At 35.0% G+C, this 55,025-nt stretch overlaps 1 pseudogene across 2 annotated transcripts; it reads right to left on the minus strand.

Moving 5' to 3' along the window:
• Nucleotides 1–3,345: 3,345 nt before the first annotated feature.
• On the minus strand, nt 3,346–54,679 carry LOC150103494 (ubiquitin-conjugating enzyme E2Q-like protein 1 pseudogene; annotated as a pseudogene). 2 transcript variants are annotated; one of them, XR_016548784.1, is made up of 3 exons: nt 54,547–54,679; nt 22,920–23,784; nt 3,346–6,426 (listed from the first exon to the last, which is right to left on the minus strand). The product of XR_016548784.1 is annotated as a ubiquitin-conjugating enzyme E2Q-like protein 1 pseudogene, transcript variant X1 (transcript). The 2 variants fall into 2 exon arrangements; XR_016548785.1 differs by lacking the exon at nt 54,547–54,679 and adding an exon at nt 32,966–33,080.
• Nucleotides 54,680–55,025: the final 346 nt, after the last annotated feature.

A 55,025-nucleotide genomic window follows, 5' to 3' on the forward strand; every position in this document is an offset into this window, starting at 1 on the left:
ATTTTCATCTATTTGACTATTCTTTTATTAAATTAATGACTACAGAGAAATTTAAAAATACTTGCAATTTAATGATTTCTTTACGAAGTACTGCTACTAAGGAAATTTAGAAGATATGTCTCGAGATATTTTCCTCTTTCCGATTAGGTTGTTTGGTTTAAATAAAATTCTGAGACAGTGTAATATATGTTGTTTCTAGCACTTCAAGATTAGTTGATTGTTTTACAAGCCTTAATGTGGACTTTATATACCTAAACGTACACTTTTATTTATTCATTTGTGTGTGTGTGTGTGTGTGTGTGTGTGTGTGTGTGTGTGTCACCTATATTTGCATTTGTTTTGTAGCCTGTAAAATAACCGATCTTTTGTTACCATGTATACACACATATTTAGTTACTGTGTTTCAATTGATTCTTGTTATCAAAAGGATCAACTGAAACACAGTAGAAAAATATCATTGGACAAGAATCGTTATTGTCTTGTGACTGGCTGTTAGAGTTCGAATTCCAAACTATCTATGCTAAGAGATTGCAGAAGCATGTCACAAGGTTTGATTTTATTATTACATATACCATTACTGTTATTTATTTCAAAATAACTTACTATTAATTATTTCAAAACAATTTTCGGTTAATTTATAACGGTGCATCGTAGAGTTAAAAAAAAAAGTTATCTTTGATTAGTTGGAACTGCAGCGCCCCCTTCGAAGGAATGAAGCACGACCAAAAAAATAAATTGAAATAAGTGCTATTTTTCCCAAACTAAAAATGCACCTGGGTTAAGTAATATTAACATGATAAATACGTTTAGCGTACTGAATAAACGAAAGAATAAATTACAGATAGTGGGCTAAGTAATTTAAGTCACTAGAAATAGTTTAACCTATTGGAAAGCTGAAAACATTTCCTCCCTTCCATTTAATAGCGTTGTTCCATTGCTAAAGGAAATTTACGATTACAACAGCATAATTTCAGAGCGCAAAGTAAACAGAGATTTGGGCATTAAGTGGCGAATACTACTGTGAATAAACCTATAAATATGATATACTAATATTAACAGTCGCCTGTGAGAAATCTGCATATATTAGCTGATCTGTATAAACTGCGTGGAAAGTCTTGAAATCGCAGGCAGGTGTTTGTGAAATTTATTTCGCAATATCTACAGCCAGATCAGAAGAAATTCATGAAGTAACATATTCAACTCAGAGAAAAATAAGTCAGAAAGATCGGCGTTAAATTTATTATTATAAAGGAGCGGTAATGCTATCTGGGATGAGAAAATTGTACATTGCATACAATGCACGCACGCGCACGTACACACACACACACAGAGGAGGGGGGAGTGAGAAAGAGATGGAAATTTTATTTGGTCATAACAGTTTAATATTGATTAAATGGGCCATGAGAGACAATATATTCAAACTTAATACGCGACGTATATGAGACGGCGTGTCCAGATATCAACTGCGAAATCTTTCTCGTTAACGGATTTGATTTATATTTTTCTGCGCAGCTTTAGCTACTTTTTTTTTTTTTTTTTAATTCTGGATAAAATACAATACGAAAAAGTACGTATATCGAGGTTTGGACGAACCTTTTTTTTTTTTTTTTTTTAATAATTTCAGCAGCATAATTTTAAAGCGAAAAGTAAGTAGAGATTCAAACTAAAAAAACAAACAAACTTGTGTACTTTTTATGCAGCTCCAACACTAAATGTTAAAAAAAAACACATCAAAATTAAATAAACATTTGATAGAACGTCAATACTGTAAACCAAAAACCCCTAAAAAAAACATAAAAACTAGTTAATGAATGATCCGTAAAATATTAAATAAATTACATAATTTTTTATTTTCTTCAATCTTTGTTTGCAGGTTAACCACTAAGATCTATATGTAACCAAAACCTTATTGCAATTTGTTTAGGTGCGTCAGATCCTTCTAAAATATGTCGCTTCTTTGAAGGGACCGTATTTCAGGTTTGATCTGATTTTTTTTCTCCTCAAGCTTTATATCGAGTCATAGGATTTTTTTTTTTTAAATGGTAACCACGTCACATGAAATATTTTGAGCAACTGTCCTATTATCTGATCGCTAGGTAAAATAATACTCCTACTTATATAACAAGTATAAAATCTATATATAACATTTATATATAGTTAACGCTTGCATGAAGTATTATTTTAGTCTTAATGTAGACCATCAATTATTCTACAAGTCATTGTGACACCACTGAGAATGTTATACTCTGCAAGCAGCGTGTAAAATAGCTTATAAGCGTAGCGAGGATTAATTTTAGCATTAACTGTATCTACTAAAATAGTAGCCTGCTGAAAGAAACAGCTACATTACATCTATTACAAAGTATGCAGATAAATATATATATATATAAAATACATTTCTAGTGGGCAGGTCTCAGTGGAAGCCAGGTTAAAAAGCTCTCAAAAAGAAAGCCAAACTGGAAATATACTCAATGTAAATTTGGCAACAAACAAAACCCTGAGTAGTGCCATTTCTTTGTCTGGCAACGGGTGCTAATTCCACAGGTAACTTCTCCCAGGCTAGATGAATCATGCATTCCAGAGATCCCCAATGACAACGCTATGTATATTGCAGTAGTTCAGCAGCCTATACATAAAATAGATGGTTTTTCTGCCTATCATTAAGTAAAAAAAAATTAAAAATTCTAAACTATCAAAGCGCGAATTAGGATTTGTATAGTGAAAAGATTAATTCTCCAATCAATCAATAAATGCAACCTAGAAATTGGTATTCTATGTGAAATGTGACATAGAGAACATTTCATGTAGCATTAAGGTAAACTAACAGATGTGACATGAAAGCTGTTCATCATGTTAGTGAATATAGAAGAAAAAGAAAGAATGTAATAGAGGCTGACACGATTAGAGACAAATGGCTGGACACAAGCAGTTACAGACTAAGCCACAGTATATTAGTATCTATGAAGATTTCAAAGTTAGCAAGATATATTTAAACGAATACAGATAAATGCACAACAAAGAAATGTAAGCAAGGAGTTCTACAAATATTTCTGGGTGGTGAATACTTTTGGCACGATATTTCCAAAATATGGCATATCAAGTGTGACCTGATTTGATGTTGAAATGTCCTGTTTTTATACATATTCGGTATTTTACTCTATTTTCTCTGGAATGACAGCAGAAACCTGACTACCGTTGTTCTCTAGAGATCGTGCTTCCGACCCCCTCCCTCACTAAAAACGGGAAGTTGGCCTCTAGTGCAATGGACATCCACTTACGTCTTAGGACTGCACGCAACTCTTGGTTCTAATATATATATATATATATATATATATATATATATATATAAGCAAGTTATCAACCTTTGTTACATTTTTGATTTGGTAATAGTAGTAACGTTGATAGTAATTTTAGCATTTTATTTTTTAATGAACTTTTTTTCCCAGCAGCAGATAACTTCTAAGCGGCACCTACTAATATGGATTATGATTCTGACAAAAACATTTAATAATGAATGATTCAAAGATCCGACGTATTCAGTTTTAAGTATAGTAAAATAAATGCGTTAGAGGAATTATGTGTACAGTATGTATAATATTTTCAAAAAAGCAACAATATCTAGTTAAAAAATACCTAGTTAAAACGAAACCAACAGTATATGCAAGCAGCAAACCGATCAACTGTACACAGCTATCCATCTGTTAACTGTGGGGTAAAAATTTCGTGTTAAACATCTGTTTCAATGTTGTGTACAAAAATCTCGTAGTTAAACTTGAATCTCTGGTTCACAATGTTAGCTCCATACTTATTCGAAGTATTACTAGGAATACACTTTCATATCTTCAGACGCGTCCAAGTGAATATTAATCCCCTGATTCAATTATAATTCGAGAAAGACGACATTGGAGTGGGGAAAACAGCATAATTTGAAGTTGGAAAATTTCTATTTCCTAAGGATTATATATATATAGACATCGCCTTAACCTATTCTTCGGTCACAGTCGAAATGCAAATTGTAAGTGCTGGTTTTCTAAAAACAATTGGTTTTATAACTTAAAACTCAAGTTATAAAAACTTTTTACCCCACTTCACTTGCGAAATGCACGACCTTTTCCACTCAAATATTGTTAAGAGATTAAAACTGTACAGAAAATTCAGAAAGTGCATGAACGTCATAGCTTATTCAGCATTATAAATATATTACAAATAAATCAGATAATGCCTTTTATTTCCCTGATGGGAATAGGCGAGGCTACTTAGTCTTCACTTTTGAAACTGAAGTGCAGTCAGTCTATCCTCAGTGTACACACACGAGACCGTTAGAAAGAAACAAATGCTAGTTTAAATTTTATCGAAAGAATACCATATAGGCAACTTCGATTATATTTATACGTGGCCAAAAGTTATTCTGGTAGACCACCACATAGTTCTATGAGAAAGTGGTGATAAAAAAAAGAAAGAAAAGGAAACCCAGATACAGCAAGAACAAAGGCCATAGTACTAGTTGAAGCATGCATCAATAGATAGAACTCCGGAGATCCCTGTGCCGCGAAAGACGACTATAGCTGTCTCTAATGTCATAACTTTTGTAACCTGCAAGGAGTTGCTGCTCATAAAGATTTTTTTTTGTCCCAAATTGTCAATTTGGAAATCTTTTCTAAATTGTTGAAAAAAAAAAAAGCATCAAACTGCAATGACGGAATGTGTTTGAAATCCGGTGAAGATCTTTGCAGTTAACCTTAAAAAAAAGAAAAGTTACATACTATTATACAAAACAATTAAAAGAAAACAAGATCCTGATGTCAGGTAAATGCAATAATAATCCGATACTGTATATCATTTCATTCATATCTCACTGGCAATCGTTTTTACTTAGTCTGCTTATTTAGTTCAGTGGTTTCTCTCCCTCAAATGATTTGTTAATTTGTATCGAATTCAGCTATCGCAGATATCGACAGATTACATATTAATATTTGTACCATATAACTACAGTAGCAATAATTCGCACATTTTATTCCTATAAATAATTCTGAATTTTATCTGGAATATGTTTAAATCAAAACAAAAAGCTGCAGGATCGTGTATCTGTTGAATGATAGATGAACTTATAAACATCAACTGAAGTTCTTTCTCTCAAACCATAGCTTTTCTTCTTAAAGCTTTTACTATATCCCAAAATTAAAACCGAGCTATAATTTAGAATGTTATTTAAGGTTATTATTTATACTTGACGTACGGCACGCACATATAGCCTTACAACTGAGGGAAAACATTGATGTTGAAAAGGTATATAATTAAATAATTATAACTGGCCAGAACAAATTTTGAAAATACTGTGAAGTTCATGCAGTTGCCACCCTAGTGAAAAGAAGCGGATAGTAATATTTGCAGTTTATTTGTAGGTCAGCTGTAATCTGTCACCCAAGAACAGAAATTCTCTCTACGGGCAAATAGAAAACGGAAGAAGAGCCATTAGTTTTCAATTTCCTATAGAAGAAATGGAACAATTCAAAATAGGTTAGATGAAGCTATTATAATAAAAAGGTATTTTCAAAATTTCTCACAGGCGATCCGATTTTCACGTGAAATTACAAAGTATAATTCGAATTCCATGTCACTTCAAGTTTCAGCGAATAGATTTGTAGGTAGGTAGATTTTTGTTTTTTTTTTTGGATAATCAGATAAATGAGAAATTCAACACTCGTGAAATTGCTGCGTCTCGCTGTTAGAATGATAAAGCAGTTTTATCATTCTAGCAGCGAACTTAATTTCTATACTTAAAATGGGTTAAAAAGATAGGATAAAGCATAATAGTTTGGTATTCCTAAAAACACCAAGGAGACTTTAATTAGACATTGGACAGAAAAAGACTTATTTCTCGAAGATAGTTTTAAATTCTAAGCGATTAACTATAACATGATTTTTTTTTTTTTTTTTTTTTTTTTAAGGACAGTTAATCTGATTACACGATTTTACACAATGAACCATAACATGAAGGATCAGCAATACAACATCTTCCACTGTCATAATCACTATCTTCGTGCTACATTTATTAATGAAGTAAGTATTTTGTAAAGACATTCGTTTACATAAACATTAATCCAAGACGTATTTCCTTGATTCAACAAATAAACCATTTCTTTTTTCCAATATTACAGGCTGCACTGCATCGAAATGTTCTTGTCTGCATCAAGGCATATGCTTATCATAGAACTGGAACAAGTTTACTTAAAACAAAACAAAAACTGAGCGATTCCTTCACCTCTATAGGAGTAAAAAAAAAAAAAAATCATTTTTGCATTATTTCAGTAGAAATAACATGGCATCATCACATTCTTAGAGATCATGTAGTCAACTGTTGGACTGGGAACTTGAAACAGCTATCACATTCAGATGGCACACAACCGTCAAAAATTGGACTTCATCCTATAGTTAAAAAATATGAAATTTTATTTAAAAGCAACATTTTAAATAAATTTCCGACTAATAATTTCTTTAAACTAGTTATTAGCAGTGATAAATATTTTTATTAATATATTTATGACCGAGCATCGAACACACTGTTCGATATTTCTAAACCTTTTTTTATTCTAAGATCTAAGATATAATGAAAAAAAAAAATGATTTTTTTTTCAATCTTAAACTTTTCTGTGCCATCTCCTATTACAATAATTTATTTTAACGAAACATTGGAAAATGACTTACCAGCAGATTGAAAGGTCGATAATTCTTGAATGCATCTTGTGGAGAGTGGAGAAATGATACCTGAAGGATTGGTGATGAACAGACGACAAAAGTCTGGATAAGGCTTTGAAGATATGGTATCAGAAAGCTGGTGGAAAATAGGCAGTGAAGTACAGAACAGGCTCCTTAACAGAAGCAAGAAGTATGTGAATTTAGACCAGGACCAACAAATAAGGTGGGAAGAAAATGTAAAAGGACAGAGGAAATGAAAAGAGCACATGAAATGCTTCCTGCTGGCTCTAATAGAACGTTATGTAGTCAAGCAATGGACATCAAAAATCAATTATTCTTTCACAACCAAATATTTTGAAACTTAGTTTCAAACTGATGGGAGAGTTTGAGAATACAACTTCAGTAGCAGAGGTTGCCTTAGTATCACATCACTGATACATGAACTCTATCCTAAGAGCCAATATGTTCGCCTTTTTCAGTGCTTTGGGCTGCAATGGCTAGCGAAACCTGCAATGAAACGTTGGGGGGGGGGGAGACATATGGACTTTTGGACAGAGTTGAATATTTTAGATAGTGCAATGCCAAGGCAACTCCAATGGGAGAAGTTGTATATTCATAAGCTGGTCACTTTAGTTTTAACTCTGACCTTTGTTTACCTGAAAATTGTCAGACTGTATCTGAAATACGGCAGGAATATTCGTCGCCCATTTCAAATAGCCAAGACTTACCTCTTCAATAAGTATTCAAGTTTAAGCACAATTAATGCTTTGCATTTTTGATTATTTTGTCATAAAACACTACGTGCTTCGTCTCCTGCCTGCCAACTTTTGTTCTTTAGAACATGATTTCTCCTGTTAAATCCATTATATGAAAATTTATGTTGTCAGTAATTTTATCGATGCGTTTTAAGTTTCCTCGCTGAAGCTTGCATTGTATTGTTTTACAACGTCCATCTTCAATCAACCAATATCACGGTAGAAGAGCACTGGACTATTTAAAATACAGTCTTCATAATCTCTAAAGAGAAACCTTAGTAAGTACTATGATCAGCATTAACTAAAAATGACACGCAGAGCCGAGCTGAAGAACTCGTTGAATGGGAAAGATGATGCTAAAATTGGAGCTTAAACCGCAGAAAATGCACTCTGGACTATTTGAAAAGGAGTATAAAACGTTGGAGGATGAATCACACAAGAGTATTTTCATTCTGGAAGAAACTGGATCTAGGATGTGAAGAAACTGGATCCGAATGTGACGAAAAGGGCTGAAGTCTTCTTAAATGCAAGGCATGGTAGGAGATATGTGGGAATGTTTTTCACAGTGTAGAAATGGTCTGCTAGTCCCATCCCCCAATCGATTTTGCTCTTACTACCATGAACAGAGAAGTATCTCCATGTTTCAGATAACACTGCATCTCTTGATGTAATGGAATTTTATAGTTACAGGTCATACCGATTGAAGCAAAGTTGATGATGATGGGTGTGTGTTCTAGCCAATATTTGTCTGTTTTTGAGGACGAAAAAACCCCGACACCTGTGTATGAGACTGGCTAATCCACAGTCAGCTGAAAAGCCTTTGCAAAATTTATTGCATCTTAAACAGGATTCGAACTCTGCATCTTTCAAACCAAAGACCGTAAATACCAATCAAGGGTGACGCCTATTTCAAAAGTAAAACTTATTTTAAAGTGGAATCAAAGAAAACCAGAAACTGAAGACCATAGGGATCACATAAAAAAAATCTCATTTCCTAAACCAGAATTATACAAAATGGCATTTCCATATATTAAAAAAGACATTACAGATAAATTAGGCCATATTTTGTAATCTCACAAAATTAACAAACCTCTACAAACCACAGCATTAAGTTAGCTAATCCATGACAGATAAATGACCGCCAGGATCCGCTGTCCTTTTGATTACAAGGGAAGAACATAAAAACATAGACGATAAACTGAGTAGCGTTGCTCAGTATACTCCGGAAGAAAGATCAATATTCGATGAAATTATGTAATGATATTTCGTTGTTTGGGTCAGTTTCAAATCACAAGGATTGTTTCTAATAGTTTTTCACGCTCTACAAAACAAAACCATGAATTACTACAGGAATGATTTCAAAATTTGGCGCAGTGCCTGAATTTATGTTTAGTCCGATTAGAAAAAATCGCCATAAGGAGCGCAGTGGTTATTTTGAATCAAGGACGTAATTTTAGTTACTTAATTTCAATCTTCTGTGTATATTTTATATTATGCTAGCATGAACTAGTGAAACGTTGGAGTTTAAATATTTAATTTAAAAAAAAAAATTATATTCCTGTATCCATGCTTTTTCCCCACTCCCAGAAAACTTTGAACATTACTAACTACGGAAATAAGCGTAACTTCTGTCTTCAACGTCACGCAATCATTCAATATTGCCTTACTGCTCACATATATTCCCGTTAATATAAGATAAATGACGTAAATTAAGTAGTGGTATATACTCGCCGGTCACGTTAAACCGAAATTGAGTTAATCAAGTAACAACTGTGTGCACTGTTATGAAAAGTATGGCATAACAGTGATTTTTAGAACAGCAAATGCCAGTAAGGAAGAAAGCAAATGCTTTCCATCTTAATGCAGTTTTAATCAGGTGATTATCAATTTGATACGCATTCCCGTTTCTAAACCATGTTTAGCACATAAACGAGATATTTTATAAGTAACTTAAGTCTTAAAATTCGGTTCAAATGTACATTTCACATGTGTCTAGAATATCATCTGCATATCACTGTAAATAATTTTGATACTGTAATCAAATCTCTGAAATTCGGTTCAAATGTACATTTCATATGTGTCTAGAATAGCATCTGCATTATCACTGTATTTGGTTTTGATGCTGTAATCAAATCTTTCAAATTCGGTTCAATGTATATTTCACGTCTTGAATATCGTCTGTATTATCACTGTAAATAGTTTTGATAATGTGATCAAATCTCTGAAATTCACTTTAAATGTACATTACACAAGTACAGAGTTTGCGTTATCGTATTTAGTTTTGATACGTCATCAAATCACTGAAATTTGGTTCAACGTATATTTTATACGTCTATAATATTCTACATTATCACTATATTTAATTTTGATACTGTGATCAAATCTTCACCGAATGTACCGAGCGTAGAAAACATTTCAGCCCACCTAAACGTTTTCCTTAAGGTTCTGTCTATAGACTGAAGCGTGACCTTTTATCGCAATGAACAAAGATATTGATCGATCGCTAAATTTCTTTGTCCTTGAAGCTTTTTGAAGGAAGTCGGAATATGTTTGTTATCTAGCAATCTTCACGTATATGTACACACACACGTGCGTAAGTGCCCATGTGGCGCGTTTAACGTCAGAGAAAGAGGTTAAGTCAATGTAACTAATGCATTAGCAACTGCAAATCTACAATAACCAGTTATGCTTGAAGATATGTCAAATATTTGATTTAGTAACGTTCCTACTGGAGCGCGTGGGCGACCATTAAGAGAAAAATGACGTAACTAAGTAAACGCAAATGACTAACTGCTGGGAGTTCTAATGGAAATAGAATACTTTGATTTTTTCTATTTTTATTCCGTGTGCAGCGTAAGTGAGGGGAAAAAAGGATGAACTGAAATAAAATCCATACGAATAAGAACTAAATGTAACGATTTATATTTCATTACCTTCGATGAATTGATTTGGGTTCTCCATTAAGGGGAGGGGTAATCCCTATTCCCTAATGCTATATTAGCATTTCGCACTCTTCGTCGAGGGAAAGTTTTTTTTTTGTTGTTGTAAACGACGTTAACACCATTGCCAAATTTATGGCAATAGAAATCGCTTTTATATTCATGTGTTATGTAATATTTGGATTATATTTACAATAGTCAGAACCTCCGTAGCTCAGTCAGTAGAGACGAAGCCCTTTGGCGGAAAGACATGGGTTCGATTCCCGTCCAAGACGTGAGGAACCTTTATCTGGTCTCTTTCGACTAAAGGTGAGTTAGCCGGTCTCATACGGTGGTAGGGGATATTTTCCCAGGAAACTCGGGTTTTTCGTTCCCAGAACAGGCAAACCGGCCCCGTGAACACACACGGCTACAGACATAGGACACACACCGGAAGGCATAGAGCCAAACACCTTAACCTTGAGGCGTTCGCGGTTGTGAAGTCCACAGGTTAAGAAGCTCCATGGTTCGTGAAAATGCTTAAGACAAGACATATTTACAATAGTCAATGAACGTTTATTTTCGAAAAAAAGATGCTGCCGAAACACAACATTTCAAGCAATTATATAATACTCAATATAAAAACGTAGGGCAAAGTCCCCCCCCCCTCTCCCATATACGTCAATCCATACAAGAGAAGTAGAAGAACCTATAGAATATCAATACTGTCTGGAGTAGAGGTGATAGTGGGCAAATCTGACATTTAAAAAAAATTTTTTTTTGGATAATTGGAGAACCCTTCATGAGAAAGGCTGGTCCAGAGGGGGGGGGGGACAGACTGAATAAAAGAGAAGCAAGTTCGGTGTGTTTGCAGTTATACTAAAAAAGGGATAGGAAAGCTGCTGCTCTTGTTTTAACAGACCCAATAGAAAGTAGAGAAAGATAGTTCCATTTCAGTGGAGCAGTATCTATGAAAATACCTGTAGAAAGGACAGATGAAACAGTGCATCTACTAGATAGAGATTGAAGTAATTGGGTGGTGGTGGTGGTGGGGGGTATCTTTCTGCGTAATCACTCTCCTCTAGACAGCATCAAATAGATGCGCCAGTTCAATCATGTGGGTAGTATTTTAAGGATCGATGGGGTTTGTGCAGAGTTAGGAGCTAGATAAGCGAAAAGTAGCCACAGAAAGAGGTGAGAGTGTGCTGTGGTGGAATTTAAAGGCGTTTAGTTTATCCTCTTCCAATTGAAAGCTGGTATGGATATCAGTGTTTAAGGAACTGGTTGCAGATCTTAAAATTTTGGATGTCTGAACAGTGCACTGTTTGTCGAATGAGAGGATGGAGTATACTATCATCAGCAAAACTGTAGTTAGGATTAGTGGTGATATCAAATAGGTCGTTTATGCATAGAATAAAGAGGGTAGATAGAGAACAGAGCCCTGGGGCACTTTTATATTGGCGAAACTCGAAGATAGCCATTCATTTTTTTATCCTTCAGTCTACACTGAACAACTGTAGACTGAAGGATAACATTTCACCGAGCAGGCCTTGGATGAGACAAGAGCGACGGCACATGTTTCTCCAAACTTATGTCACGTATCCAGTGGTTGGTAATCTAGGCTGAGGAGACAGCCGTGGATACAGATTGGCAGAATCCATACTGGCGATCGTTTATTATCTGGTACGCCTCTTAGTGGAGACGTTGATTGTAAATAACTATTATTCCAGAGACTGAGGTGACTGCGATTGGTCAGTAGTTTGACAGTGGACCTCTTTCTCGCTTTTTTGGAATAGGCTGGAAATACGCTTGTAAATGCCGGCAGGATCCATGCTCAGCTAGCACAAGATAGTAAGATGACAAGTGTTAGCTCTGAAGCACAGCATTTCAGTACAGTTGGAGAATGTCGTCAGGAGAGAAAGACTGTCTATATTGTTTAGTATTCTTTGTCTGCCGAAAAACTGCGAGGCATATTGGCTCAGTTTCTAGGCTGGCAGGATGCTATTATATATGCAGGAGAAGTGATACTAGGAGGTCAGTTTCATCATTAACAGTGGTGTCATCTGGATGAGAGAGATGGAAACGCAAATGAGCAGAAGTTACGTCTGATGCCTTTTCAAAGGGAATGGAAGGCACAGCTGGAACTTGGACAGGAGACAAGTTTTCTGTTATGGATCCTTATGTCTGATTTGGATTTGCTTATGGGCGTTTTGCATTTGTTATGAGCTTCAATATACGCTGAGTACAAAGTCGGGATTTTGTTGCAAGCCACGTGCGACAAGCAGTTTTTTTTTCCAATTACTTTGGTAATTTGTTGAACCAGGTGTTCTGGGTTAGAAGAGCAGAAACAAGTCTGACAATGAAGGAAGAAGAGTAGACGTTCAGAAGTTGTTCCACTTGGTATCTTTATGTGCAAAGAATAAGGTTGGAAGTAATTGGAGGGAGGGCGCTCTGTGTAAAAATAAACTTTCACAAGATCGTGATCTGGGTTATCGAGAGAAGTGGTGACCTCAGTGGTGTGTATATATATATATATATATATATGGAAAGAGAAGTGGTTAAGAAAAGTTCAAAGATCTCGTACGGCTTAATCAGTGATATGGAAAAGGGAAGCCAGCTGGAGTTGGATATTAAGATCACCTAGGAAGATGATTTCACCATTTAGATAACCGGAATACCCGTGGATAGGAAGGCGAAGAGATCAGAATGATTTTTTTTCAACCGAAGGTGTGTTAATTCGGTAATAAGGTTTCCTTATGTATAACTTGGGCTTTATTCTGCAAACAAACTAGTCTGAGAATAAAACAAATAACACGAATATTTCTAAATGGATAAGATGCTTTGCCATTGAGAAATATCATTGAAGAATAAAAAGGCAATAAATACATTCTAGAATTTTTTTTTCCCCCTTGAGCGTGTACTTCAAGTATGGAACAACATTTTCCCTCAAGTTACAGTGTAGTCTTTAGACCTGCGTAAGTAAACCATCGACAACAGGGTGATTTCTGGAAAATAGAAACCTATTTGAATGCCATAATTTCAGATTTTCTACATTAGTATTTTATGCTTCTCTGCATATCTTCCTAATGCGACAGTGAAGATATTAATACAGGTATTATCCACAAATTTAAATAAAGGGTAATTCATCTAGTGTCATTTCTAATAGCAGGTGTTGCTTAGATATCTCCATTTGTTTTCTTTGATGACATAGGCCAAAGTGTTTCAGTATAGAAAAAAAAAAGGGAGGGGTAGTTCAAATATTGTGCATTAAAATGGCAATGAATTCAACTCGCATAAACAAGAACATTTTAGAGTAATTCTGAGAGAAAGGGTTATAATAATCCGTAACGATTACTTTTTCTGTCCAGAGAAAATGACATGGATTTCAGGATTGGCTATTGTATGGCAATGGAGTATGCTTGTTCTGAAGGAGTCCCCTCGGTCCTTGATTTAAGATCGTAATCAAAGTTCCAAATTCGCCAATCCCTTCCCTAATCAAGTTACTAGTATTCTGTTCGTTTCCAAGCAATCTCCATTGCAGGTCTTCTGTCCTTTGTACTATTCTAATGAACATTCTGCACTCAAGCCTCCTGCAAATGTGTACCATTACGCGGCCGTCCCTAGGTTTTGTTTGACTTTTATTCTTCTTAGGCCTGCTTGTTTGCAGAATGAAAAGCTAAAGCAGGAGAAACCGACCACCTCTGTATATGAGACAGACCAACTCTGACTTCGGTTGAAAATCGCCCTTTCATTCCTAAAGGTATATTCCTCTCTCTCTCTCTCTCTCTTCAGTGCAGAGATTCGAACTCAGTTTTTTTTTCCCTCAAAAGACCCCGCACTATCCATCCAGATGCGCTCGAAGATATGCTTTTAAAAATATCATTTGTTGATAGTTTAGACCATAGGTTCCCAAACTTTTTCGGGCCACCGCCCACTTTGCAAGACATAAATTTTGTAACGCCCCCTATTATACACACATATATACATGCTCTATTTTCTCATAGAAAATTGAGATCTATTTCTATCTGATATGGTAATTTTTCAAATGATTAAATAATTGAAATAGAAAATTGATAAAAAAATTGATCGTGTAAGACGGGCATAAGATGAATTAAAATGCAATATTTAAATTTTAAATGATTATCTAATCGCAAAATCACGAAAATAATTAATTTTTAAATATATATTAATTTCTTCTATAAAGGTCACCGACCCCCTAGACCGCCTGAACACCCCCAAATGCTTCTGATCCCACTATAGCCCCCCCCCTAGAAGGCTTCAGCGCCCACTGGGGGGCAGTACCGCCCACTTTGGAAACCTATGGTTTAGACCAGGGGTTCCCAACCCTTTGCCGGCGGGCACCATGGCGCCCATTGACCAATTTGTGTGTGCTCGCCGCTGTTTAACCGTGTGCCGTATAGTTTGAAATAATCACGCAACAATTCATGACATGCTATATGACGCATGCGTTAATGACACATGACGAATATTAAACGCATACAATGTAAAGTAGACGCGCATTCGAAGTTGTTCATTCCAGTTTAAGAACTGGAATATCATCATATTCTCCTAATTATGAAGCACTGGCCAATGAAATGCAATGCCAAAGATCACACTAACTTACATATATATATTTGAATTTTTATATAATGTAAACTTTTAAGTAATAAAACATTTGATTATAATGTAAACTTTGTATGTATTCATTTAACAAAAGAATTCAAAAAAATTACTTGAAAAAATAGATGGTGCCCTATCGGTATTTTAGAATGTGCTCTAGGAAGCCAAAAGGTTGGGAACCCCTGGTTTAGACAGTATAGTCTGAAAACTGTTTTGAATTACTTCCCCCCCCCCCCTTCTCTTTCCTAATTGAAGGATATCGTTGGAATTCACGAGTAGCTCAAGTAATAATGTGTCATAGCTAAGTTTAATATAAAATTCTAATTTCATAGATATTTATAGTTGTAAATTATAAAAAAATACCAATCTGATAAACATCTTTATGGAGTAGTGACATTTAAAAAACTTTTCCTTGGAACACTTACTCACAATCGTCGTAGGATGATAAAACTAACGAAACCGCCAACACGCCACTTTGCTGGTTCTGTATATACTTCACTAAGTTTTGTTCATTTTTAGTTCTTTACTTTTAAGTTTTCAAAATTTGTTAGCTTCCTCAATTTTAATTCTTAATCATTCAAAATCTATAGTCTATTTATCACCTTTGTTTAGTAGTTTTATTCATTTTTCATTTTCGGTTATTGAATATACATTCAAGTTCTCATGATTTGGCTTCATTCTCAACATTTCTCTTATCGTGTTTCTGCTCAATCAACTTCGGTTCCAAATATCTTGTCGTCCCTATCTTCTAAAAATACGCAACTAGATGCGTCTTTAATTACTCTTAATATAAATCAAAAAATTTTATATTCGATCTAATTTAGCCTTAGATATTGAATATTTATATTGGATATTATTTAAATTAGGAGTGATAACAAAATTTCAGTAAATAGCTACATTAAAAAGATAGCATTTACATATTTATTTGAAAAAAATGCATGCATTTTCTATCAACAGACTGTTATGTCCAGTAAGTGCAACAAGAACAGTCCTAGGCTAGTCGCTAATCATTTCATTACTTCATTCAGAATTAATCGAAACTTCATTTTGGAGACTTGGAAAAATTCTATACCTTTTCATTCCGGATATTAACTTGGTACGAATATATGTAGACGCCTTTAGAGAGTGCACTTGCTGAAAAGATCTTGATTCGAATTCTGCTCAAACATGAAGAACATTTTCTCAGCCATTTGAGGTAAAATGATAAATTGACCAGAAACCCTCAACTGATATAAGCTGATCAATTAAATAACAGCAAATTAAGACTACGAAAGTTTGATACCGTGTGTGTTTTCACCGGTTTTTCCAATCAAGGTATTTGCCCTGCGCATACATAAATACTACAAAATTTCTGTGGAGATTTCTTTTATCAGTCCATAGTGAACAAATATTACTTTTGTTCACAGAACAAGGTTATTTTCATGCCAAATCTTTCACTGATTATGTAAAATTTGTTCTGAATCGGTTATGCAAACACATTCCTGCAGCTATCATCGTTAACTGCTTTATGAAATGCAAATGAAAAATCATTAATGAATTTGTGATATAGCACTGAATATTATGCCTTACCAAATGACTTCTATGTACGTCGCCATGTCAGAAAAACAAAAGTGGTATGCGATTTTGTTATCTCAGAATGGCACAGCAAGTAACACTTAGCCACAGGCGGAGAGAGAAAAAAAAAAGTTTCTCATCCGACTATAAATTGGTGATACGAGCAGTTCAGACACGAAGAGACCGATGTCGAGAATGAGGAAAGGTCTCTGTTGGATGCTGCTATTTAAAGCAACAGGCATGTGAAGAAAAAAAAAAAAAAAAAACTCAAGGACCTTAGTGATAATTTTCACATTTTGTGAGCTAAATGTTTACGATATCCATTTACATTCAAAACGCACACTTAGGCAGTAACAGATTAATGCGCCATTGTTCGCATTTTAGGGTAGATTATTACCAACTGTAACAATCTCCCTTCATACTGGAGGTCTGAAATGGCTGAGTACGCATCAGGTTTGGTCTTTAAGGTGTCGGTCTCCATCAGGGGATAAATTCATCTAGATAGCAAAGTCATGACTTGTCCACGTTGCTCAAATTCATGATGCACATGTGGCTACTACCAACAATATGTTGATGGACGATTTTACGCTTGTGAAGAAAACTATCCCACGGCCATAAAACTTACTATCTCAATATTTATTAGATACAGATAAGCCATATGGCCAAACTATTAGCACATCATATTCATGTCCCACGTGTCTGTTGTTTATTTCACAACACGAGATGATAAAAAAAAAAAAAAAATCTGGAAACGATGGAGCAAATAGCTCAACAAGGTTGAAGAATGTCGGGAAATAATTTAGAGTAAATAAATGAAAGAGAAAAGATTCCTCTTTCATTTATTTACTCTAAATGCTCATAAAAATAAAATGTTACCAAAAGACTTTGATTTAGCTTAGTAAGTCTTTACCAAATTTATTATTATTAAGATACCGCCAGGGAGTCAGGGATTCATTGAGGGAGGTTACATACTACACGCACCAGCTGTCATACTTGTTCTTGAATTCATTCACACTGCTTGCACACACAACATCCAATGGCAATCCATTCCAATCACGCACTACCCTATAAGAGAAAAATCTAGCCCTCACTCCCCTTCTTAGCTGTATTCAATCTCAGCTTCCAAGGATGTCCCCTTGTCCTTTTCCCACCCTCCATAAATTGAAAAATTCCATCAACTGAAATTCTGTATGTTCCTTTCAGAAGTTTGTAAGTCTCGATCATATCACCTTCGTTCTCCTGTTTGCTAAGGTCTGCGGTCTACAAATTCGCAGTCTGTCTGCATAAATCAGTATTCCACAATCCTGATATCGTGTTTAACACTCTCCTTTGTACTCTCTCCAATATATCAGAATCACAAAGGAAACCAGGAGACCAAACCTGCGCACCATAGTCCAAGTGAGGTCTTATAAAGAAGCAAAAGGACATCCTTATCTTTACATGCCAAAGTTCGTTTCAGCATTGCAATTATCTTTTGAGTTGTGTTTGCTACAAAAGCCTTAGCAAAACCCAAAAGTATCATGGTGTATCCATTCCTTTTTTCTAGTTCAATGGTAACATTATTATAGAATGTGAGCAAATTAAGTGAAATAAAATTAAAACATGACCCTCCCTTAGTAAACTCATGCTGTTCATTGTCAATTTCTGAATGCCAGCCCTAACCAATTTTTTCAAAATCTTCACCACTTGAGATACTGACTGGTCGATAGTTGGATACATCGGCCTTTGCATCACCCTCGTGCAATGGGATTGCCATACATTCTTTCCATTCCTGAGACTTAAATTATATAGCCTAGTCAAGGGAATAGCCAGTTCAGCTGAACACGCTCAGCATCCGTGCTGATATCTCATCAGTCCCTATTGCTGAATTGTTATCAGTTTGTACAACAGCTTTAACACCTCTTCTTCATACACCTGGCTTTCTTCATTCAGTGGAGAGGTAGCAGTGAACTGGATCAGAGAGACAGAAATTGAGAAACAAACAGGAAGCCAAATTAAATAGTTTTTAGTGTGTGTAAGATATTAAAAATAATTTGGCCAAAATGTATAAAAAAAGGAGTCCGAGTTTTTTTGCTCTGTCAGTGAAATAAAAAGACACATAGAAATCGATTCTACATATACTGAGAATGGTCTCAGAACTTACAAGGTGGTTTTGATATGGATCTCAGAAGGTAAAAAGGAAGGACTAAAATTGAAGAATGAGAGAGAGAGAGGCAGAATTAGTTGCAAAAGACAAGGGTAAAGGAAGAAGGTGGATCTCAGTCTTGGCTCATGGGGAATGAGAGGACAGATAGTGTTGTTTTTTAATTGAAGTAAAAATCAGCGTTTATGACTGCCACCTCTATATTATGAACGATAGTACTAACATACTACAGGTTCCCACCACGAAAGATTGGGAACCTGTAGTACGTTTAGTACCTGGGTGGACTAGGGCTTCTTATTTTTAAATTTCGAATTATTTTATTGATCTCTTTTTACATAGTCCGAAAACCCTGCTTAATTAGAAACCAAAAACACTGAATTTTTGCAACTTCAAGTCTCCAATAAGCGAGGAGGTTGTCTCACACTGGATGATGAAATTCGTCTACCATCTATAGACAATCGCAAATATCCAAGGCCACTGTGGGATTCGACCACATACGCAGCCTTTGGTTTGAGGCGGGTGCGTTAGCCACTCGGTCAAAATAGGCTGAAAAAAAAAATCAACACTGGAACATGAAAAATAGTAAACTATAAAAATGTATAATCATACCTTATATTGGCATTAATTGCCCTAATGTTACATTACTTAGGATTAGAAGACTGCATACTCATTCAATTTTATTAGTAATTTTAAGTTTCATTGGCGTAACAAACATTTGTAAAAATCAGTAAACACCTCGTTGGTCGAGTAGTTAGCGTACCGCTCTCCAGCCAAAAGGCTGCGGGTTTGAATCCCGCCGTGTCATGGATGTTTGCGATTTTCTGTGAAAATACCAGTGGTGGTCAGCAGCAGATGGCGCTGGTTTAGATGAAGGTAGTTGCGGTTGGAGTGGTAGAAACAGAGAGTTGTAGAGTAGGTGCCTTCCCTCGATGAGTTTTTGTACTCCCTAGAGGTGTTACGTAATAACAATCATTTCCAATCAGAAATTTTTTTTTTAAAGTTTGAAACGCAAAAAGTTTTAGCAGCTTGTTGTAAACTAAGAATATTATTCTTCATTTAACACTTCATTAACAAGTCAAATTCTAGATCATTGATTATGATTTACATACCGATCAAGATTTCGCTTATGAAAAAAAGCTATTATGCTAGTCTAGATTTCTGTTTACTCCCAGATGTAAATAAACGTCACTTAAACGGCGTGAAAAAATACTTGGTCACGTGCATCAGCACGTGTTCTAGGCAACTATTTATGAATGTTACTGGACAGTAATCGTCAATAGTGTTGATCACAATGGGTAAAACAAAGGATCTTTCGAAGCTCGAAAGGGCTTATTGTGGGTACCCGTCTGGTTTGAGCTACGATTTTGAAAATAGCAAAGCTGACTGGTTTCTCAAAAGGTGAGATATTCAGGGTGTTTAATCAGTGCAAAACTAATCCACTTGCTTGTATAAGAGGCGCGTAACTGTGGTCTTAAGACAATGTCAGGAACGAAATCGCCTTCGCCGGAGAAAGCTTGTACGGACAAACAACTTTGTGTGTGTGTGCAGCAATTGATCGAGGCATTTAATGAAGGCTGTTCCTGACCCATATCTAATTGAATTGTGGGTAGGGAATTGAAGACGATCGGCATTGATAGTTATACGGAAATCATTGATTTCTGAGAAGAACTGGAGAGTTTGTCTACAGTCGTGTCAGGAACACCATGACTAGACATTGGAAGACTGAAAAAAAAATCATATGGTCCGATGATATACCGACGTTGTTTTGTGCCGATGGTAGGCAGAGAGTTTGGCAGCAGTCCCATGAAGCATTGAACCTAGCTTGTTTGTAAAACAAGGTTCTGGAGGATATGTCATAGCGTGGGGTATGTTCTGTTGGTACGAAATGGGTTCCCTGATATGGCTGGAAGGTCGGATGCATTTTATGGAATATCTGAACATTGTTGCCAATCAAGTCCATCCTGCAGTATTGATTCTTTATCCAGAGGGTGATAGTTGTTGCATGGATGACCCTGCTACTATCCATCGCGCAAGAATTGTTCAGTAGTAGTTCAACGAACATTAAAGCGACTTCCACCACCTTCCCTGGCCACTACAAAGCCCGGATATGAAAACCATTGAAGATGTATGGGACATGTAGAAAACAGATCCGGGAGCAAAGTTCTCTTCAGTCAAATCAGAGCCACTTAAAAGGACTGTCTCATGAACGATTTATATGCTGTAGACGTGGATGCAATCCAAAACTTTGTGGAATCCATGCCAAACCGCATATGTGTTGTAATTCAGGCTAAAGGAGATCCAACATGGTTTTAAATAAAAGTTTCCAATTCAGTGACCGGTATGTGTACGAATATACGAATTCCTAGGCAGAGTTTGTCTTAATTTGTGCACTACCAGGAAAGTTCTCTTCATATTTTCGTACAAGCTTAAATACTTTCAAAGAACGTTTTAAAGTATCCTTTATTTTTAATTTTCTGCGCATTACATGAGGAATTCCAACTCGTATTTCTGCAACTAAAGTACGTCGCCGCTGCTATAGGCTATATTAAAGAAGGCGCTAAAAATATAGAATAGAATGGCTTTGACCATTCACCTCTTTTCAGTTATATCGATCATATCCAAGTCTTGAATCATAAGCATTCTTCTTTGCTTGGTCATAGTAAATCTTCCACTTTGCAGTAATTTCACATAAAAGTAAATATATCTTTAAGCTAAAACTGATTAATTAAAAATTCTAATAAAATAAACAAAACAAATCTGTCACAAATACTAAAAGAATCTAATAGCAAGAATTTTTCTATTTTGCTTTCCTTTCAGTTACTCGAGACTAACTGAACTGGCTTTTCGTTCTACAGTCAGGCCTACTGGCAAGTAGAACACATACAATTTGCAGACAAAATGCTTAAGCATAGGGCTAACCACCTTATCCAAGAATTAGGTTATGAAATCCAAGGATACTTGGAAGGCCGTGAGCTTTAGTACCTGTTAGAACCAGTGATCATAAACTGAACTGGCTTAAACTCTTAATGTTTTTAAATTACTTCAATTCTACAGAAGAGGTAATAAGTGACATAGTTGATTGGTAAAAAGGGATTTGGGGAAGAAACCAAGTTGCCATTAATCTTGCTACTCCTTGCGTTTTTTTTAAATTTAATTATTATTATTTTAAATTGCATTGCGAATAATAGGGGTATTGTACGAGCGTTTGCAGTTCAAATGCACCAAAAAAAGCATTTTAGAAGAACCAAGTATTTGTTTTTCGCTCTTCTCTTATCGATGTCTACAAAATAACTAAAAATATGGTTTATATTCCATTTATCCTGAAACTTGAGCCTCCGTAGCTCAGTCGATATAGATGAAGCCCTTCGGTCGGAAAGACCTGGGTTCAATTCCTGTCTGTGACGGAAGGAACCTTTATTCGGTATCTTTCGATTAATGCGAGTTAACCGGTCTCATACGGAGGTGGAGGGTTTTTCTCCCGGTAACTCTGGTTTTTCATCCTTCAGGGGACTGGTTCGCCTGTTTTGAACTCACACGGCTACAGTCATAAATATACTACGGCAAGGAAGACAACTCCATATGCTACTATACAACTCCCTAGTATAGTAGCATATAGCTATCCCCACCAGCCATATGGCTGAAGGAATAGGATCCTGAAACTTATAAGATAAAATGTTTATTCCTGCAATGACGCTAACTGAAGTATTGAGAATGATGAACGAAAGAGTTTTGTTCATCATTGTGTTCAGTATTATGGACCAAAATCATTATCTCCTAAACTGACTGATCTCTGGTTTTCCTAATTGGATCAATATAAGAAATGCTGTTGATATAATCAGTTTACGAACTATGCTATGACTTGTTCAAACACAAGATTTAGCTATTTTGGCGCTGTTCTAGATGTCGATGTTATTATCGCTTGATTTAGAGAAGCAATGTGGCCCTCAAAGAAAGCCGAACTGTCCTTTGCAAACGCGTGACTAACTTCGTAGCACAGTCGGAAGAACGTCACCCCCCTTTGTTGAAATAACCCGAATTTGAATTCTCAAGGACCAGGCAATTTTGATAGATTTAATATAGATCTAGAAGTAACTGCCTGAGAATGCTTTAATAAATTATCCATATCCTCCTCTCCCCCAAAAGGTAAAATAAAATTAAATTTCAAATTTAAAAAAAATTAACGACAAATAAATACATTACTATATATTTTGATTATATTCAATTGATACTTACATCAATGATCAGCCATCGGCTAGGGGCGGAGTCACCCAGCCATATTTTTCATGAGTTTTAACCAGAGTTCGAAACGTCACTTCCGCTAATTTCCGGTTGAACTCATGTCCACTTTTTGGCTTTCTAGCGATTCTACCTTGCCCCTTCACCAAGCTGGCTGCAAACTGCATAATAATTGCTTCCACGGTATAAGCCGAAGCCCATCCTCGAGGGGTTAGAAGCTCCATACAAATGGCACCACCTTCCATCACGAATCCCTTCTCTATATGAGGAGAAATTACCCTCACAAAAGGAGGTGAAAATGGAAAGTTATCAGGAAACGTAATATTGAGCAACACGAAAGTGAAACCCGTCTCTTGCATATCCTTGTAGAAATCGGATTCAGGATCGATCTGGAACAATTTTACATTCCATTCAAACAAATTATCCTCAACTAATTCTACAGTGAATGGTGGATTGGCGCTTTTATTTGCTTCTTTACTGACATCCTGGAACTCTTTCATCAATCGCCGCGATCTAACTGCTTGTGTGGTTTTCGTCAGGTCATCCGACACCATCTGATTCTTCTTGGACAGTCTAGACTTGAACATAGTCCTTGGAACGGTGCTCCTTTCTCCTCTGACATCATCCATTGGTACGATTTTATAATCACGTCTAGAAAGTCGAGGACTGTCGCTATACGATACTTTTCGTCGAGCAGTACATTGATGGCTAGGAGACTCCGAAGTACTCTTTTTATCTTCCCTCTTTTCACCAAGACGGTCAACAGATCTGAAGAACTTCTTGAATGCTGCAGCCATATGCATGAAAGTTTTGGACTACACAAAATGTCTTGAGTCACCTGTACAGACTGATCATTTTAATTCTGAAAATTAAAAATAAAAATGAACTACTTTCTAATTATGAGAAGTTGTATTCACCATTATGCATAATTAAGAATGTACCAACAAGATAAATATAACAAAGTGGCGAGCGGGTTTTAATATAAAATGCTATAAACATTGGTGAAGGGTAGCAAAATCGTTCAGTTATAAGTCATTCATGAAATTTGCGGCTTAAAATTAATGCCGAAAAAAAAAAAAAAACGGAATTTGAGAATATTGTATAGCTTTAAACATAAAATGAATCAAAATTAAAAACAATATAAAGCATTTAAAATTTCCTGTCGATAATTAACTAGAAGACTAAAATTCATACCTCTGGAAGACAAAACAATCGACAATAACTAAGTGTGTAATGTTCAGATTAACTACAATAGAGGGACTTTAATATCTCGATCTCCGTTTGGTACATTAATTCTCAGTATGACCACAACAAATGAGTGGCGCTACATTCCTTCTCGCTTAAGAGGAAAAAAAAAAAAAACATCGAGATACTGGATTACCTAATGAGAGTGAAATATGCGAGACAATTAATTCCAGATGACTACAAATTTGATTAAAAAATATTAGCTAGAACAACAGCATGGAAAAAACTAACTGATATAGAGATATATTTAAAGAAAAATTATCAAACTGCTTAAAAGGAAAGATTTACAATCAGTGTATACTTCCAATAATGACATACAAACTTGGAATGAAACTTGGAGCCTTGCTTAAAAGACAACCGGAGACAATGAAAATAACGCAGTCAAACATGGAAAAAGTCATTCTGGGAATATTGGGTTAAATTAGAAGACTAGTAAGTAGATAAGCATATAGAAGATAGGATGAATGCTTCTCCTATGAAAATGAGAACTCTGAAGGTAATGTTTCCAATAACAATGGGAGAATAAAAACTATCTGGAGCAAGGCTTATCTAACCATTGATCAACCCGCGTTACTAAACTATATGTTTGGAATCTTTCATGAGCCGAGTTTATTAAAAATAAATAACACTAACTAAATTTTCTTAGATCTTATCACAGCAGTATACGACCAGCAACATAGAGATTTTAAATGTTGGTTATATTATTTTATAATAATATAACTTCAGCCATAAAAAGTAAGGCTTCCGATTCATATCTCCCTATATTAGTTTTCATTCTGATTAATCATTAAGTTATTTCTACTTTAGCACTATTACTTGAGTACGATCTTACTTTATTCTTCATTCATAAGGGTTTGAAATGTGTCCATTTATCAAAGACCGACATTTCGAATACAGCCAAATCAATCGACAATCTTTTCCAAATGGTAATAAAATATTAACAATCTATGGAACAAAGATTTGTTATTTATACCTAAAGAAAGGTCGAAAAAGTTGTGGATGGGTCAAAGGTCTGATAAACAACAGGAAGTTGTTGACGTTTGCTTTAAACAAACAGATTAGTTTCTAGGAAACACTGATGAAGGAGGTTGGTTTCACAGGGCAGAGTTGAATGAAGAGAAGGAAGTTTTTCGAGGAGAAAGTGGCGGAATTGAGTTACTAGTTCGTTTGAACAATGACCGTGAAATTATCTATAGAACAATCAAAAACTGTGCATCCTGTGCGATTGAAAGTAGATTCATCAAAAGACAGAGACCAAATGTTCCGTCACAGATTAGTTTAAAAGTTAGGGCCATGCATTCTCAGAACGTAAAAAAACTTCTTGTAACTCAAAAACTATCGTGCATTAAAAAAAGCATAAATCTTAGAAGGAATGCAAATTTCTTGTAAAATACGTTACCGCATTATGTAGCTAGGATTAAATTACAGAAAGACGCTAAGAGAAAGCTACTTCTTCCAGGAACGACCTCTTAAATTGGTAAAGAAATACTTGGAGAAGGGCTCAATGTTGCCGTTTGAAAATTGGAATATAGATTTGTTTAATATATTTAAATGGAAATGCAAGACAGTTTTCTAAATGCTGAGGACAGTGTTTCTTCTAAGTTTCATTTTTTGGCTTTCTCTGAGAGCAGGAACAAGAATCACCGTTGTAAAGAATGCTGTAAGACTGTAGTAGCTGAAATATGTATTTTCTGTAATCTTATAACTGATGCTAAAATTATTTTATTGTAATAATAAAAATTATCTGCATCTGTGAATCAAAAGAATGAACACGTTGAGGGCGTGAGGGGGTTACCATCACAAGAAATCCCTTCACAGGAAATAATTTATCCTAAAGACAATTTGAGACATGTCTGAAGTAAACAAAAAAGTAGTCCAAAATCAATTTAAAATGAAACAGAAAATACGAGGGGTTCTCTTTGCATTCTTATAAGCTATCATTCATTATTACTACCCATTCTTACATTGGCTTAAACTATGGAAATATTTCGAGCTCATACAGATGAATTTCTTAATACTCTTGAATGGTGGTGAAATAATTCATCATCGCACCCATATATTCTTACGTACTGTACACAATTTACTTACTTAAACGTTACAATTCTTTATGGTTCTGAAGCATTTAAAAAAAAAAAAAAAAAAAAAAAAAAAAAAAAAAAAAAAAAAATGCTGCACCAAAAGTTACCTACGATTTAAACCACAATTGAATTGTGGTTTCGATTTAAACAGACACTTGAATGTCTCGACATGTTTCTGGACGGATTTTAAGTACTAATTTCATACAACTTTTACTCTAATTGGACAGATTTTAATATGCGAGCACTAAGGAGGATAAAAATAATAATTTTGTGAAACTCGCCTAATCGAATTTGGGCATGTTTAACAGAACTGGCAACTTTAATTTACTTTTTGAAGAATGAAATTTATAAACCACAATCTCCACCACAAATCTATAAAGCAACAACCAACAAAGTTTTGTTTTGCAAAAAGGACCAAAAAAAAGATATCGGATAGATAAATTGATGGATTGATTATTAGTATCAATCTCTAGAAAGGAAATAAATGATCAGAATCGTTGAAAAGATTTCTGAATGAAATTTAACGGATAATGCACTCCCAAATAACAATGAGAATAATTAACAGTAAATGATCAAGAGAAGATAAAATCCCAAATGAGCTTATAAAATATAGGAAATAAATTTAACCAAACGATTCTTACATTAATATACAAAATATAACACTGGTAAAATATCTAGTGACTAGAAACATGCAATATATTCCTATTTATTTATTTTAAATGAGAATAAGAACAGTTGAATAAATCATTCCTCTGTGGTTTTTGTAAAAAAAAAAAAAAAGCTATTAAATACATGCCAAAAAAAAAAAAAACCGAACAGAATCAACCCTGTTCTTGAAATCATAAATGGTTTTAGATATTTAAAATATTCTGCAGTGATTCTATATTCGTTATTGAAATACTAACTGAGAAGAGAATGACTTGAAACGCACATGGTATTCATAGATTATTCATAGATTATTACTAGTTTGACATTATGCAAGTTCTCTGGTATATTGAAATAAACCACTTTCCTATTGGAGAATCCACTTAAAACGTAACACTTTAAAATAGACGACTAGTTGCGTTGTTTTTTCTCATTCTGAAGAAATATACAACAGGACTTTACGAAACTGGTCATTTATTTTATTAAAGTGTTTTTACTATTTTTTTTACGTGATTTTCTACTTATTAAATTTTTTAAAGAAAAAGATATGGATACAATAAACCGAGAATCTGAATTCTTAACGTTTACCTATAAATCTACTCTATAATATAAAATGATAACCCCTTTTTTGTAACGTTTTTGTGTCACGTTTTTTGTCAAGTTATTTGAAACGTTTTGAAACTCAGGGCTACCCTGAGTGTCGAGTCTTCAAAACTCGAGTCATCTGAATTCAAGGAGAACCGGCCTACCAGTCCGGAACTCGGGGGTTGGGCGCTGTAGACGCCAGGGGGCGGTACCCCCCTTTTGAGTTTTCAAAATTCGAGTCATCGGAATTCAAGGAGAACCGGCCTACCCATCCGGAACTCGGGGGGGGGGGGAGGAGCACCCCTAGTAAGCTTATAAACTTATATGAAATCAGTGAACATAAAAAGAAGCAAAGACACAACCAAAACGTTTGAGAACTTAGACAAAGATCTCCCTGACTCCAGTATTTATTTGGTGTATGGGTGTATGTATCAATAAAATTACCAGTGGAATTCAAATAGAAAAAGATTACATTTCTCTTTGAACGAGTGATATTTGGAGAAATTAAGGATAATGTAAAAATAGTTTTATTCAATCTAATTAATTAGAGCTATCAATTGCTCAAGAACGGGGAACCATCTATGGCATTCCAGTGGGGGGAATATCCGCGTAAAATAATGTAGGTAAACGAAATAAAACATTAAGGCCAGCAATCGTCATCAAAATAAGTATGTTTTTATCAAATCAACATTATACAAAATGTGAACAAAAACAATAACAGATAAGAAAAGAATCACCGATCAAAATCAAATAAAAACAGTTCAAGACTATAAAATACGAAATGAAGACATAAAAGACATTGAAAGACTAATCCCGACATCAGTAATGGATATTGAACAGAATAAATGGAAGGAACATCTAGAACGAATACCACATGAGAGTGCTCATTAATTACAGACTAAAGGGATAAAGAAATCGAGGCAGACGAATGAAACACTAGGCTGAGATGACCACTTGGCCTAAATTAGTGAAGATAGAAGTTGAAGAAAGCTAGAAGAATGCAATTTGGCGTCGCAAAGCTATTGAAAAGAATCAATCCATTAGTCTTTCGTATCCAAGTATTTTGAAACAAATTTCATAGCTGACTCTTGGCATTGGGTGCCAGGAGCCCGCTATGTTCTATTTAAAATAATATTTTACTGCAAAATTTAGAAGTTAAAGATGTAAAACCGTTTAACTCTTAACACAGTAAGACATGTTTGCACTGACTTCGTCCATAATAATATATGTAGGCTCTTGGAAGGAGAGTAACATATCTCAAAAAAAAAAAAAAAGTAATGTTTTCCCCAACTTTTCCCTAATAAAATCTATGAGCATATGAATCTTCATGAAGTAATAATCAGTATAAGTAAAATCCTTAGTTTTCTCTTATTTAAAAATAAATGTAGTGAAGAACACTGGCTTTATTGTTCAGTGACTAGAGTTCAGTTTCACTCATGACAACCCTGCCGACTAGAATTTCATTTGCTATATGATAACAAGCCATCCTTTTGGTATATCATATTCCTTGGACGGCTAAACAAAGTCAATAGCAGCGGTTTCTGAGCTATGGAATGCGTTACCCCCCCCCCCCATCCTGTCAGGAACATTTTCAATGGGCCTCCTTGTTATTAAAGAATTCATTAATAATTATTATAAAAAAACCAACCAACAAGTATTATTACATTTTCTATTAAGATAAGAAAAGATACTGAAGAAAAAAAAATTAAATGTCATTATCTCTAATAGTATAACCATAAAGCTAAACAGTTTACATCATGTCAAAATTCAAGAGGACTGTTCTCAAAAGATTATTCGCAAGATGGCAAATAAAATCTGAAGTAGTTATGGTGGATCGTTTTAATGTGCATCCAATTAGTTTCGTAAATACCTAACAGATGGCGATGGTTGCAGAGACAAAAGCGAAATGATCCATAAGCGATAGGGAATTTGACAATGATTATAAAAATGAATTTTCAATGAAAATTCGTGATAAATTTGAGAGGTAGGCATCCAAGAAAAGATTTGGGAAACTTTGCTCATCAGGTGAGAATAATTTTATTGTGTTACAACTACTCCCATGATTGTCACAAAACAAGCTTATGCATTTGAGACTGGAATCAGCAGAGTGAAGATTAAGCACTTTTCAAAATAGCTAAGGAAATCGCATGTGATGAAACACTGATCTGAAACGACTGAAGATTCTGGATTGCGCAGGCGGGTTTTATGAACAAGCAAAGAGTGCATAATTTGTGGACACACGATTATTTGGTAGGATGAGGTGATATTCAACTCAAATGGTCGAGTGATTGTGTGCTGTTCCAGAAAATCTCGATCACGTAGGGAATTTACAAGAAGTTGCAAAATGTGCAGTTATTAGTGTTGCTTGTCTTTGCATATTCGGAGTGTCCGCCGTGTAAGACACGAGGAACGACGTTAGCGGTAACTTTGATGAACATTTGTCAATCACTTCTTTGTCGCTCTTAATGATTAAAAGCAAATTGTTAATTTAAACATTTACAATATGCTACAAAAGTTTCTGTACACACTATGAATACAATTTTTGGAAGATTCGTAATACGTTATTTCTTTTCTGAAATGTGGATGTCTTTAGATGCCCTGTTAATCATTAGGCTTAGTTTTCAGCACAAAAGTTGCTTAAATCTGTTCTCTGTTCTTAATGTAGAGTTGAGTCATTTGCAGATCGTTACAATTGAAATAGCAAACGTAACATCTTCAGTGTTTAAATCTTTCAATAATATTGAAGAAATTAATTCAATATTTAATTCATAAAACAGTGCTATTCATAACTGTTGTATGAAAACTGAATCCAAAGTAATGTTTATGATTCTCAATTTATTTTGCTTTATTACCCTTAAGGTTGATAATTAAGATTGCGAATCGCGTACGTATATTTACTGGCAGCAAAGCCAGAAATTCAAAACGTAGTAAGCGTACACTGCTTCAAACATGGTACTGAACAGCTAAATGATGCGACTTACTTTTTTATTTGGAGATTAATTTCATTTTCCGTTTCACACTTACAGCCCATAATTTGGAAAACACTGGAAGATAGTGTGGTCTATGGATAGACCAATTAAATATAATAAACTACACTCATGTGTCAAAACATTATGACCACTTACCTACTATTGCATTACCCACTATTTTAGACGAGACAAGTGCTCATACCTGCCTTGACATTGCATCTACTAGACTACGGTAGATATCTTGAGTATTCTGGGAACAATCAGACAAAAACGTCCTGGAAGTCAACCTCCATCCAACGACGACAGTTCTGCGTTCCATGTAATTCCACAAATGCTAGATGGGATTCAATTCAGGAGAATGAGACGAAAAGGGAAGCACATGAAATCCTTGGATATGCTCTTCCAACCATGCTAGAAATGCAACCCTTTGCGACACTGAGCGTTGTCATGTTGCAAAAACCCAGATCCATCGGGACACGTCGCCATGTTGGGCAACCTGGTCTGAACCAATTCCCTGGTAAGAATTACCGGTCAAAGTGTGTTCAGGACACACTTTGACCACTAATTCTTTGTCTGTGTATGAGAAGACCAGTGATGTCCAGAAGAACAAATCTCCATACCAAGACACTGCCACCCACAGTCTGTTTCTGGCCAACCATGTAGTGTATATCGATCTTCAACTGTTGAGAAACCTTCAGGGTTTCTCACTTCTCAAGATAGGTTGTTAACTGCACACAAAAATTGAACTCCACGATACTAGTTGGTACTGGGAACAGAATATGGGAAATTTGTCTACAGCAATCATTGTCAGAGAATTTGGAATCTCGCATAGCCTTGTATCCAAGCTCTCGGCAGTATTTCAAACCAATTGAATATGTTCCAGATGTTTGCTAAGAGGTCGCCCTCGCTCTATCACGAAGCCTGAAGACCACCACGGCAGGTCAGCTCCACTCAAGCACAGGTATGAAGATATCTTGACAAACTGTGGAAAGATAGGCCTATACGCCCAACAGCCTGTAGTCGGCGTCTTTTTATCCATGGCTCATTGTAGAGCATGTTTTTAGTGGTGTTTTATCCAAAAAAAAAAAAAAAAAAAACTTGTACAAGACACCAATGCCCTAATGCACTCTTTACAGATGAGTCGTTTTAGTCTTTCCTACAATTCTAGACGACACTTGATCTGGCATGAAAGTGACCATCGCGAAAATGTTCTTGAAAGAGATAGATATGGCGATGCTGGGGTCATAGTGTGGGAAGGCATTATGCTTAATGGCCGCACTGAAGCTACAAATCCCGGTGAACGATACTGCAACGAAGTTACTCAATGTCATGTTCGATTGTTCCGTGACAGGGCAGGGCCGTACTTACTTTTCCCGAGGCGGGCGGGGCCCGAGGAGCTAGTATGCTCTGAAAACCCCTTCCTCATTGTTTGGGGGGGGGGCTTAAATTGGTCCCACTTTTTGGGGCCCCCATCTAGCGCCTGTGCGCAAGTACGGTCCTGGCTGTAGGCAAAGAATTTATTTTTATGGATGGCTGTAACATACATCGTACACAAGCGGTGTGTATACTTCTGATGATCGAGGATATTTAATCGAATCGAGTGGCCAGCACACTTCCCAGATTTCAACCCCACAGAACGTTTAGGACGCAATTGCGAGATACATTACTGCTCGAAATTCCCCTCCAGAAAACAAACAAGACCTTATCCTGGCTCTGAAGGAGGAGAAGACCAATTTGCCTCAGAACTCCTGAATCACCTGGTGCTAAAGCATTGTACGATGTTGTGAGACTGCAACGCAGTTCGGGATGGACATATTCCATACTGAAATTGTATCTTCGCATAGTTTTCTGTAAGCACTGTACATCAATTCTTTAACTACATCCTTAGGAAAGTTGTAACTTTTGCCAAAAACGTATTGGAATTTAATTTGTACGAAATTTATAAACATTTCGTACAAATTTTGGTATAAACTAATGTAGTAGAATTTAATTTATATCCACATTTGGCTGTAGTCATGAAAATTTCATATAGGCAAAAATGTAGTTCGTCCTTAGCTTTTGGATACTAACGTACATTCTGGGCATTACATGACCTACAATGTTTTTCTCTCGATGAGAGAATGACTCCCTGAAGCAGACAACAGGCCACATACAAACTTTATTCAAAATATAACGCATACAAACCGTTAGTAGTCAAAGACAAACTATGCAATCCAAGGAAGTCATTTTTTTTTTTAAATTATTCATTTGAACTCTGCAATATTTTAACATGTAATCAATATGACAAAAGCGACTATGCACCTGCACACCTGAGGAGGTAAAAAAAAACAAAACAGCAAGATATTTGCGGCAAGCAATAATGCATGTAAGGATTTGCTAAACTAAACTACTACGAACATATTTTATGATTGATATAGCATAAGCTTCAGTGACAGTTATATTAGTATCTACTGTACAGCGAAATTTATTTTGAGGGCATGAATTGCTAAATTCTGAGGAAAACAATTCTGAAGTAGCTCACCTTTTGTCAACAAAAATAGCGTCACTGAAATCCGAGTATTCTGCAGATAGTGAATAATAACTTCTGCTTTTCAGATAAACGCATCACTAGAAAAAACAAACATTTAACGAAACTAATTACCAGGCGATAGCGACTCCCGAGACAAGTTTAAATATTATGAACTTCAGTCTCCATTAAATTCTAACTGACAAACCCAAATCGATAACGCACGCTAGAAACCAGAGTTCGTTCATGGCGTCTACCCATAGTTCACTCTGCGCACGTCTGTTGCTAGCCATAGCGACGCAAATCTCGTCAAAGGAAATTGCATTCAATAATCTGCCACCAGACGCGCTGAACTGTTTGGTGTTTTATTTCCGTGATAAAGAGTAGAATTTAATGAATCAAGAATGCTATTGATCACGGTGTCAGACAGCTGTTTGTTCTTGTGTTTACAATTAACTAGTGAATGTTTGTACTGTTTATAGTAAAGACTTAAGCGACAGATAATACTTCGAGATATACGAAGTTGGGCCTATAAATAATTTAGTTAACTCATGTTAAGTCGACTTACATGCAATATTGCATCTCATGTTTCCTGTGATCTTCTGCAAGAATTATGAATAACTTGAATGCAGTCGGTCCTGATGGAATCCCATCCACTGTGCTCAAGAGATGTACTCTTGAACTAAACACCTGTTCTTTATCATTTATTCACTAAACTAGTCAGCTGGCATTCACCCCATCAGTTCATATACAACCAGTCCCTGCCCTCCCTCCCCCCAAATGAGATGAGTGTTTACTATCAAGCTATCGCTCTCAGTTTTCTAAAGTAATGGAGAAGGTTATCAACAGTTAGCTTCGTCAACACTTTGAAACCAACTATCTAATTAGTGACTACCAATATGGATTTCCACCCCAGATACATAGATCTCCCGACCTACGTCACTCACATTTGGACACATTCCATGGAAAGGTTAAGAGAAACCTGTGCTGTTGCTCTTGGCATCTCCAAGGCTTTTGATGGGGTCTAATATCGAGGTTTAGCAAGTTACCATCATTTCGACTGCCTTCATCCTTGTATAAATGGATCGCCAGTTTTCCCTCAGATTGATTCCTACGTGTAATGGTGGATGGTGTTCTCTCTTCACTTTCCTGTCAATGCCGGTGTCCCCCAGGGCTCTGTCATTTCACCCACCTTCTTCCTGATTTATATAAATTACTATATCTCATTGACTTCAAACCTGTTCATATTTTTGCTGATGATAGCACACTCCACTCGTCTTACTCAGAATAAACTCTTGGTTCAAAGTGTTCAAACATCTCATACTTCAAGATCTATAATAAGTGTCCTGAACACTGGCTTCACAGTATCCTTGACTGGGAGCAACCTAGTCAATGCTCTGAAACATAGTTTTGTTCTCCCGTATAAGACCCTTTCTCTGCTTATTTTTGATAATGCTGAGCTCAACAGTCAAGACCAAATATTCAAATCTTTCCTGGCACAATCATATCAGCTTTCAAAAAACTTGGCATCCTTTTCCAGTCAAAAGGGTATTTCTCTACCGAACAGTTATTTACTCGGTAAAAATCACAAATCCGACCAACATTAAAACACTGCTTCATGTATGGAGTGGTGCACTTAAGACCTTCCTAAAAGTTCTCGACAGTTCAGTCCATTTGTTAAATGACACGTCTCTTATACTCTTCGGCTACTGTCCCATAGATCAGTTTCTGCATTGCGACTCTTCTAGACATATTTCAATGGCCATTGTTCAGCAGAACTAGCAACTATTATGCTTCATAATTCTACCAGATTTATAGGAACTTTTACTATAGCTGCTGAACATCCTTTTATAGTCGAACTGCATACTTATTGAACCAATTACTCCCAGTTATCTTTCATTCCTCCCATCTCACTTCTGTACAACAGTTTCTCCCTCATGAAATATTTCCAAAGTACACCTAAACCTCTTTTTACGCGATAGATACGTTCCTAAAAATTACGCGAAAAAATAACTACTGACTCCATAGAAAAAGTGAAGATTGGTTCCAGACCTGAAATATAAGCAAAATAATGAAAAAAAAAAAAACATTAAATTCTTTGGATCATAAGATTTTTATTTACATTTCATGGAGAACACACATACATATGATGAATTTTAATAACTTTAAAAAAAAAAAACATATTCATTTCGGTTGTTTGCTAAGGATTCTATAAAAAAATTATGTTATTCGCTATCAGTTTCTGACAATAAACGCGAAAGCTTTCGTTTTCGTGAGACCGTAATATCACTAGTACTACTAGATGTGGTATTATCGTCATCGACTTCCTCCTTAAGTTATGGAATTCTTCTTGTCATGTCTTGAAAAAAAGTACCACTGGTTGTTTCAGTAGTTTTAGGCATAAACTCAGTTATTAATCGCTGTGTTGATGCTTTAGATAAGTGGCGACATAATTCTCTGTATATGAAGACATTAACAACTTACGATCACGTGAAAACTTCCCAGCACGTTTTTCATTTGGATCATGTGGGGAAAAATAATTGCCTAAATCACTGGCCAGTTTAAGATCTTCTTTAATAATATCAGCAGTAAAAGTAGGATTATCTTGATCATTATCATTAACTTCTTCGCTTTCAGGAGATTCAGAAACAATCTCCATTATTTCGTGTTCGCTAAATGGTTTATCAATTAACAATTCTTCGATATCTGCCGACGTAAGATCATTGAATCCTTTTTCGCCAATTTCACATGCCAAACTTATTACGGGAATTCTGCAGTATGATTGAAGGGAACAGGAGAATTCTCTTTAACACATGCGGGCCAAGTAGCTTTCCAGCATGCATTCATAGATTCTGGTCTCAATTCAGATAACGATAATCGAACCTGATCAATACAAAAAATTTTCAATCCATAATTGAAATTTTTTTCCACTCATCCATAACTGACAGTGTTTCATCATCATTTAGCTTTTCCAAAAGTACTGACATGTTCGTCTGACATAATATGTTTAAAAAGTCGCAATTATACCCTGACCTAGAGGTTGTAGCAATGATGTGGTATTGGCAGCAGAAAAAAAAAAAAATTGCACATTTGGGTGTTCTATGGCAGGATGACCGGGTGCATTTTCAAGAATCAAAAGCACTTTAAATTCGAGACCCCCTGTCATTCAAATAGCGTCTAACTTTTGGCACAAAATGTTTGTGGAACCATTCAGTGAAAATATCAATGGTCACCCAAGCTTTTTTGTTGGCCATCCAATGAACTGGCAATTTTTGAAAATTTACGCCTTTCATTGGCCGTGGTCTCAATGATCGATTTATGAGCAGTGGTTTTAATTTTAACATCCGCTCTCCTAAAGCGTTCGAACAAAATAGGAGTGTTATGCGATCCTTTGCTGCTTTGAACCCACCAACAGTTCTGTTTGGCATTTTTTTCCAGAAAAGGCCCGTTTCATCCATATTCCAAACTTGTTCACGAGTGTAACCTCCATCTCCAATTATTTTAGCGCAAGTTTTTGTGGAAATGCTTTAGCAGCTGTTTCATCAGCAGAAGCCGTTTCACCTTTAATTTTTATATTATGAAGAGCATGTCTTTTAATAAACTTAGCCAGCCAACCATTGCTTGCATGAAATTCATATTTTTTCCTCGATTGAGATGAAGTATCTGGCTGCAGTTTTTTAATCTGTTCATAAAATCTCAATGCTGATTGCTTGATGGAATTTCCATCAACTGGCATTCATTTTTATACATTACATTATCTACATTGTTGTACATTATCTTCTATCCACATCACTAAAGCTTTTTCGGCCTTTTCTAGAACAACAACTCTTGTGTATGATGATAATTTCGCACTCGATTTTGTACCAGAACATACCGCTTTTCTAATAGCCTCTTCATTTTTCTTTATAGATCTGACAGTTGATTCACGGACACCAAAATGCCTACCCACAGCCTTCGCACCTTCCTCAGTTTGAAGACGATCTAAAATTTGAATTTTTATATCCAAGGAAACGACTTTCCTTTCTTTTTTTTTGGTTATCGGCAACATCATGTGAGGGCTGGATTAAAATCTTCGGTTAATGAAATGAAAGTTTGAAAATTACATATAGCTTACAATTTATTATTTCTTGGCAAAATTATTAATTTTATAACCCGATTTTTATTTTGATTTCACTTAAAAAATGCAAATGCGAAAAGAAAAATACAGTAACTATGTTGTCTACTCAAGCACCAGATTCAAAGTGCTAAGAACTGCTTTTTTTATGCGCAGTCATTTATGTAATTCGGGGAATTCCCAATAAATGAAATTCGTAAGAATTTAGAATTTTCTTAATTGAAACGAGAATGCAATTCTACAAGATTCTCAGAATTTTCTCGACTAACTTTAGGTTGGTCGCGTAAAAGTGAATGAAAATCGCGTAAAAAAATTATTTTTGATATCCCAATTCGCGTAAAAAAAATTCGCACAAAAAGAGGTTTAGGTGTACTACAATCTATAACATTTCGAGAAGAATAACAACACATCACTGTATTACTGATTCCACCCTCACACGGCATCTGTTTGCTAAAGGCTGCCTTTCGTGTGCAGGATTTAAAAATACATCTTCAGTGCTTCCAAAACTATTTTCCTGTATAAGCATAAATCGATGTCTAACTGCTGAGAAACCTTCAGGGTTTTTCCCTCCTGCACAGAAAAACTGAACTCGTGATACTGATTGGGATTAGGTACAGAATATAGGAAATTTGTCTGCAGCATCATTGTATCACTTTCAGCTGGAGATTGCACTGATCTGACAATGACGAACGTGAAGATCGACTGGTCATAGAAGGGGAGCTTACTAATATTACATATAAAAACAATTCAGATGAATTTTATACATCGTTGTCTAATGCCAAAACATAAGGTTTGTTCTGCTATTGCGTACTGGAATTTTATATAGCATTTACCATTAAAATAATACTGTCAACCAAGTTTCTCGGTTACAACTCAGTACTTCTTCCATACGTTTTATGAGGAAGAAGATAAACCCGTCCCATGAATAACTGATGAAAATCTAAAACTATGTCCACAAAGATGTCTTGCGGTTGAAATACCCTTCCTTTATAACCTCTTGATCCGAAAGCGTTGAAATTCAGGAAACTTCAAGCAATGAAAGAAGAAACCATTATATTTCAATTTTGGGCTAAATTTATTGAGGCAATTAGTAAGATCGACTACTTATGATTATACTAAGATGCAACAGGGAACAGATTTTTGTGAAGTCACATTGTGCACTTTAACCAAACCTTTTATGAATGCACTTTATATTTCAACTTTTCGTGAATTGTACATTGGTATCATACCGTGGTGTATTAAGGGTTAGATAGTCTAAAAGCAACTCCGCCATTGCCGGTCCCAAGCCCAAGGAGGAGGGTTGTACTTGTGGCTAACACCACAATATGAAAAAAAAAAAAAAAAAAAAAAAAACATACTGCTACAGAAACCTCAACCATTGTTGGAAAACCGACACTTAAACCAAGAGAGAAAGAGGTGTTGGAGCAAGCTAGTGAAAGCCCCATTGGGGAAGCTGACAGGGGGAAAACTCCAAGAAAAAACCTCTTTAGCCTAAAACTTTTAACCAAAATTGGATATTGGAACATTAGGACTTTATATGAAAGTGGAAAAGCTAATTTACTAACCAGAGAAATGGACAGATACAAAATAGAAATACTAGGTCTAAACGAGACAAGATGGAACGGTTGTGGAGAAATCCAACTAACAACAAAGAAATACATTTTATATTCTGGAAACCAGAATGAAGATGACACACATAGCAAAGGTGTAGCGTTCATGCTAACAACAAATGCTAGAAGAGCACTAATTGAATGGAAACCAGTTTCTGAAAGAATCAAAGCTAGATTTAAAAACTAAATACAGAAATGTGACTATAATAAACATATATGGACCAACAAACAATGCAAAAACAGAAGAGAAAGAAGACTTCTATGACATGCTGCAAAAAGAAGTAGATGAAGTAAAAAAGTAAAGATATGCTTTTAATTATATGTGACATGAATGCAAAAGTAGGAGATAGTAACATGGGATATGAACGAATAATGGGAAAAGAATTTCATTAGTTTAGGAAACTAATGAAAATGGGGAAGTCCTAAAAGACTTTTGTACTTTCAGTGATATGATCATAGGAGGAACCTTATTTAAGCATAAAGACATCCATAAAGACTTGGATATCACCTGATAAGAAATCCAAAAAATCAAAATAGACCATATTTTAATAAACAGACCTTGGAGAACCTCTTTGATGGATGTAAGAGTTTGGAGAGGTGCAGATGCCTTTACAGACCACTTATTGATTGCAAAAATAAAAATTAAAATAAGAAAAATATTTAAGGAAAGAACCAAAGAATTAAATACAATATATCCAAAGTGTACAAGGATACAAAAAGACAAATATAAAGTAACATTAAGGAATAAATATGGAAGCCTTATAGAACAACATAAGGAAATAGACATCGAAGAGAACTAGGAAAAAATAAAGAATATATTTAATAGTACTGCCCAAGAGGTTCTGGGAACGCAGAGTAGGAATCACAAACAATGGATCTCTGAAGAAACCGTCAAATTATGTGAAGAAAGGAAAGCTTCATGGAATACACTTCTGCAAAGTACAGAAGAAAATGCTCAAATTTACTTACTGAAGAAGCAGCAAGTAAATTTGACCCAAAGAGGTTGTTTGAGATAACAAGAAAGTTAGCTGAGAAGAGTTTTAAAAATAAATGTAAAAAATAAACAAGGAAAGTTACAAATGAAATGGGCATCGAAAAAATATGGGTAGAACATTTCCAAGAAATTTTAAATGGAGAAATAGAAAACCTAGAACAAGAAATACCAGAAGAAGAAATACTTAAAATAAATACAGGAACTATAACCAAACTAGAAATAACTCAGGCAGTAAAGAAAAAAAAAAAATAAATAAAGCAGCTGGGAGTGACAATATACAGGCTGAACTACTTAAAGCAGATATAAACACTACTGTTGAAATGCTACACCCACTATTTAATCAAATATGGGAAAAGGAGGAATGGCCAGAAGACTGGAATACAGGACTCCTGGTGAAACTACCGAAAAAAGGGAGATAACACTTTGTACAAATTGGAGAGGGATTTCACTTCTAAATATTGTAAGTAAAGTATTTACTAGAATATTGCTAGAAAGAATGAAACAAGAAATTGAAACTAAACTAAGGAAAGAACAGGCTGGGTTCAGGCCAAACAGATCTTGTATTGACCGGATAAGAACATTAAGAATAACTGTTGAACAATCAAGAGTGGCAGAGTAGCCTATATTTGGGATTCAACGACTTTGAACCTGCATTTCATGGCATAGACAGAACGACTATATGGGAGTTAATGAAGCACTACGGGATTCCTCAGAAAATCATAAATATAACAAAGAAAAAACTCATGAAAAATACAAAATCCAAATAGGCAAACTATCAGAACCATTTGCAACAAACACAGGAGTAAAACAAGGATGTATACTCTCCCCGAGCATCTTTCTGATTGTTATTGATTGGGTGATGAGGAAAACATCTGAAGAAAGAATTGGCATTCAATGGGGATGGTCAAATAAAATCAGTGACCTGGATTTTGCAGACGATATATGCCTTTTGGCACAAAAACATCAACGCCTCCAAAAGAAAATAGATAATTTAAACCAGGAAGCAAATAAATGTGGATTGAAAATAAATCATAACAAGACTAAAGTAATGAAGATAAACTCCAAACAAGAATTAGTCTTTGAAATACTAGGGAAAACACTGGAACAGGTAGATAACTTTATCTACCTGGGATCAGTGATTAACACACAAAGAAGAACCAAACAGGACATGCAAAATAGAATCCAGAAAGCACAGATTGCACTAGTATGATGAAGAAAATTTGGGGATCCAAAGAAATAAAATTAAAAACCAAAATTAGGCTCTTCAACATTAATGTTAAACCAGTTTTACTATATAGAGCTGAGACATGATCACTAACAAAGAAACACATAAATAAAATACAGAACTACATAAATAAATGCTTGAGGAAGATACTAGGAATATACTGGCCAAATAAAATAACAAACATAGAACTTTGGGAGAGAACAGGTCAAAACCAGCATCAGAAATGAAATCACTAAAAGAAAATGGAACTGGATAGGTTACCCATCCTTACACAATCAGGAACCCAGATAAAGAAATAGCCGAAATTGCACTAGAATGGAATTCCCAAGGCAAGAGGAAAAGAGAACTAGAAAGAGAGGCAAGACGGCTGGGATGTTCCTGGAAAGAGATCAAAAAAGAAGCATTGAATAGTCAGGGGTGGAAGTCAATGGTTGAGGCCCTGTGCTCTGCAGGGAGCGAAGAGGATAGGTAAGTCTAAAAGCCCTGCTTTAGGTCTCCGATAAGCAGGAGTAATGGCCTTACCACTGACAATGATAAATTATCTTATCTTCTGCCTAATAAATCTACCAAATGCGAATCACATGCAGTCGCACATTAACCGTTTGAAAGTAACAGGAGGATAAGAAAATTTGAGAAATGAACGATGAAATGTAAAAGAGGACGAGTTTTCATTCGCGACTTAAAATGAAGTACAGATTTGGGAGAAATAATTTCTTATGGGAGAAGAAACGTATTCTTAAAATCTGAATGTACAATCGGTTCACTCAATACAGATTATATTAGATAAGCTTTAGAGGACATTTTCCATAGAATAGCTTCAACTTAACATATACTGTGGCCTAGTTGGCAAAGTCAAAGCACACCTCGCTAACTAGGCTGCTAAGTTTTCAAAACTGTTTATAAAAACAGAGTTAAGGACTGGAGCAACGCTGGATAATTTGATATTAATTTATATTTACACAACCATAATTTGAAATTCAAACTAGTTGACAATTTCTGAAATTTTTTCGGAATGTTTTAAGCGAAAAGTGCGGTTTCTAATTTGAAGATGGCATTTTACGAAACCGCCTGTTTCATTGTCAGGCATTATTGTAGCTATATCCTATCCCTGATATTACATTTCCCTACCCTCACCCCTCAATTTCCTTTGGTTGGAAAGGCCTGTGTCGAATCTCGTCCAGAACTCGAATCATAAGGCGAGTTACCCAATCTCACACGGAGGTGAAAGATTTTTCTTTCAGAAATTAATTTTTCATCTGGCTAAACACGCAATCGGCTAACATAACAAGACACTAGCTAGGAGGCCAGTGTCTTGTTATGGCATATCGTAATTCAAAACTACTCTCTAGTCCCAAATTCCCAAAATGCGGTCATTTACGGATTACTTAAATTCTTAAAAAAATATTAAATCTAGGCCAAGTATATCGGACTTACAAGTTGAGCTCCAAACAATGAAGTTGGGATTTTTCCTGTTGTATATAATATAACATAATATATAAAAACAGAAGTACAGTATTTACCTGGAACCAATTTGCGGTTTGTCCGAATCAATTTGTAATTTGATTCAGTGATCATCTTAATTTGTTAATATTTGCAGGGTTATTTCTAAAAATAACCTCGGGCGAGTAAAAAGCCAATCACCTCTACGATGCACTTCCTAGAATTCCAGTTCATGAGAATTCTCGATAGAGAAAAGGCTTATCATTACCGGGAATTGGGATTTTCCGTTGTTAGTGAAAACAACCTTGTAACTCATGAGTTATACAGAGAAGAGACATCACTTTTAATATGATTTATATGAAGTCAATTAAGTTATGACTTACGGATGAACCACTTCATTTGATTTAATTATATGAGGCTAAACTTATTATTTTTTTTATTTCGTATTTCAATTCTTCTATCAGAACAACCGCTTTTCATTATGAAAAACATTGACTACTGTATCAAGATGAATTCGAAGCTCGTTTTGTACAATATAAATTGATTTAATATTAAAACATTTCTGGGAGTAAAAAAAATTAAAAATAATCAAATTACTTAAAACTGCACTTGTAACTTAGTTGCAATACCAGATATGGATGGTTCTGAAAAAGGAAGTGTAGATTTTGTACAATGATACAATTTAATAGCAAATTCTTTCCAGCTCTGTGGTTTGAAGGTGCAGCTTTATTTCTGAAGTGTTTCCAATTATTAATACCCACACTTTAAAAATGTATCTCCGAACCTCTAAACGAACATTTCATACTCAAGTTCTACAAGTGGGCTTGAAGTTTTCTATGGTCTTGCTGATGGATTTATCGATTCAGTCATATTCATGAATCACTTCCCAAATCTCAAACGTTTTCTGTTGAGAAAATCTTTATATAAGAAAGCCATATATACTTATTTAGCATAGTAACTGCACATTATGCATTTGTTGTTTCGTTCCTTCCTATTTTTAAGCATTACATGAAGTAACCATCTCCAATGTATATAAAAGGAGAGGAAGAATAACTTTTGATGTTTCCAAAGAAATGCTCAAAAAATTTAAGCAAAGAAATTACGCTGCCCACAGGAAACGGATATGCTGATGAAATGCGTTGAAGAAAAAAAAAAAAAAAAAAAAAAAAAAAAAAACTCGAAATTCATTAGCGAAATTTGACAATGTCGCTACAAATTTCTTCTTAGAGAAACAAACACCTGAAAAAGTTTATTATTTGGAATTTCCACTGCTTCATAAAGCATTTATAGACAGTTCACGAACAGTTGTCTTTAAATATCTCCATAAAATGCTTTTATTCATTTCCTGATTTTTTTTAATTAATTCACACGCACAAAAAAAGACAAACCTGCCAGTGAACACTGAAATAACATTTTGGGTTCGTAGTCTGGCTCGATTTGACCATAATACTAAGCAGTTCCAAATACTTTATAAAATATAGTAAGGTTAATTGTGATGTGGGAACTTAAGTGAAGAAGTAATCCTTGAAATATTTCGTCGACAAAAGAGGTCTATAACATTTTAGTAGTAGACATGTCTCTAAAGAGAGATTGAGAATAATCCTTAAAAATTGGATATTTCTCATCATTAGACTATGAAGGCTCGAATATTCAGTAGATAAGACCTGGATTAGAATCCAGTTTGAAAAGTGAAGAATTCATAAAGGACTTCTACAGAAGTTAGACAGTATCAAACCGAGGCCGTTTTCTTTGGAAACGCCGGTTTTCATTTAATAAAAAACCAGTCGGAGAATACCCTTAACTGTGCAGACAGAATTAACCACACCAGTGGTGTAACTAAAGCTTTTGCCGCACGGGGCGGTCCCTGAGTTTGCCGCCCCTCTCAATACACACCAAAAATATTACAAAAAGTCAAAACCGATGTACAGGGAAATAAATTAAAACACTATTTATTTTTGAAATAAAAACTTTAATTTCATCATCATCATGCGTATCAAGGATTTAGGCCAAGACCTGTTCTGGCCTTAGAAGTCATCGTTGAATCGTTTAAAGAGGACGTCCTAGTTTTCTTTTTCCTAATGGCTTGTACTTTAAGGCTTGTTTTGGTAATCTTTCTGTTTTCATTCTTTGAACGTGTTCCATCCATTTATGTTTATATTTTTTAATTTTTTCTATTACTGGTTCTTGGTTTTATTCTTTCATTTAATCATTTATTTAATTCATTTAAATCTCTCTGGGGGACCTTGTAATCCCTAGAGAGCACGTCCCCTGGGTGGCAGATAGGGGGAGCCCACCATGTGTGTGTGTGTGTATGTATGGTCCGAATATACTAAAGGACTCGTGGACCAACAGGGCCATAAGGGGCAATCATCTTGATTGTAAGGGAAGCGGCACTCCCATGGACCCCTAGCTGAATCTATCCTCTCCTTCTTCTACTTTGAGGAAGATCCACTTACTTTAATCTTTCCTATAAGCCAACTCTTCTTATTTTATGACCCTTATGCTATTAGAGTACTCGAGGGCCATGGGGTCTTTTCATTTCTGGCCTTACAACTATGCCCTCTCTATAAACCTTACTATAATTCTTCTATAATCTACTCTTTTCCCCTTTAATATACCCTATTCCTCCTATGGGTTTAAATTCGGAAGAAGGCTAGTTCAGAAGCCTTAAGGTAGCAGCCCTACCACTGAACTATTCCATCGTCAGGCTAGTCCCCTGACATGGAGAACATAATTCTACTTGTAAGCTGAGAGAAAAAGATAATCGGATTGAATCTATGGGAAACGACCCTGGAATGGAAAAGGTAAAACAAAAATGGAAATGACAAAATATAATACACATAGCAAACTGGAATGTAAGAGGAACAGCATATAAAGAAATAGAATTAGACCAATTATTAAATTAAAGAAATTTTAAAACAGCAGTAATCACTGAAACAAAAAAGAAATTAAAATGAACTATGAGAACCGAAAATTTTAATGTGATATACAGTGGAGTCTACAGAGACCAAAGAGCACAAGCAGGGGTCATGATTTGGATTCATAACTCCCTTTCAAAACAGTTAAAACATTATAAATTATGGAATGAAAGAATAATAGAAGCTAGAATAAAAATAGAGGCTATTTAATAATAATTGGTTTATATGCCCAAGAAGAAGGAAGAGAACAAGATAATATTGATTTTTAAAATCAGCTACAAAACATATATAATAAAATAAATAAAAATGATTACGCAATTTTAGCAGGAGACTTAAATGCAAGAATTGGAAACACGAAAATTAATAATAAGATAGGAATACATGGAGAACATATTCTAAACAGGAATGGTAAAAAATTGATTGATTGATTTTGTAGTTTATAATAACCTAAAAATAATGAATTCCTTCTATAAACATAAAGACATACATAAATAGACTTGGGCAGCAAGAGGATGGAAATCAATATTAGATTATTTTATATTAAATGAAAAGACATCAAAACTTTCACTAGATGGTAGAGTTCACAGAGGATATGAAATAAGCAGTGACCACTTCCTTGTTAAAATAAAATTAAGATTACCACCTAAATGGCTACGAGTAACAAGAACAGAAAGAAAAATTGAAACATTTGTTTATAAAACTAGACTATTGAATGACACAAATGTACAATGGCTATATGAACAAAGAATTAACCAATATCTAGATAAAATAAAACAAAATGAAGAAATAGAATGGCTTAATATAAAAACGATACTAAATGCAGCAGCAAATGAAAGCTTAGGAAAGACCAAAAAAATTCAATAAAAAGAAAAAACTGAAGATCTGGGATGATACAATCAAAGAAATAATCAAAAAGAAAAAAGAAGCCTATCATAAATGGTTAAGCAATAAAAGATTAGAAGATATAATAGAATATAAAAGAATAAGAACCATAGCTAAAGGAGAAGTCAGAAAAAGACAGAGAATCATGGAATAAATTTGTTTCTAATTTAGAACATGATTTATATAAAAGAAGACCCAATGTATATAAGATTTTGAAACACTTAAATGCAGATACCAAAGAAAACAAACACTGAATTGAAATTAGAAGAATTTCTAAATTACTACACAGAATTGTGGACAGATAAATATTTTAAAAAAAGACAACTGGCAAACAATTAACGAAAATGAAAAGGAAATAACTAAAGAAGAATTAGAAATCAGCCTGAAAGAAACAAGAAACGGAAAATCACTTGGAGAAGATAAGCTAGGTGTTCAGAACTATGTAAATACGCAGGAACAAGATTGAAAGAAAGACTCATTATTTTTAAATAAAATTATTCAACTGGTATCCCCCCAATAGAATGGAAAAAAGCAATTGTGATTCCTATCTTTAAAAAAAGGTAATAGAGATGACCCTAAAATAGAGGTATCAGTATACTAAATTCCTGTTTAGAATTAATAGCAGAATCTTAAATAGCAAACTAATGAAATATTCCGAAAACTTTATTTTAGAAGTACAGAATGGATTTGAAAAAGACGATCATGTATAGACCCGGCCTTTTGCCTAAAATTAATAATAGAGAAAAGAAGAGAATACAATTTAGAAACACATATTGCATTTATTGACTTTGAAAAAGCTGCCCACTCAGTCTCCAAAAGTTAGACAGGGCTAAATGGCCTCGCCTACTCCCCGTATACGGGAATCAAAAGGCGTTAGCTGATTTTTTTTTTTTTTAAAGCATTTGATAAAGTTAAAAGAAACATTATTTAACATATTAAAAGAAAGACAAATAGCAAATAATATCCTAAAAGCTATCACAAGTATATATGAAAATAATCAAATACAAATAAGATTAAATCACGAGCTATCATATACGAGAGAGACAAGCCAAGGGGTTCGACAGGGATGTCCCCTCTCAACAACTCTTTAATATCTACTTAAATGAAATAATAATAAAATGGAATAAAAATTTACATCAAGGAATTAAACTTTCTCCTACAGTAAACTTAAACACTCTACTCTTTGCCGACGACCAAATAATAATTACAAATTCTGAAGATAACTTACAGAAAGCTATTTTAGATCTAAATGAGATATCCAAAGATTATGGTATGATAATATCAACAGAAAAATCAAAAACTATGGCCTTGAAAGGACAAGATCCAGCAAGAACTAAAATAGTAATAGATAACAAGATCTTAGAACAGCTGAATTCATTTAACTACCTAGGATGTATGATCACATATGAAAATGAAAAAGATATAAAAAGTAAAAATTGCAAAATATTTAAAAATGACAGGTGTAATTAACTCTATATTTAAACCAAACCTAGTACAAAAACAAACCAGACTAAAAGTATACAATACATTAGCCATACCAGTCTTAATGTATGGAGGCAAAATCTGGACAATAAAATAAAAAGACAAACAGAGATTAACAACAGCAGAAACGAAGTTTATGAGAAAAACTGCAAAGTATATCCTATTTGATCACAAAAGAAATAAAGACATTATGAAAGAATAAAACTTTAATTTCAACATTCTAAAATGCTGTTTTCTTGCTTTTCTGTTAGCAAAATCGTCGATGACACTGGCGAAGTCTATTTCATAAGTAATGTAGGTAATTCTTAATGAATTTTATTTAGAAAAACTCCTCTCACAACTAGCAGCAATTTGAGGAAAAGTCGCAGTAGTATTACAATATTTTAGAATTAACTGCAAAAATTCAGAAGGTTCAAAGTGCCACCTGGGGCGGACTAACTCCCCCCCCCCCCGGGTAAGCTTCTGAACCACCCTATTAGGGAATTAAGTTTCCATAAAGCCAAGTTACCTGTAGCAGGTCATTGAACTTAACACACGAGGAGGAGACAATCTTCAGACATCCCGATTTAATGGTCGTAGTTATTCAGTATCTTATTTCTAAACGAGAAAATGATCAACCCCACTAAATGAGTCCGCGTTGAACTTTTTGGTGACAAATCAATCTCTCGTAGCTACACGGTTTCAGTATCACTCGCTTAATAGGGCATTCAAATTATGGCACGCGCTCAGATAGAGCTCGCTTGTCAATTTGTATCAAATAATATTAAAGTAGTAAAACAATATTTGCATTTGGAAAGAGACCAATGTTTTTTTATTTATTTACTTAAGCACTCTTATTCGGAATATTTTGGACAATTATTACAGCAGTAAAAAAGAAGATTTATTCTAATTGATTCAGTCCTCCAATCGATTTGTCTAGTTATCGCTTCAGACACATTTCGACTTGTTTCATATCTCTGAATTATAGAAGTTATGCAAGTTTAATTCGTATTTTCAAAAAAAAGGAAGCATTTTATTCGCTACACCCTAAAGCTTGTTTGTCTCCAAAAATATGCATATACATGAAATTCTATGAGAATACTTACTTCTTTGTAACGATTCCCAACAAAATGAAATTTTATGTGCTCTTCCGCAGTCGGCGGGGGACTATTATGAAACAGAACATTAAGCCTAATTAGTTGGGGCGATGGGAAGCCTGAAGAGTTCCGCTTGGATTATTTATTGTCTGCTGATTTATTATCAACGATACCGATTCTCTGAATACACTTATTTCAGTGTTGCGAAATTATCCGGAACAGCTATTTGCTAGTTTTTTTTTTCTTCAATTCGTTCCAAAATTAGCTAATTTGATTTAATTAGGTTATTCCCTTAATGGAAGGATCTGTGGTTTTTAATCCCATACTTAAAAAAAAAAAAAAAAAAAGTTTGTATGGATATCGTGTGTGCACGCATGTCCGCACACACGCCAAATACATCTAATATAAGTTATGAAAAAAGAACACGAGACCAGTTTTCAATCCTGAAGATTCAATATTTCTCTTCCTGCCACACATTGGATTCAAACGGGTCACAAAATTTCGATGTGATGGATCCAACATTGCAAACGCTAATAACATGGGTGTCCAACCATTTGGCTTACCTGGGCCACATTGAGTGAAGAGGAATTGCCTTGGGTCGCATATAAAATGTCTAATATAGTTAATGTACATAACAAAACTTCCTTTATTTTTTTTTAATTTATTATAACATTAAAAAAAGAGGGAAGCATAAACACGAACTAGTGAGGTATTTCGCCTTGTTTACGTGAAACCAATGCATCAATGTCTGGTTCGATGGAAGTGGTTGCAGTTCATAGTGAGCTCTCTCAAGATTCTCGTCAGAAAATTTTGATCTAACTTGATTATTCGTATGATCCATTCTCGAAAATAGTTGTTCACAAATGTACGTATTACCAAAAAGCGATGACATGAATAAAGCGTGATTGTGAAGCGAAGTATATTTTTCTCTGAGAAGATAGGTCTTATAAAAATCTAGCAAAGCGACATGATCATTCAAAGGTCATGTATTTATGTCGACTGAAAATAGAGTTAAATATACAAAAAAATTGCTAATTTTTTCTGAAATCTTGAAACCTATTCTCAAATTCCCGTATCAAAACGGAAAGAAAGACAGCATATCTTTCGCATCACATAATAATGTTCAAAGTTTAAGATCTTATGGGGATGCACACACCCCTGATTTATAACAAAGACTAAAGACAGTTCCTTATGCATTTTCGTAACGATGAGTATCACGATTTAAAGGAAACAAAAACAGAACTACAAAAACGGTCAAATTTTAGTGTTCAAAACGGAAATACTATGCAACATTTGCGTTTGCAAGCACGTTTATATTAGACCAACGAATTCCTTAATACTGAGGTTCGTTTATTAATCTACCACTCGACTACAAGGAAGGTACACTATCAAATACTGAGAAAAAGAACACCACACAAGTCAACAATAAAGCTAACTTAACCTAGTTATAAAGGTCATTCATTCGTTATCGATACTGCTTAGAGTGAACGCACAATGACCAAAACACATAATCAGCATATCCAAAATGTTACTTGACTTTTAAATTACCATATCTGCCGGAAGGGGGGAGGAAATACCCAACTCACGTCTACGTGCTATAGCAATAATGTCCTAAGTCATTAACTCTAAACCTATCGAGTTTCCGAAAATATACACCCAGTGCCTCTTCGTGTTATATACCATTTGGAAGCCTCTTGAGCTATCTCCGCTACTGTCCGTCATATCTCTCCTCCATGCCTGTTGTTGACCTTCGAGTACAGACGGTATCAGCAACACTTCTTTGTTTGAAACGGTAATCGTAAATCCGATGCTGTTGCAGTATATTCTTGGTGCAAGGCAGCTGTTTCAATTCAACAGGAACTAGTTAGATACAAATGTGTTTTGCGTACTGCAAATGACTTCGGTTTTCTGAATACAAATTTCTTACAATATTGTTGGTATGACTGGATATGTGAAAGGTCCACACACACACACACACACACACACACACACACACACACACACACAGGAGGAAAGAGTTTCAAACTTTTAGGTTTTTTTTTTTTTGTGGGGAAAAAAAAGTATCGAGTTAAAAAATATCAAAACATTAAACTGGATTCTTTTTCCCCTACTGTGTTCCAACAGTCATATGAGAATTTTTTAATTGTTTCCGGTAAGTTATTCGATCTTATAATTAAAACCTACATTATGTGCCCCTTCCCCCTCAAAAAAAAAAAAAAACCGTGAGATTGGTTGGAACAACAGTTATGAAGCCACTAGTATGTTAAGTCTGTACAAATCAAGTGGATAATGAATGTCCTAAATAACTAGATACCTAAGTTACCTTGTTAATTAATACATCCTCCTCCCGCCAGATATCTGAAGCAATTCCATATGCATACATTCCCTTATTCCTAAGCTACCAAATCATAACAACGAGTTGATTACTGTAACGATTAGAATCGAAGCCACAAGAGCTTCGATTCATTTTCAAGGTATGGTAGATTACATTCTATCACTACAATATTTTGTGTAAGTCACTGCAATAGTGTAAATTTCCACGTTAAAAAAAAAAAAAAAGGAAAGACTCCCCGCTAATTTTAAATGCTGCATCCAGCATGGCATTATTATTACAAGTCACGCTGCACATTTCAAACTGTAAACATTCTTATTGTTCTCTGGAGTGTGATAACAAACTGCATTTGATAAATGTTTTATCAAATGCAGTCTGCTTTATAAATGTTTATTATAAAGAGACTGAGCTATCTGCATTCAGATATATTCGAGATATCATTTCAGTTTAAATAAAATATTTTCTCTCATACACTTTTTTATTTGAAATTGTTTATTCACTGAATTTCCATTTGTTATTTCTTTGAATCAACAATAGCTAACTTATGCAAATTATAAAAAATACGGTTTACCGGACAATCCCTAACCAATATATTAGAAAACACACTAAAAACATCCATTTATGGAAAATGTTGACCTTTCTGCTGGCCGAAGGAACTGTATATAAATCCATACCCGGTCAGCGATCTGCCACATAGCAATCGTTGCTTTTATGGGATAAAAACTGGATTTTTTTTTTTATTTTTAATTATATGGCGCTTGCATGAAAAGGTCCTGGGACCAATCGCACATAGGAGCCTCCTTATCTTAGTCGGGTACGACGATACCCTTTAGCTGGAAAGACCTGGGTTCGAATTCGGTCTAGGAGGCGAAGAATCTTTATTCGGGTTTTATACATTATTATTATGTGACACCTCCAAGGAGTCCAAAGACTCATCGAGGGAGGGCACTTACTCTACAACTGTCTCCACCACTCATCATCAACTACAGCGAAGCGCGCCATCTACTGCCCACTACCACCACTAAAATAAAACAGAAAGATACAAAATTTCTTTTCTGAAGGGAATTACCGTTAAAATTTGTTTTAACTTTTAAACATGTCGGAAGTGACCAAAAGCTTACTAAAATTACCTTCGGCATCCAAGTATTGCACTACTTAATCTTAAAACGGCTACTCAAGGACTCGTATATTTGCCTTTTATTACTGCAAGGAGTAACTGCCTTCACAGATATTTCAAACTACTGATTCTTATTGGAGACAAATTTATTCTTCTTTTCTAAATCCATTTAGTAGCTCATGAATTCACCAATCGAAAGGTTCATTTGTGAAAAATAAATTTGAAAAACATGGCTATTAGATGGATTTCTTCGTGGTCTCTGTTGAAACTATGTCATATGAAGCTGCTTTTAGGCCAGTAAAACCCTTAAACCCATAAGTAATGCAAATACCAAGTCAACTCGTGCCAAAAGTTTGCATTTTGTATAAAGCTGAAGGGAAATTTTTCTTGGTTATCAAAAAAATAGTTATTTATCCTGTCATTTAATAATTTCGGATGCCATGATGTAGCCTTTATAATTATTGAAGAAAAGAGCCTTAAAATCATTTTATTTCAACTGGATGAAGCAGGGACTTATCTGTGATTTAGTTTCAATTTGACTTGCAGGCTAATAATTTGCTTTTTCCCCAGAGACTTGATGAAATTGATTCTTAATCCCTTATTACTTGAGAACAAAAATAAATATAATCTATGAAAAGAAAGTGATTGCAAGGAGTTTGTCTTCTAGGACAATGGCAAGAGCACCAACATTCAAATTAAACATTAGACGAACGAAATAAAAATAAAGTGAATGTGTGTATATCATATATATATATATATATATATATATATATATATATATTATTTAGGACATTCTATATAAAACATGGATATCAGAATATCCTTGCTTGCTTGCTTCGTGTTGAAAGAATGATAATATAAATCACATTGCAGCAGAAAATTAATCTTTTGGGATATCTCTACTTTTTAGTGCTTTAACTTGGTAGGCGGTTCCTTTCTGAAGTATTCGTAGTTTAACCCGACCATTTAATTATATCGGTTACTTTTGATAGTGAAACTGCATAATGATCACGATGACGTAAAAGTACAAAAAATATGTAGTTTCTTGCAGGGAAGAGGGTCGTTTCAATAATATCGACCCATATGACATCGACCATATTATTCTGTCTGAACTTTTCGACTGCTAATATTAATTTGTGTGCGCGCGCGCTCTAAATAACCAAATCGGATACTGTAATTACGGTTGATTTTGCTATCTAGATTTGTTCTGGATATTAAAGAATTAGGTAGGTGAAATTTCAAATAAAAGTGATTTAATCAGAGTTAAAATTATAACTTATCAGTTACCAATATCATATTTTTGATAGTGCACTTCTCCTAGGAAGTTTTATAAATTATGTGTACATTTTTTTATTTGATTTTTATGGCGCAAAGCCATCAAAAGTCATACTGGCGCCAGGACACAGGTCACAGCAGTACATATGGTAATTATAGGACAATCACAAACATCCATGGTGGGATTCGAACCCGCAGCCTCTTGATTGGAGAGCGGGTACGTTAACCACTTGGCTAACCGGGCTGGCAAAATGCGTCGATTCCTTCAGGTCGGAGAGATCCAGACGTTAGTTGTAGGGGTGGAAGGAAAACAGAAAAATAACTAGTAGCAAGTAAACGAGAAATAGTACGAGAAATATTAGGTTAATATATTTTAGTCATAATTCATTTTTAAGTTTTCGCTAATAACGTTTCGAATCCTTGTTATTACAAATTCCAAAAATGTTTTAGGAATAGTTTTATCGGCTGAAAAAAAAAAAATTTTTTTTAATTTTTATTTTATTTATTTTTTAAGCGATTTTGTAGATAGTAATGTGAAGAAATCGTCCCACCCGTCCCACAGCCCTGGGGCATATTAGGGATGATAATGTAAGTGATGGGCGTGTCCATAGCAACCCCCCCCCACCCCGAGTCTAAAATATATTCTCATTGGTGAAAAATGTAAGCCATAAATTATCAATAAAAAAAAAATAATAATAATAAAAATAAACTGTGCAACATTTCTCTTTCCCCCCCTACCCTACCCCCAAAATTCCAGTTATGTTGCTTCAGCAGCTTCCTGAACTAAATCCTCACTACGTCCCTAGAGTTAGTTATCCAGATGCTTCTTAATTAAAATGAAAGATAAGAAAAAGATAAGATAATCATACTTTGTATTATGGGAAGATATAAAAACTCTTCCCATAATACGAAGTATGATTACTGGAAACAGTAAGTAACTGAATAACACTGACCAGTAAGTAAAGTATAAGATATACCTTATTTAAATGACAGACATAAAAATGTACAGCGTAATAATAATAATAATAATACTGCACACATTATGTTATTAAAATAACAGAATGACACTTCACATTGAAAATTACTAATAAATACACAATTATGATAATACAGATCAAAGTAATATCTTACGAAGATTTCCATTATATTCTTGTTACATTACTTCAGATAATAAAACCATTGAAACAGTGACGATATCGACCAACAAAGACTAACACTTGCCACTGTAAAGCTTGCTGCTGAAAACACAACTGACGCATTCGTCTTTCTACCGTAGGGTGAGATCGACTATTGTAAGCGCTGATGTAGCTTGGCCACTCACGTGACATGCTCTACATGGGGTCTGCCCTCCTGCAAATACTGGGACGAGCGAATACGCGAAGGGCATATTGATTCTCCCCTCCTAAGGACAGTTTTGGCAGCCGTTAACTGTAAACAACAGGAACCAAGCCCTTAAAACGAAAATATAAACAGGAAAACGCTGACAGTGGAATGCATATCGGACAACGGACACGAAATAAGCATTTTAAGACAAAATTCCTATCCTAAAAATATACTCACGAAAGTAAAATATCTATTAATAAATTTGTAAAACTTCAAATAAAAAAATA

Source organism: Typopeltis vanoorti, chromosome 9 (assembly GCF_054136105.1).
Source record: "Typopeltis vanoorti isolate ZY-2024b chromosome 9, IOZ_Tvanoo_1.0, whole genome shotgun sequence".
In the NCBI taxonomy this organism is placed as follows: Eukaryota; Metazoa; Arthropoda; class Arachnida; order Uropygi; family Thelyphonidae; genus Typopeltis; species Typopeltis vanoorti.